This window comes from Miniopterus schreibersii (assembly GCF_964146895.1).
Source record: "Miniopterus schreibersii genome assembly, chromosome: Y".
Taxonomy (NCBI): domain Eukaryota; kingdom Metazoa; phylum Chordata; class Mammalia; order Chiroptera; family Miniopteridae; genus Miniopterus; species Miniopterus schreibersii.
This window is the reverse complement of record NC_138120.1, coordinates 1,141,484-1,212,822: the sequence shown is the minus strand read 5'-3', so window position 1 is coordinate 1,212,822 and position 71,339 is coordinate 1,141,484. Positions and strand designations below refer to the sequence as shown.

Here is a 71,339-nt window from a genome sequence, read left to right as displayed (position 1 = left end):
TCTCCTTGGAGTATAGAGGGCCGCCTCCACCCTGTGGCCATACGTGGTCATCCCCATGGCATCAGGGCCCACCCTAGTGACCTCATTTTCCCTAAATCACCTCTTCAAAGACCCACCTCCAAATACAGCCCCACGCTGAGGCCCGGCTGGTTACGACCCCCACATACCTGTCCACGTCGTGTGCACACCTGAGCCCGAGGGCGCCCCCCTCCTCCGACCTTTCCAACGATGACAAGAACCGTGGGCGGCTTCCATCCAAGTGTTTGGTTCGTGTTTGTTTTCCCCCCACTTTCGGCTTCGATTGGCTCGTCGCGTAGTCGAGCCAAAGTTGATTTCGACACAACAGTGGCCTGTAGGGTTTTGAAGGCTTAGCACAGACACGTCAGGGCAAATACCTCCGACTTTTAGGGATTTATATAATTTATTCACCTCTCTCCCCGTTAGCCATAAAGACGGCCATGCGTCGGTTATTTCTAAGAAGTATTGATCAAGCCCGGCCGGGCGTGGCTCAGCGGTTGAGCGTCGACCTAGGATCCAGGCGATCGGGGTTCGATTCCCCGTCAGGGCACATGCCCAGGTTGCGGGTTCGATCAATGACTCTCTCATCATTGATGTCTCTCTCTCTCTCTCTCCCTCTCCTTTCCTCTCTCTGAAATCAATAAGGATATATTTAAAAAAAAAAAAAAAGAAGAAGTATTGATCCAACCAACTAGAGAAACAGCCGCAGATGTCCAGCTACCGAAGGGGTTCAAGAGTAAGTCATGACGGTTGAACAGGACGGATGGCGTCTTGCATGAAGGTTGTAGGGACTCTTAAGTGTTGACTCCTTTGGGGACACAAGAAAAGCAGAACATGGAAAGGGGGTACTTTTGGAGCATCCCAATAAAGTGCATTGAGTCCGTCAAGTCCTGCCTATGGTTACATTTAAAAAATAATGAAAATAAAAAATAAAAATACGCCCCTAGTCCAATTTATGGGGGAGTTTCTTAACCCAAGAACAGCAAAGCTACCCAATACGGCAACACACGCGGAGACAAGGCTTGAGGAGCCGGGTCACCTTGGGTTGTATATGAAATATCACCGCAATGGAATCATGGTTTGGGCCTCAAAGAAAGCCCTTCGAAGATAGTTTTACCGGAGGCGAGATACGGCGGGCGTCATCGGGCGCCTTACGTTGGTAGCTGGCGTCGCTACAGAGAATCCACTCTTGGGTCTAATCAGCAAATTATCTCCCTGTCTAGACGGTGAATTAGGCCTGGCAAGAGGTCAGCTCCGCGCTTGCAGATACCGGGGGGCTGGCGTAATCTCCCCGGATTCTTTGACAAGTCTGCTGTTATTGTACCCCGTGAGTTGCCCTTTTTTTAAAAAAAAAAATAAAATATGTGTTTTTTTAAAATATATTTTTTAAAAAAAATATGTTTTTTTTAAAAAAATATATATATATATTTTTATTGATTTCAGAGAGAGGAAGGGACATGGAGAGAGAGAGATGGAAACATCAGTGATGAGAGTCATGGATCGGCTGCCTCCTGCACGCCCCCAACTGGGGATCGAGCCCCCAACCCGGGCCTGTGCCCTGCCCTGGAATCGAACCCGTGACCTCCTGGTTCATAGGTCATTGCTCAACCGCTGATCCCCGCCGGCCGGGCATGAGCGGCCTCTTCGAATTCCCAAGGATACGTGGGATATATTCGCCGGAGAACCTCCCACTCAGCATTTACCTAAGACACCGGTTGCTGAGATCACTTCTTGGCGAGAGCAATGAATTATCATTAATCAGTGTTTCCTGGTCTTCGTATGGCTGGTAATTATTGTTTTCCCTTCCATTCCCCAAGGGATTTTTCTTTTTTCTTTTTTTTTTTTTTTTGCATGCTAATGGCCTTACTCCCTTCTGCACACGAATTATCTCAGGGCTGTGACATCTTCTCCGGGTCTACAACTGGAAAAGGCGAAGAAAACGCAGCCGGGCAGGGGGCTCGATGCCCAGCAGGGGGCGTGCGGGAGGCGGCCGGTCGACCATTCTCATCATCGACGTTTCTCTCTCCCTCTCGCCCTCTCCCTCCGAAAAGCAATGGGAAAAAATACCCTCGGGGGGAGATTTAAAAATAATAAAATAAAACCGTCTTGATGATGCGAATCAACGGCTTCCCGCACCCTCGGCATCTTCTTGCTGAGGCCCCTGGGTCAGGACTCTTGTGGGAGCTGGACTGTGGACTTGGGGTTGGGCCCCCACCCTTGACCCCTGAACCGCCCACCGGTATATTCCCCAGCATTTTGGGGCCCCACACTGTCCTTAAACCTGTTTTTTTTTTCCTTCCTAAGTTCACGTCCGGACCTTGGGGTTCTTTCAGAATGTGAATAAATGGGGGCATTTTTTGGGGGGTGGAACAGAAACTTTTCTCTCCCGTTCTTTGTTTCTTTTTCTAGCGAATCTCCCTTTAAACAGAAGAACAGAACTGGGGGAAATAAAAAAATTAAAAAAAAAAAAGGCCACCCCAGGGAAGAAGGGCCCAGGACCCTCGTGACTTGGTTTCGACACGGATCAGGGTGGCAGCCCTTCGAGGGACCCGCTCGGAGCCCCCCGCTTGGTCCCGGATCCTCGGCGTCTCTCTGCCTGGGTGCTGTGGGGAGAATTTCAGTCGGCGTCCTTTCCAATGTCTCTTCAGGAATTTCCTTGGAAAAAAAACACACACACAAAAAACGCACGCACACAAACAGCCCGGCCATGTGGCTCAGTGGTGGAGCATCGACCTATGAACCGGGAGGTCACGGGTTCGAATCCTGGTCAGGGCCCACGCTCGGGCTGCCCAGTAGGGGGCGTGCAGGAGGCGGCCGATCCCTGACTCTCTCAACATCTATGTTTCTCTCTCCCTCTCCCTTCCTCTCTCTGAAATCAATGATAAAAATATATATATATTTAAAAAACCCCAGACATATTTTAATTAATTTGAGATGCACACAGCGATAGAAGAGGCCGTGTGTGCTCCCCGAGGACGACACGGCTTTGCGAGTGTGTCTTCTGCGCAGGCTGGAGCCCGGTGTGTGTCCGCCCCAAAGTCTGCATTGCTGCCATCTGTCCGTCTGTCTGCTCTCCCCGCCCAAGCCCCCCATGGCCCCCGACTTTCACCCGGGATGAAAAGTGGGCCCTTCTTGGTTGCGGAGCTACCTCGGCACCCGGGGAAGGGCGGACAGATGGACGCTTTGCGGCTGAGTTTCCTCCGCTGTTTCCCTGGCACCTTCGGTCATTAGCACCTTGTGTTCTTGTTGTTAATCGTCACCAGAGGATATGTTTCCCCTTCATTGTTAGAGAGAGTGGAGGGAACAGGGAGACAGAGAAACATGGATGTGAGAGAGACACAGGGATGGGTGCCTCCCACCTGCACCCAGACCTGGGCCGGGATTCGAACCTGCAACCCAGGTACATGCCCTTGACCAGGAATCGAACCCGAGACCCTCAGGTGCACAAGACGATGCGGTTGCCACTGAGCCACGCCGGCCCTCACAGCCTCTAGTTGTGTTTTTTTTTTTTTTAATCAATCAAAGCTCATCGGACCCGGGGTGCCAGGCTGGTAGAAACTCAGATGCCCAAACCTGGGCATCGGGAAGGCAGGTGGCGGTTTCCACGATTCCACTTTGCAGCAACGCGGGCAGAAGGCCTTGTGTCCCGAGACCACTCGGCGCACGTCTCCTCTTTGGGAAAACCCAGGCCTCTGTGAAAATCCGGGATTTTCCATCCTGACGGCATATTCGCGTTGCCCAGAGAGCTTAAGGACTAATCCAGGGCCAGGTCGAGAGACACCTGAGTTTGTTTTCGGACCCTCCATCCGGGAGAGATGCTGAGCCCGACCCGCCTGGTAACAAGGTCCCCGGGTGATTCATACGCACATGAAGCCTTAGACGTTCTAGGAGGATTTCTCGGATCCTTATATTATGTTTTTTTTCTTATTGCAAAGCATGGTACGCATTCCCATATATCCCTATTTTATTCTAATTTTATTCCCTAAAATTAGAAAGTACTAATTTTATATTAAGAAGCTCTTACCAGGCAGCCCAGCCGTGAAATGCATTTTCCCCCCCGAACCCCGTCCACTTGCCTATAGAGCCCATCTCCACGGTTCATGTTCATTTTTTTCAGATTCGTTTAATAGATACTTGCTCTCGCAACCCTTTAATTTCACGCAGGAGTCACCAGGGGCTGGAAAGGGACCTGAAATCGCTTTCAAACGAAACAGTATTGAGAAAGATGCCTTTGATGGGTCATCATTTTTTATTTTTTATTTTTTTCGTCCTAAACCAAAGCGAAACCTCAAAAGAGAGTCTATGCCAACGGCCGGGAAACTCAGAAACAAATTATATGTTAACAATTTGCAACCACAAACTCCCCGATGATCCGCCTCTGGCAGAGCGGGTACAGCTTGCAACGAGTAAAGAAATCAAAGGAGACACGTTTTTCTGGCTAACGCTTTATTTTTTTTTAATTTAGAAATTGGCTTTTTTTTTTTTTTTTGGCTTTTGGCTTTTGGGTTCCAAGAGGTGGAACAACTTCATCAATGGCCACCTGCCATCGGCCTCGCTCCATTTAAAATACCTGGGTGTTGACCATAGAAATGTGTCTTTGCTCTAAATGGCTGCCATTTTCACAGATTTTTGCCAAAATGATATAAATAGAGTTGCTTTTTTTAAAAAAATTCTCACACAAGGAGTGAGGATATTTTTTCCATTGATTTTTATATAAGAATTGAAAGGAGGGGGGAAAGAGAGAGAGACATCGATGGGTTGCCTCCTGCACGCGTCCCGATCAGGGCCTGGGGTCGAACCTGCAGCCCAGGTACATGCCCTTGACCGGGAATCAAACTCAAGACCCTGCGGTGTGCAGGCCAACGCTCTAACCACTGAACCACACCAGCCAGGGCCAGTTGCTTCTACTTTATTAAGTTTTAAAATAATTTTTTATTAGATCACAATTTACTGTGTGTGTGTTTTGTTTTGTTTTTTTCTCTCCAAAATCTGTCTTTGGCTTGCCATCAATATCCATCGCGAGTATTATTTTGTGGAGATGTGTTTTGCTTTGCATGGATCGTATACTTTATTATAGTAAAACCATTGCAGATTTTTCTCCCCCCTGTGCTGTGGTCTCTGTAAGAACAGTTAAAATAAAAATGTCTAAAAAATGCCCCTTTCCTCCCCTTTTTGGATGTAGTTGGATTAAAGTTCCAAAGGGTTTCTACATCATCAAAAATGACTTCTGACTCCAGTGCCAAGACGAGGAAGTACGAGTCTTTTGAACTGATGTCACTTCTATTTTCCGAATGCTAGTCATATAATCGTTTGCAAATGCCAAGAACATATTTTGAAAACACCCGGAAGGCACGAGGCTGAAAGTGATCAAAGAAAGACAGGATGGATATTTCAGCATTGCATATGGAGATGGATTTTAAAAATACATTTGGTCCGCATTTTTACTTTCAAAGAACAGCCTCTGCTTCCTGTGGGTTCAATGGTTCATCTTTGCCCATCAGCATCCTGACCTGGAGAAAGGAGACAGAAGTGCTGATGAACAGGCCACAGCAGCCAGGCTTGACCTTGGATGGGTGTAGGAGGCAAACAGGGATATTCTCCTGTGAAAAGAAACCATCATCATCACCATCACCATCACCACCATCACATCACCATCACATCACCATTATCACCATCATCAGCATCACTATCATCACAGTCACTGTCATCATCTCCAACATCACCATCATCCCCATCATCACCATCATCACCACCATCATCATCACCATCATCCCCATCATCATCACCATCACCATCATCATCACCATCATCACCATCAGCATCACCATCATCACCATCATCATCACCATCATCACCATCATCATCATCACCATCATCACCATCACCATCACCATCATCACCATCATCATCACCATCATCACCATCATCATCATCACCATCATCACCATCATCACCACCATCGCCATCACCATCACCATCATCACCACCATCATCATCACCATCATCCCCATCATCATCATCATCACCATCATCATCACCATCATCACCATCAGCATCACCATCATCACCATCATCACCATCATCACCATCACCATCATCACCATCACCATCATCATCACTATCACCATCACCATCACCATCATCACCATCATCATCACCATCATCACCATCAGCATCACCATCATCATCATCATCACCATCACCATCACCATCACCATCACCATCATCACCATCACCATCACCATCACCACCATCATCATCACCATCATCACCATCACCACCATCATCGCCACCATCGCCATCATCATCACCATCATCACCACCATCACCATCATCACCATCATCACCATCATCACCATCACCATCATCACCATCATCACCATCATCACCTGCCTCCCTTTTACAAGGATGCCCACCATGACATCAAGCCCACCTGGATAAGTCTTGACTCCGTCCACACCACTCTGTACCTGCTGGGCGGAGATCACTGAGTGGCTCGCAAACCTTTCACAAATATCTCTGACAGACTCAGGTTGCGAGAAATACCTGCCCAGATCAAACAATGCGCCTTACATTGAGCTCTGTCCGCTGAGGGATAAACACAACCCTCTCTCCTGCCGGACTCACCTGGATACCCACAAGCACAGCGGGCTCTGTTGAGAAAGAATATAGAAAAGCAAAATCTGTTGACCATGACAGGCACGGGCATGTATTCATCTTAAAGAAAAGAAATTTAACATCTGAAGGGCTGCCGTGTATATAAAGTAACAAAGATATTCCACAAGGCCGCTCAGGATGTACCTGTGATCTGCTAAAGTCACAAAGAAGTGGATTTCGGGGTAACAGGGGTGGCTAAATGTGGAGCACACCTGTCTCTATAAGAATCAGGCTTCCAACACAGGAGGCTGTAAACTAATTTAGTCTCTCCAGGCACTTGGAAAGGATGGTATGTAATTAATTTAGCCATTGATGGGTGATAATTTTGTTGCTATTAACCCTCAGCTGAGAATATTTTTTCCATTTTTTTTTTTTTTAAGAGAGAGTGGAAAGGAAGGAGGGAGGGAGACAGATGGAGAGAGAGAGAGAAATATCGACATGAGAGTCACATTGATTGCTTGCCTCCTGCACGTGTCAGGGATTGAACCTGTCATCCAGGTACGTGCTCTTTACCAGGAATTGAACCCTGGGCCCTTCGGTGTTCGGGCCAACACTCTAACCACTGAGCAACACCGGTCAAGGCTGGGGTGATAAAATATGATGGGGAATACGTAACCAATTAGGGAAATGTCTCCCGTTGAATTGATTTCCCTTTAAAGCACAGCTGTATCTCTTACATCAGTTGTCGCTTCAGTGGGACTCCTGTTTTAAGCACATCCGCATTATTTCCCGCTTTTTCCACTGCTCCTTGTGTTCAAAGGCAGACCATTAGGAGTCATCCGACTCGCTTTCCTTGTATCAGGATTACCCCCGTCATTGCAACAGTATCCACTTTTTTCCACTGCTCCCTGTGTTCAACGGCAGACAATTAGGAGTCATCCGACTCGCTTTCCTTGTATCAAGATTACCCTCATCATTGCAACAGTATCTTTATGTGCAATTAATGTAGCCACTTAGATTATAGACACAGACCCTTGTTTCCATACGAGGAATGCACGTAACTTGTAACTGTGTTCCTTCAAAAGAAAAAAGAGGATACAATTATCCAGGTGTTGAATAGGTGTTGGGGCCCCCGGGGTTCAAGTTGATGTACGAACATGTTCCTCAGTTTAACTTACTTCACGGCCCTGAAATGTTTAATCTCTCTTGGAAACTGTTACCTAACAGAGCCCCGGGCTGTGTCACTCGAGGATACAGAATACGTGGCTAATAAACAAAGCCAGCCCCTCTTAGATACCGACACAGGGCACGTGGGGAGAATGTGGGTGGTTCATTTAGGTGAGTCTCATACTTTACGATTCTGATTCAAGTGCACTTAGTTCATTTTTTTTTTTTTTTCCTCCTGGGACCTGCAGAAGCATGGGCTCCAATTATGTTGTCAAATTTTTTTTTAATTTTATTTTTTTAGTCCGTTTGCGCAATCTAATTTGCAGTCAGTGCCTCAATAAGCTTTTTTTTTTTTAAAGGAAGTTTGAGTATAAAGTCCCTAACTGGAGACTATGAGAATTAGATTTACCTTGTCCTACGGACAGATTAGAAGAGGGACACAGACAAAATCGCCAGCATTGAGAATCCGGGGCGATAGAAATTAGATGGAGAGAAGACACGGGGGGCAAATAATTCCAAGAATGCCGATGGGATGGCAGAACTCCAGATGCCATGTGGGGGTGGGACCATGGAAAGGCAAAGTGGAAGTGGGATGAGGAGCTTATTGCTAGAGTCTCAGAGAAGAGTAAGAGAGCCTGGGACCAGGGTGGGTGTAGTGCAGGTTGGGAGAAATACCTGAATCAAAAGAACTTAATAAACTGATGAACGGGATAGATTCAATGACATGGAAGCACAGATGAAGCCGTCACCTATTTCAAAGGGGGAGCTGGCAGGACTTAGCGTCAGGTTTGGTACAGAGAATGCAGACGTCTCTGTGCGAACAGTGGGATGAAGGATGGTGCTATTTACTGAGGTGGAGAAAGAGCTCATTTGGGAGGAAATGGGGCATTCTGATTGGACGCGTCGTGGGCGAGACGCCTGTTAGATGTTCAAGCGATGGCTGTAGATAGGAGGCTGAGAGTCGAAGAGGGTGAGATGGGAGAAATAGCAAAAGCTATTTTGCTATGACATCCAAGACCCATTAGCCATAGTAAATTGGCATTATTTTAAAAAATGGCATTATTTTAATGTTACAAAGTATCAATGAAGCTTTTTTTTTTTTTTTAAAGAACCGTGGTGGCCTGGTGGTCCTCAGATATCCTGTAGGGCGCAGTCACCTGCCGCCATATCTTGGCACGCGGAGCCCACGGCTGCTTCTGTAGGTTGAAAACAGAGCCTGAGATCTTTGTCTCTTTCCTAAAAATCATGACACGTTGGAGGGATGCGTCTGTCGGTGCCCACGGCTGGCATGCACGATATAGAGGGAGGTGGCTTCATTCTGCCTTTGGTTTTTTTTCCCGGGTTGGGGAGCACATTTCCTTGTAATAGAAACTCCTGGCTCAGATAAAGTCAGCGGTGAATAAATCGCTTCTATTATACCCAGAAATCCCTTCCAGCGAGTCCCCCGCGGTGGGTCAGACCAAGTTCACGCCTTACCCGCCACCCTTTTTCTGCACGTTTCTGCCCTTTCAGGCTGAGCATCATTTTCCCCCGGAAAATAATTCAACCGTGCTTGGCAGACGCGGACCCTTTCTCCGACTTGTCCCTCTTATTGTCTTTTTTTTTTTTTTTTTTTTTACATCGTTCCATTTTAAAATACGCCGATGAGAAAATCTGGAAGCATTTTAGGACAGGCAAGGGAGCCGGAGACGTCCGCCGGCGATGGTATGCACCAACAAACCAAACCAGAAATACCCTCTCATTTTCAGAGCCGGTAGCCTGTGTTACCATTCGGTGTTTATCCTAGACAGGCTGGGGGGCAAGTTTCACATGGCACATTCCTAAAAGTCTGTTTCTCCTCAACTACAGATACATCCCCGCTAGCAAGCACTCCTCCCCTGGGATTTTCCGGCTACGAAAGTAGACATTTCCTGTGCTGACTTCTGTCTCTCTCTCTCTCTCTCTCTCTCTCCAGTTATTCTGGAATATTTAGGGGCAGCCGTCCCCCCGATCATGTGGGCTGGGCGACAGTGGGGAGCGCAGCCACCCGACTCACAAGTAACATGCACAATCCCCATCAAGCAAAGAGCCACGTGATTCCCTGGTACTCCACGGACGCCCTGGGAATACTCAGCTCTCTCACTGAAGGGTCTGAAAGCCTAAGAACAGCAGCTGCCAGAAGAAACAGGCCCTGTATCCCCAGAGATCCTGCCTCAGGGCAAATTTGCGTAATAGACTGAAAGCCGCAAGTATGCAGTAGAAAATCATAGACTGTTGGTTCTCCAGGTCCTACGTATTAACTACAGATAGGATGCGGGGACTGTGTTCAGGGCCTGTATCTGCACCCTGATGTCACAACAGCTGTGAGAGGTGGGCGTTGTTTTACATTTGATTTTAAAAAAATAAATTAAAAAAAACACCTGTGGTACATCTATACCAGTGGAATACTATGCAGCTGTGAAAAAGGTGGATCTCTCACCCTTTGGGACAGCAGGGAGGGACCTGGAGAGTATTATGCTGAGTGAAATAAGCCAGGAGAGAAAGATAAGCATCCTCAAGATCTCACTCGTATGTGGAATCTAATGAACAAAATAAACAAACAAACAAAATAATCCAGAGACGTGGAAGCATGGAGCAGCCGGAGGGATCTCAGAGGGAAGGGGGCAGGAGGGACTGCATGAAAGAAAGTGAATAAATTAGCTAAAAGAACCTATTATATACACAATTCATGGACACAGACCACTGTGTGGTGATGGCCAGGGAAGGTGGGGGCAGAGACTGGGTGGAGATGGGTAAAAGGGGGGGTGAGCTTTCATTGTCCCCATGTCCCTCAGGGGAAGTATGGTCAAGGGCAGGATTTGGAAGCTGGGAACTGATCTGGCAAACCTTGTTAAGATTTCCTTCTGGCCCGGCCCGGTGTGGCTCAGAGGCTGGGCATCGACCTAGGATCCAGGAGATCGCGGTTCGATTCCCAAGTCAGGGCCCAGGCCCAGGTTGCGGGCTCCATCCCCAGTCGGGGGCGTGCAGGGGGCAGCCGATCCGTGACTCTCTCTCATCATTGATATTCCTCTCTCTCTCCCTCTCCTTTCCTCTCTCTGACATCAATAAAGACATATTAAAAATAAATAAATAAAAATATTTCCTTCCGGATGCCCAAGTTGAGAGAGTTGAAGATCAGGACCAGACACATCTTGCCCTGGCTGCTTTGGCTCAGTGGTTAGAGCGTTGACCCAGTGACCGAAGGGCCACAGGTTTCATTCTGGTCAAGGGCACGTACCTGGGTTGCAGGTTCGATCCCCGGCTCCTGTTGGGGTGCACGCTGGAGGCAACCAATCCATGTGTCTCTCCCACGTCGATGTTTTTTTTTCTCTCTCTCTCCCCCATTCCTTCCTCCCTCCCACTCTCTCCAAAACTCAAGGGTGAAAAAAAAATTAAATTAAATTAATCAATGGGTTTGGGTCGTTCCAAGCGGCCACCTAAAACCACTTACTGGAAACACATCAGCGCAGGGTGTGGGGAAATAATCCCGTAGAAGAAGTGCACTGGCTCGTTTGTGAACCCACTGAACAAACCGATCAGGGAGCCGGCGGAGCCGCAGCGAGGGATTCCTGGACGCCTGGTGCGAAAAAGGAAAGCAGCCCACGCTTTGTGCATCGGAAAGGACGCATCCACGGCTCATTCTAGGCCATCTCTTTTTTTTTTTTTTTTGTGGTTGTTAACCTTCCCCCTAGGATATATTTTCCCATTGATTTTTAGAGACAGTGGAAGAGAGACAGAGAGAGAGACAGAGAGAAACATCGATGTGGGAGAGACCCATCCATTGCTTGCCTCCTCCCCTTGCTCAGATGGGCCAGAATTGCCCCCAGATGGGCCAGAATTGAATCTCCAACCGAGGCATGTGCCCTTGACCGGGAATCGAACCTGCGACCCTTGGGTGAGCAGGATGACGGCCTAACCCCTGAGCCTCACTGGGCAGGACCTGGCGGCCCCTGGTGGGATCCCAGGCATGCAGCTGACTGCACCTGGAGCCCCCTGGACTGTTCCTTTGCGCACCCCCCAGCTCTTCCTCCACACGGTGCCTTCCTCCTGGAGTCCCACGTGGGCCCCTCTTGATAACCATCTCCACCTGACCCCTCCCCACAGTCCCTCTGGAAGCTAAGTGATCTCCAAGTCTCTCCCCTTGTGGGTCAGCTGCGCGCCCTGCTCTCACCCCCTCTCCAGGTCCTTGCGCGCAAAGCTCCCCAAGGCTCCCCAAGGCTCCCCAAGGCTCCCGGTGCTGGCCCGGCCCCCGCGGGCTCTCCAAGCGCAGGAGACCAGTCCCACCTTCCTGCCAGGAGGACGCTGGCAGCCGGAGGGGAGCGCGCAGCCAGGAGCAGAAGCAGAGGCGGGAGGGCGTGGCCGTGGGGCTCACATTGCAGCCGGGCCTGCAGCTCCGGGGACGCTGGCTGGCGGGGCGCAGCCGGCTCCCGCCTGCACCAGGGTTGCAAGGCGCTGCCAGAGGCCACTGCGCGCCCCCCCTGCCCACCTCGAGGCGTCCCAACCCTGCTGTGTTTCCCCCCACAAAGCAAGAAACCGTCTCCACCGCTGCTGGAACGGGCGCCGGGGTGCAGACTCTGCGGGCGCAGCTCCCTGCTTTTTCCCTCCCCTGCTCCGCCCGGGTCCCGGGACTTGCTCTGGGAGCAGCAATAACCCTCCCCAAAGCCGTGCGCCGCGTCCAGCCCGAGGGGCACAGGCGCGCCCACCCTGCGCCCGGCGCGATGAAGACGCGAGAAGAGGGCTGAGCGCAGAGCCGCGCGGCCAGGGTCCCTTGGCTCCGGCCCGCGCCCCGTCTCCCCGGGGTGGGGCAGGGTGGGGGTGGGCCGAGGCGTGGACTCCAGAAGCCTCTCGGCGCCTGTAATAAAAGGGCTCCGGCTCGCCTGGCCGCGCTGGGAAGCTGTGTCACCTCGCCCCCGGCCCCGGGAAGGACATGCCTCCTGCGGACCCCCAGGGGTGACTCGCGCCCCGACCCCGTGGATGCTCAGAGCGCGCTGCTCGCCTGGGTCTCTGCCTCCGAGGGACAGGTGAGGTCCCAGAGCCACCTGGGTTCCCGGGTGGGGGTGGGAAAGGGGGCGCAGCCGGGGATGGCGGGGCACGGTCTCTTTCGGCAAGGGGTGCAGGGGTTTGGGGGAACAGCCAAGAAAAAACAACAACAACGAGGGGGCATCAAGGCAAAGGGGCGTATTCAGCTGTTGCTGGTACTATAGGGGCTGAGGGGCCACTTGCCATCCAGGAGAGGCGCTGATGGAATCTGGCGGGAAGATGCCTGGAGTCGGTCTGACTTTGAAATCCGACCTCTGTCCCTTCCCCCCTTCCCTCCGTGCCCCCTAGGGACCCCTCACCCACCCACCCTCGGTTTCCAAGAAGCCGCCAACGGGACCCCCTAGGGAAAGCCCCTGCGCCCCTGCGTTCCTGGGGGGAGCTCCGCGGCGGGGCCTCCTCCCCAAGCGCTCTGGCTCCCGGCGCGAAACGTCCCCTCCTCCCGCGACTGTTTCCCTGGAAAGGGGGAGACCTAAGGCGCGCCGTGGGCTGAGCCACGGGGAAGCTGGAGAAGTCATTATCTGGGAGAGGCGGCTTTCGGTGTCCGGCTCCCAGGGGACCCGCGGGGCAACCGGAGCCTCGTTCCCGGAAAGCTCGGGTTCCCCCCCCCCCCGCGCCCTTGGCGGCGGGGGCGCGGCAGACCCCGCGCTGGAAGCTGGCCAGGGTCTCCGGGGCCGCGCGCCTGGCTGCTCCAGGTTTTGCGCGCACAGCTTTCCAAGGTTTGCTAGGGCGCATCCGGTGGCTTTTTGCAGGCTCCGGGGCGGTTTCCCCTTCGAGGTTCTTTGGGGTGCTCCGGGGCGCGAGATTTGGGTCCCCCCTGGGAAAACCAGGGAGGAAGGCAGGGGGACGCGGAGGCCACGTCCGCCGGTGGACACTGGGCGCGAGCTGGGATGCCCTGGGCGCAAGTCCAGAGCCCAAGTGGAGCGCTCAGGCGGGGGCGGGGAGGCCTGGGCGGGGGCCAGTCAGGAAACTCCCCTCTCCGCGCAGAGCCCTGAGCGCACGGTTCCAGGGCGCAGAGGCGGAGCCTGGACTGACTTTCACCAAAGCTGCTGCACAGTCAGCTCTTTCGGAGCAGCTGGAAGGCGGGACGGGCAGGGGCTTAGGAGACTCTGAAATCCTGCCAAAGAGGCCAAAGCTACGGATTTTTTTTTTTTTGGTGCCTGTATCCTGCAGGAGCGGGCGTGGAGTTAGTAATCAGCGGTGAGCGCTTGCCCGGAGCAGGGGCGCATGCACGGGCGCGTTTCTCTAGGGTGCCTTTTAGTTTCTGTGCGAATTACTGTTTTTATATAAACTTCAGAGGAGAGATGGCAAGAAAAAAAAAAAAATTTAAAAAAATGAGATGCTGAAGGCGTGGCCCAGGGGTGGAAATGCATCGCTGACATTCCAAAGAACGGAGCCTAATACAGTTGAACAGCTTCCCTCCCTCCCTCCTTCCTTCCTTCCTATTTCTTTCCACCTCTCTCATTTTTTTTTTTATCTTGTAATTTTTGTTGGCCTGACTATATTTCATCGGGCAATTCTTTCCCGCTTTATCTAATGGTGGAGGTTGCAGAGGTTTCCCCAAAGTTCCTTCCGCCTCCCGGGGTGGGGCAGGATGCTATACCTTTGGGTCTTCCCATGAAATAAAAATGAAAGACAATTAACAAACCCACAAATGACAGAGTGAATCTCGCTCTAGTGAATGCCTCTTTGAGCACGTTAAGGAAAGATAATTAAAGCGTGAAGGAATGTCACTGAAAGAAGGGCATACTCCTGATAATAATGACCTCCTTGGGGGTGTTTTTTATCCAAGTACGTACAACATATCATGGCTCAGACAACCCCCCCCACACACTCGCTCACAACCTACTGAGATTCCCAAATCGCAGACTCAAAGTCAGGAATTGAGCTACTGTTCTATAGCAAAGATTAACGTTAACCCCGAAACGTTACAAAATTACATTTCGGACTTTTTGACTCACATATTTTAAGCGTCGCGGAAATCGGTCATCGTCAAGTCTCGGGAACCTTCAAACCATTACCCACAACTCCAGCAACATTTGCTGAACCCAAGGAAGGGCTACCCCGGCGATACGTACATCTGTCTGTTTTTCTAGCTTCATTTTTTAATTACAGTTGACATTCGATGTTACTTTGTATCAGTTCCAGGAGTACAGCCTACTGGTTACAAAGTATCCCCCCTCGGTATTTCCAGTAGGCACCTGGCACCATAGAGGCGGAATCTAATGACCAAAATAAACTGACAAAGCGCATCTGTTTTTTTTGTTTGTTTGTTTTTTTGGTTCCACCCCTGCAGGTTGCCAGGGCCCACGCACCACCCCCGGGACAAGATGCCACCGTGGGCGCCCTGGAGAGCCCTCTCCGTGGTGCTGATCCTGGTCTGGGCGCATCTTCCCGCCGCGCGCACCTGCCCTCAGTCCTGCGCCTGCTACATCCCCACCGAGGTCCACTGCACCTTCCGCTCCCTGGCTTCTGTGCCCGCCGGGATCTCCAAACATGTGGAAAGAATCAATCTGGGGTTTGTACCACGTTTCCCATCCCCCGGGGGGAGCGCATTTGCCTCTTTGCCTGCGCGTTTTATTTGGTTTTGCGCGTCCGTGTGCGGGTAACTGTTCCCGTCCGTGCTTTCACGCGTCGCTCTTTCTAGAATGATGGGCTTCTTTATGGGTTTTAGCTCTACCAGAGGGAGCGCCTTCGGGCGGTTACCTGGATGTATCCATGAGCTCTCAGCGCCATCGTGAAGTCTGATGACAAAGCATCGTGACCGAGTTCAACTGTAGAGACGTTTCCCTTGGCTATTCTTTAATATGTCAATAGAAACGCGCACGACACATGGATACATATAAGAATATATATATACATATTGTTAATACTCACCCGAACGTATTTTTTTCCATGGATTTTTAAAAATTTTTTAGAGACGGGGAAAGGGAGGGAGAGAGAGAGAGAGGGAGAAACATCAATGTGAGAGAGACACATGGATGGGTTGCCTCCTGCATGAGCCCCAATCTCTCAGCCAAGGATCCAACCTGCAACCAGGTCCATGCCTTTGACCGGGGAATCGAACCCAAGACCCTTCATTTTAAGGGTCCATGCGCTACCCACTGAGCCACTAAGGCCACTGGCTGGTGTGGCTCAGTGACTGACCATCAACCTATGAACCAGGAGATCGCCGTTCGATTCCCAGCCAGGGGGCGTGCAGAAGGCAGCCGATCAATGACTCTCTCTCTCTCTCCCTTCCTCTGTCTGAAATCAGTAAAAACATATTTTTAAAAAGACAGTAAGACAGAAACACCCGTAATCCACAACAACAGACCACTAAATCGTTTACGCAATAAAATCTTGGGTAGTGCGGTGAGCTGACTGCCTGAAAACCCAGCCAGAAGGACGGTTTGGGGGAAACATCTCGAGTTTGCCAGAGGAGGTGATATTCATAACTAACCCAGTTTCGTTTTTTACAGTCTTACCATTTATTAAGACCCTTTTTTCGCATATTATCGCCTGAGATACTTTTGCATAATATTAAACAAAAGTTAACTAAGGAGTAGCTTTCACGGCATGTAGAAGGAATACATTATTTCCATCCCTATTAATTTGCAACATGACCTGCCACATTTCTAAGTTACATTTATATTCTCACAACACTGTTTTTTGTCAGGTTTGTTTGTTACTTTTTGGTTAATTTCTTCCCTAGGAAAATGTTTCCATTGATCTTTAGAGAGAGTGGAAGGGAGGGAGAGAGAGAGAGAAACATCGATGGGAGAGACACACATCAATGGGTTGCCTCTCGTATGCTCCCCGACCAGGGCTGGGGATACAACCTGCAACCCAGGTACATGCCCCTGACCGGGAATCGAACCCGAGACCCTTCCTTTTGAGGGCCGACACTCTAACCACTAAGGTGAGGGCTCACCGGGCACTGTTTTTGAAAACCAATCTCAAAGCAGATAACAAGGTTGGTATTGTGTATTTTCTTGGGGGTGGGGGGGTGTAAAAAAAATAAGAATGGTGTCCAATAGACATACAGCTCGGAGGTTGCTCATTTGAGTTTTAGCAATCTGGAAAGAATTCAAACCTCTCCGGGAATGAGGGATTCTAGGCAGAGCACTAATGAGAAGTTTTAACCCCACACAGATGTTTTTAGGGTTCCCAGCCAGCGCTGAAGGAGAGGTCTGCTGTTTCCTGTTTGGACGGCCCCAAAGCTTTTACCAAAAAAAAATTTTTTTTTTAATTACTTTCCAGATATTTTTGAGCAAACAAAAGAAAACCATCCACTCGGTGTCAGATTTATAGACCTGTGAATATTTGCCCCTTGTTGGAAACACTGATTTTGATAACATTTTTCCTATATCCGTGCAGCAGTTTTGCATATATTTCTGATGCAAAAGGAAGCATGTCACTCAGTTGGTTATGTAGCCAGGAACTGGCCATCAATAGGTGAGAAAGACACTCCCTACATCTCTGCTGGGTTTTGTGTTTTATTTTTTTTAAAAATTGATTTATTTGAGAGAGACAAAGAGAGAGAGAGATGCAGTCACTGGCTGATCCTTATATGCACCCTGACCAAAAATCGAACCCGCAACCTTGGCATATCGAGACGATGCTCTAACCAACGGAGCTACCCAGCCAGGGCTCTTCCAATGCCACTTCCTCACCTGATACCCTGATGTTCTTTACTGTTTCCAGACAAATCTCAGGTTCCAAAAATGGAAAAAAAGTGTAGATGTTGCTATGCATTCACTTTTTAAATATATATATGTGTGTTTTTATTGATTTCAGAGAGAGAGAGAAACATCAATGATGAGAGTCATGGATCGGCTGCCTCCTGCACGCCCCCTACTGGGGATCCAGCCCACAACCCAGGGCATGTGCCCTGACCGGGAATCGAACCCGTGACCACCTGACGCTCAACCGCTGAGCCACACCGGCCGGGCTAAACATTTCCTTTTTGTGTTCACCGCCCTGGACAAATTTCATTGCAGGGTCCTCATGAATGATAAACAGATGAGGTGGTGCCTCAGCCCAAAGACTATCTCGTATCCCATCTCAGCTCTAATTGGAATATAAATTTCAGAAATAATCTAAAACAGGTTTTTTGGGGGTTTTTTTCTTAAAAAAAGTTTATCGCTGAAAAGTGCTTCGGAAGGCTTTCGGGGGAAGTCATGACCCAGCTATTGACTTCAAAATCGGGGTTTCTGGGTTTAGGCGCACGTGTGTTCCGGAGAAAACTGGAACTCGTTTGCATTTCCTGCGTTTAGCGATGAGCCCTTCCTCGTAATTCTCTGCACATCTCTTTCCTGTTATTGAGGTGATAGGAGAAGTCATAAAGTCAGGCTAGATATGAATATATATATATATATATTTTTTAAAAAAGATGTTTTTATTGATTTTAGAGAGAAAAAGAGGAAGGGAGAGGGAGAGAGAGAGTCATTGACCGGCTGCCTCCCGCACGCCCCCTACTGGGGATCGAACCCCCAATCCGGGCAGGTGCCCCAACCGGGATTCGAACCCCCGACCTCCTGGTGCCTGGGGTGATGCTGAGCCAACTGAGCCATTGCAATGTAACAACGGGGCCCTGGCTGGCGTCCCTCCGTGGTCAGAGCATCGGCCTGCACACCGAAGCGTCGCACGTTCAATTCCCGGTCAAGGGCACGTGCCCGGGTTGCAGGCCCACCCCCAGCCCTGGTCCAGGCGCCTGTGGGAGGCCACCCACCGATGTGCCTGTCTTTTTATACTCGGAGCTACTCCCGATGCCGGCTTTTTCCTTCCGCTCCTGGGGGCCGCGTGTCCCGCATTACCGCCACTCTTGTACGGCGCAATTTCCTACAATTGGCCATTTCAACTGGCTCGTTTCAAAAGTGAAAAAATCCTCTATATCTCTGCAAGTATCCGCTGACCGCATCCACATATGCCAAGTCACAACCCCCAGCAGCTATGCCCGAAATGAACAGAAGCTAATAAGAAGGTGCCACGGTCCTTGGGGCCCCAGAAAGAGACGTGTGCATTTTTTTTTTTTTTTTTGGAACGGCATCAATAAAAGCTCAGAATCAGCCCGGCCGGTGTGGCTCAGCGGTTGAGCACTGTCTTGTGCGCCGAGAGGTCGCCGGTTCGATTTCCGGTCAGGGCGCCTGCCCTCGATCCCCAATAGGGGGCGAGCAGGAGGCGGCCGATCCCTGACTCTCTCTCCTCATTAATGTTTCTCTGTCTCTCCCTCCGCCTTCCTCCATCTATAAAAATCAACTTATAGATTTAAAATCAATTTATCAATTTGTAGATTAACAGCCAGAAGCACAAAAAGCTCAGAATCCGCGTCGTTGCTCCGTTGTTTCTCTGTAGGGTCGGCTGGGGAATCTTTCCCGCATGGGGTCACCCGGGTGCATGTTTTTTTTTCTTTTTAGGTTTAACAGCATCCAGGCCGTATCCGAAACCTCGTTTGCGGGGCTGACCAAGCTGGAGCTGCTCATGGTTCACGGCAACAACATCCCAAGCATCCCCGACGGGGCCCTGAGGGACCTCAGCTCTCTCCAGGTAACGCCGGGCGTGGAGAACCAGTCGTCTCCGTGTAGCTGCTGTTAATGCTCTGTCAGGGGTATTTTCTCCTATCGATTCTTAGAGAGACTGGAAGTGTGTGGGTGGGAGAGAGAGAGAGAAAAACATCGACGCCAGAGACAGACACGTCAATCGGTGGCCTCGAGACAGGGCCCGGGGATCGAACCTGCAACCCAAGCATGTGTCCTTGACCGGGAATCGCGCCCGAGACCCTTTGGCGCGCTGGCTGGCGCTCTAACCGCGGAGCCGAAGCGGCCAGGGCTAGAGCCCTTCTTAGCTGTAGCCTCCAGGACCGCCCATGACTATATATAAAACACTAGAATGCTCTCTGGACATGTATAAAATAGACTTTTTTATTTATTTTTTTATTTTATTTTATTTTAATATTTATTTATTTATTTATTTTTAAACATATCTTTATTGATTTCAGAGAGAGGAAAGGAGAGGGAGAGAGAGAAACATCAATGATGAGAGAGTCATTGATCGAACCCGCAACCCGGGCATGTGCCCTGCCCAGGAATCGAACCCCGATCGTCTGGATCCTAGGTCCGACGCTCGACCGCTGAGCCACTCCCAGCCGGGCTAGACTTTTTTCTTTAAACATGAGAAACGAGCTCACGGATTCGGTTTCTTTCGCGGTTATTTGTTCAGCTCGAAACGTGTCCGTCTCCTCTCTGGCGTGGGTTTGGAAGGTCGCACGTTCGTCGCCGCGTTACTTGCGATAGTCAAGACACGGTGGCAACCTCGGGGTCCGTGGATGGACGAGTGCTCCCTACGCTCGGTGGAATACTACTCGGCCCTGAAAAAGAACGGGACCCGACCATTAGCCACAACCCGGATGGGCCTAGAGGGTGTCCTAAGCCCCGTCCGAGAAAGACAGGCGCCCCATGAGCTCACTTACGTGTGGCATCTAGGAAGCAAAGTAAACCGATAAAACAGAAATAGAGTCATAGATGCAGAGAACAGAGGGGCAGAGTCGGGGGGCTGGGGCGAAAAGGGGGGACGGGATTGAGACGAATAAAGGGGCAGTTACAGGATAGACCTGCTGCGAAGCTCAGCACCGGGGGATACAGCCAATAATATTGTGATCACGACGCGTGGTGCCCGGTGGGCACTAGATTTATGGGGGGGCATCGCTTTGTAAGTTATACAGATGTCTAAGCACCATGCTGTGCACCTGAAACTCATATAAAAAAATATTCTAATCGACAATAAATTTAAAAAAAGCAAAAAAAACAAGCTTCATTGCTCCCCTACGCTTTGCATCCTTTCTGTTCCCGTTTGAAAGTTATAACCCGGATTTTTTCTGCCCTTTGCCCCCCGCTTTCCAGGTTTTCAAGTTATAACGACACGTGGTGCCCGGTGGGCTCTAGATTTATGGGGGGGCATCGCTTTGTAAGTTATACAGATGTCTAAGCACCGTGCCGTGCACCTGAAACGCATATAAAATAATATTCTAATTGACAATAAATTAAAAACAAAATACAAAAACAAGCTTCATTGCTCCCCTATGTGTCCCACTGTTTTCTGTTCCCGTTTGAAAATTATAACCCGGATTTTTTCTGCGCTTCGCCCCCCGCTTTCCAGGTGTTCAAGTTCAGCTACAACAAGCTGAGAGTGATCACGGCGCAGACGCTGCAGGGCCTCCGGAGCCTGGTGAGGCTGCACGTGGACCACAACCAGCTCGAGTTCATCCACCCGCAGGCCTTCCGGGGCCTCACGGCCCTGCGCCTGCTGCACCTGGAGGGCAACCAGCTGCGGCACCTGCACCCGGGCACCTTCTCCACCTTCGCCTTCCTGGATTATTTCCGTCTCTCCAGCGTCCGGCACCTCTACCTGGCGGAGAACCGGCTGCGGGGCCTGCCCGAGGGGCTGCTGCAGAACATGCCGCTGCTGGAGAACCTCTACCTGCAGGGCAACCCCTGGGCCTGCGACTGCGAGATGACCTGGTTTCTGCGCTGGGAGGCCAAGTCCGCAGGTAACCGCGCCGGGGGTGGGCCCGTGGCTCCTCGCCTCCCTGGGGAAGCCGCCCCCTCCAGCCGTTGGGTGTGGCTTCATCTTTCTAATTTTTTATATATTTTATATATTTTTTTTTATTGATTTCAGAGAGAGAGAGACTTATCAATAGCTTGCCACCTGCATGTGCCTGGACCTGGCCCGGGCATCAAATGCATTGCCCGGGAATCCGATCCGAGACCCGCGGGTGCGCAGGCCGAGGGTCTAACCACCGGGCCGCGCCGGCCAGGGCGGGATGAACAGCAACAACGAAAAACGTGTTCCTAGTCCCCGAGTTTCTCCATCGGGAGAGACGACAGCATCCGTCGATGGTATTTTAAAAAAATAAAAATAAAATAGTAATAATAATTTTTTAAAAGGGCCCCGAGAAGCCTGGTTTCTGCGCTGGGAGGCCAAGTCCGCAGGTAACCGCGCCGGGCGGGCCCGTGGCTCCTCGCCTCCCTGGGGAAGCCGCCCTCTCCAGCCGTTGGGTGTGGCTTCATCTTTCTAATTTTTTATATATTTTTTATAGTTTTTTATTGATTTCAGAGAGAGAGAGAGAGAGACTCATCGATAGCTTGCCTCCCGCATGTGCCCGGACCTGGCCCGGGCATCAAATGCATTGCCCGGGAATCCGATCCGAGACCCGCGGGTGCGCAGGCCGAGGGTCTAACCACCGGGCCGCGCCGGCCAGGGCGGGATGAACAGCAACAACGAAAAACGTGTTCCTAGTCCCCGAGTTTCTCCATCGGGAGAGACGACAGCATCCGTCGATGGTATTTTAAAAAAATAAAAATAAAATAGTAATGATAATTTTTAAAAAGGGCCCCGAGAAGCCTGGTTTCTGCGCTGGGAGGCCAAGTCCGCAGGTAACCGCGCCGGGCGGGCCCGTGGCTCCTCGCCTCCGCGGGAAGCCGCCCTCTCCAGCCGTTGGGTGTGGCTTCATCTTTCTAATTTTTTATATATTTTATATATTTTTTTTTATTGATTTCAGAGAGAGAGAGACTTATCAATAGCTTGCCACCTGCATGTGCCTGGACCTGGCCCGGGCATCAAATGCATTGCCCGGGAATCCAATCCGAGACCCGCGGGTGCGCAGGCCGAGGGTCTAACCACCAGACCGCGCCGGCCAGGGAGGGATTAACAGCAACAACAAAAAACGTGTTCCTAGTCCCCAAGTTTCTCCATCGGGAGAGACGACAGCATCCGTCGATGGTATTTTAAAAAAATAAAAATAAAATAGTAATAATAATTTTTTAAAAGGGCCCCGAGAAGCCTGGTTTCTGCGCTGGGAGGCCGAGTCCGCAGGTAACCGCGCCGGGCGGGCCCGTGGCTCCTCGCCTCCCTGGGGAAGCCGCCCTCTCCAGCCGTTGGGTGTGGCTTCATCTTTCTAATTTTTCATATATTTTATATATTTTTTTTATTGATTTCAGAGAGAGAGACTTATCAATAGCTTGCCACCTGCATGTGCCCGGACCTGGCCCAGGCATCAAATCCATTGCCCGGGAATCCCATCCGAGACCCGCAGGTGCGCAGGCCGAGGCTCTGGCCAGGGCGGGATGAACAGCAACGACGAGAAATGCGTTCCCAGTTCCCGAGTTTCCCCGTCGGGAGAGACGGCATCATGCCTCGATAGTATTGAAAAAAAATAAAAATAAAATAGTAATAATAATTTTTAAAAAGGGCCCCGAGAAGCCTGGGTTCGGCGCAGGGAGGAAACCATTTGGTTATGTAGACGACCGTGTGAGGGGTCGAAATAGACGCCGACGAAATAGACGCGCCAAGGAAGGGCTACGGCAGAAGCAGGTTAGCGGGGTTATTGGCGGGAAAAACGAGGGGACGTCTGTGATACTTTCAACAATAATTTATTTTCTTTTATTTTTTTGTTAATAACGATATTTTTTTGCATTGATTTTTTTTAATGACAGCGGCCGGGCGGAAGGAACGGGAGAGAGACGGAGACGGGACAGAGGCACCTCGACGGGTTCCCTCCCGCACAAGCCCCCACCGGGGATCAAACGCTCAACCCGGGCGCCTGCCCCTCGGCGGGGATCGAACCCGCGACCCGTCTTTTCAAAAACGGGAATAAAAAATAAAAAAGGAATCCTTTATAAGCTTTAAAGCGCTTCTGCTGATTCTAGAAAGACAGTTACTGAGCGGCGTGTTAATATTATGAAACCGCGTTAAAAAAAAAAAACGCAAAAAAACTGGGTCGTGACCACGCACTTGCCTTAAATTGATTTCTAAGACCAGAAATGCAGCCACAGAGGCGACGGGAGGGAGACGCCCGGGCCTGGGGAGCGTCCGGCCTGCGCGGGCCACGGTCCCGACGCATCGTCAGGTCTCGGCGACCGCAGGCCGGACTCGAAATCCAACAAATCCAGGCGCTTTTCTCATAGCTCACTTTTTAAAATTTTAAGCGGATCCCTGCGTGCGGCCCGCAAACGACGCTCCTGAACATCCGAAGGGCCCTCGGCCGAAAGCAAAGCCCCCCCGGGCCCGGGCCCCCCGACGTCGGTTCACCGCGTCTCTCTGTTCTCTGTTCCAGGCGTCCTGAAGTGTAAGAAAGACAAGGCCTACGAGGGCGGCCAGTCCTGCGCGGCCTGCGCCAGTCCCCGGACGCTGCGGGGACAGGAGATCCACAGGCTGGCGGACGTCCCCTGTCGGAAGCCGGCCATCGAGTCGCCCCTGAGGCTCAACGACAGCCGCAGCGACGCCGAGGAGGCCGAAGACGAGGACCCGGACGGCGTCGGCGACGGCGACGACGGCTGGGTCCCCCCCGACGGCTTCCCGGCCCCGCCGTGGCACGTGGCCTTGAACATGACCGACGAGCACGGGAACACGGTGAGCCTGGCCTGCGGCATCCGCAAGCCCCGCGGCGTCTACAGGGTCCGCGTGAACCAGACGGAGTCCCAGGAGCTCGACGTCAACGCCACGGTGGCCTTGACCTTCGCGTGCCCCATGACGCGGGACAACTACGAAAAGCTGTGGAAGCTCATCGCCTACTACAGCGAGGTCCCCGTGAGGCTGCGCCGGGACGGCCCGCCCGCCCAGGAGCCCGGGGACGCCGCCCGCTACCGGCAGGACGCCGAGGACCAGGACGCCCTCTACTACACGGGCGTCCGGGCCCACGTCCGCGCCGAGCCCGCGTGGGTCCTGCAGCCGTCCATGGAGCTGCAGCTCAACCGGCGCCAGAGCAGCGCCAAGCAGGTGCTCCTGTCCTACTCCTCCCGCGTCGCCCTGACGGCCCCGGGCGGCGACGCGGGGCAGGCTCGCGGGCGCAGCTGGGTGATGATCGAGCCGGGCCCCGCCGGGCGCAGAGCCCAGACGGTCCTGGAGGGGGCGACGTGCCAGCTCAGCTGCAACGTGAAGGCCTCCGAGAGCCCGTCCATCTTCTGGGTGCTGCCCGACGGCGCCGTCCTAAAAGCGCCCGTGACGGACGCGGACGGCAGGTTCTCCATCCTCACCAGCGGGTGGCTGAAGATAAAGGCGGCCGAGCCGTCGGACTCGGGCGTGTACCAGTGCGTGGCGCGGGTGAGGGACGAGACGGACCGCGTGGCCTACAGGGTCCTCGTCCAGCCTGCCGACGCCCCGCCGTCGGGCGGGCGCCCCGTGACGGTTCGGAAGAACCCCGGGGACGCGGTGGCGTTACCCTGCCGCGCCACGGGCGTCCCCGAGGCCCAGCTCAGCTGGATTCTCCCCAGCAGGAGGATCGTGAGCGACTTCGCCAACGCGTCCCAGGCCCACATGCTGCCCGACGGGACCCTGTCCATCCCCAACGTCCAGCCCAGCGACAGCGGCTACTACACGTGCGTGGCCGTCAACCGGCGAGGGGCCGACCGCTTCACCGTGGCGGTCGCCGTGAATCATAAAGGGCCCGGGAGGTCGTCGAAAAGAGGCCGACGCCCGGGCTCAGGCGGCACCGGCGGCGACGGGAAGGCCCTTTCGAGGCTCCAAGGCGACGTCGTGGACGAGGGCGGCTCCGGCCTCGACGGGGACGATTTCGCTGCGAGGAAAGTCCCGCACCCAAAGGACCCCAAGGCGCCCGTCCAAGGCGCCGAAACCAGGAAAGGGCGCAGGAAGCTGAAGCCCTGGAAGAGTTCGGAGAAGGAGCCGCCGGAGACCAACGTGGCCGAGGGCCGCCGCGCCTTCGAGTCCCGGCGCAGGGTCAGCATGGCCAACAAGCAGATCACGCCCGAGCACTGGGCAGATATTCTAGCCCGCGTCCGCGGGAAGAACCTCGCCAAGGGGACAGAAGCGCCCGAGGCCGCGACGACCGCCGCTCCTCCGTCCGACGGCCTGCATGTCACGGCCGTTTCCCCCGTCGCCTCGCCCCCCGAGGTGTCCCCGGCGCGGACTGCGGGCGGCGCTGACGAATCCTCAGCTGATGCCCTTTTCTTTGGGTACGAGGAGCCCCTTTCTAGTTTGGCGCCCTCGCCCAGTGTGCAACGCGGACACGGCCAGGGTGGCAGCCTCGGGGCTGAAGCCAAAGCGACCAGCAGCACGGACCTGGGAGGATTCACCGGCCACGGCCACGACCACGAGCACGACCACGACCACGACCATGACCACGGCCACGAGCACGACCACGGCCACGAGCACGACCACGACCACGATGACAGCGACACGTCTCCCGAGGAGACCGACGAACGTCCGCTTGTCCCCGACGTTCACGCCACGGGGACCGTGGCCCCCACGTGGACACCCACCGAGGTGCCTCACGCTCCTTCCAAGCCGCCCATCCTGGACGCTGTCGACGAAGAGCCCGTCGGTGAGCCCGTCGCCACGGAGGCCCCGTCCCCGGTGGGCGCTGGACCCACGCCAGAGCCTCCCTCGGGCGCCGTCTCGTCGGGGGAGCCGGACGCCGAGCGATCCGTCGAGCGAGAGCCGGGGATGAACTCGCAACCGGATGGCGAATCGATGAAAGCGGCGGCCTCCGGGCGCCTCGCTGGAACCCCCGCCTCGTCCGCGGTGGACGCCCGGACACCCGAGCCGTTGGCAGACGTCACGTTAGGGGCACCGGACGTCCCAGGACAGGGACAGACGGACGAGCAAGCGGGTGGCCTCCAGCTTCTGCAAAACACCTTGAGCACCGGAAGCAACCCTGTGACAAAAGCGGGCGCAGAGGGAAGACCCCCAAAGCTCCCGGGGGGAGATCGGCCCCAGACAGGGCCCCCCGACCCCGGGAGGCCCGAGAGTGACCGTCGGGGCGTTGAGTCTAACACTCTGCCCGGCCCGGGCCTGGGAATGGACGGCAGGGTCACCCCGTTTCCGAGCCCCGGGGGAACCGCGCGAGGTCGTCTCCTGGACCAGGACGGCGCCACGGCAGGTGCCACCACGCCCGCCCTGAAGGCCTCTTCGCCGTCGTCGGCGCCCGCCCTTCACCCTTCCCGAAAAAGACCCAGCGGGAGGCGGCGACCACGACCCCACAAACCCCGACAGCGACACAGACAGACCCCGCCCACGGCGCCCGCCCCGGCGGACACCCCGTCGACCCGGCCCCATCGGCCGCCTGAAGACAAGACCCGCGAAGCGCCGGGTGGCCTGCTGGTTCCTACGGTCACGGTCCCCGGATACATGGCGACAGGGAAGCACGCCGAGCCCGTCACCGGGGGGTCCCCGCGGAGGAAACACGGGAAGAGGCCGGGCAGACACCGGTACGGCACGTCCACCGCGTCCGTGTCCAGGCCCCGCCGTCCAGGAGACGAGCGTGAAGATCTCACCACCTCCAGCCCGGAAGCTGTCCTCGTCTCTACGGCCGCGTCTCCCCGCACCGGGGACCCCCGTGAGCGCACCGGAGGGGCAGAGCGCGGGACGGCCACCCCAAAAACGCATCTATCCCGTCACGCGTCCCAAGAGATGACGCCCGCCGCATACACGCCCGCATCAGGCACTTATACTGTGGCCGATACAAGTGACCGTCAAACTGACCGTTTCGTCCCCGGGGAGTCGCTCACCGACGTCCCGTCGCCGTCTGGCTCCGAGGGGTCCACTGGCGGAGAACTTAAGAAACAGCCCCCTTCTCCCCACTTTCCAGGAACAGGCGGCCCGGATCCCCCGCCGGCGAGGCCGCAGACAGACGCGCCTGTGACCGGCCCGTCGGAAACCCTCCCAGACCCATCAGCCCTTTGGAAAGAGCCGGGGGACCCGGGGGTTCCCTCGGAGGCGTCCCCTTTGGCAGCGGCGGTCCCCACACGCTTCCCACGGGAAGAAGTTGTCGCTTCGACGGCTCCACCTGGCGCAAACGGAGAGTCAGCATCCACCGTGACGGCCCGGGGTGATCCTGGAACCGCCCCAGCAACCGTTCTTTCCGAAATGAGACCCCACGGCCCGCCTCCCGCGCCCGCGCCCACAGAGGAGCCGGTGTCCCAGTCCCCGTCCACAGCTCCCGTGTCTCTGGTCACGGCCGAGGCGAGGCCCACGCATCGCCCTCCGGGAGCGTCTCCGGTGCCAACGGCTCCCGACGAGAACGCGTTCCTCAATCACGTGGGGATCCCAGACGCCCCGACCCTTCCCGCGAGCAACGAGGGGACGCCGCTGGTGTGGAGCGGCAACGAATTATCCACCTCGTCTCCCAAAGGCGACGGATTTCACGTCACCCCAAGGCAGGAATTGGGGAAGGAAGCTTTCGACGATGGGACGCAAAACAGCCTCCTGCGCGGCCCGGGGGGGCCCCCCCAGGATGGGAGAGTCCACGTCTCCCACCCGCCGGCCAGAGTCCCCTGGCAACCGAGAGGGACAGCGAGACCCCTCCAAAGGACCACACAAAGCCCCTTGGGGTACCCAGTGACCCTCCAGCCCGCCCGTCACCTGACCAACAAGCCGGGGATAACCGCGTACCCCTCGAGGGTCTTGCCAGACAAAAAGCACCTGGCGACCCCAACACTGTCCAGCCCGACGACTCCCGTTGGCCCGTGGCGTCCCTCCAGGCCGGGTAAGGTCACGAACCGCGGCACGGGCTGGTTCCACGCCGAGTCCAAGGCGTTCGGAAATAACGACATCCCGGACCTGCGAGACGTGGCTGGCTGGCTTCCCGGCTCCCGAGTTGCTCGCCCTTCCGACGGGAGACTCCCTTTCGTGTCCAACGGGACCGTCTCCTTCGCACGGTTCAGGGTGACGCCAAAGCCCCAGGCACCCACCTCTCCGGCGCCAGGGGTGAGAGACAGAATCGTCAACCCGGGCGCCTACAATAGGATATATTCTCAGGGCATCACCCACGTGGACTTCGGTCCCCCAGCTCCCCCGTCGTCGCACCGCCCGAGGACCACGTCGCCGCCCTCACCCGACACCCAGCACGTCCCCACCCGGGGCGCCATCCCTTTCGTGACGTCCGCGGGCCCTCCATCCAGGAGCCACCACCCCAGCAGCGCAAAGCTTTTCTCGGCGGCGGGGGGACCGCCCGCGTCCAAGTTCTGGACCCTCGGCGAAAGGCCCCAGATTATCACGAAATCCCCTCAGACCGTGACCGTCGCCGCGGACACGGACGCCATCCTCCCGTGCGAGGCCACGGGGAAACCCACACCTTTCGTGACGTGGACCAAGGTTTCTACAGGTAGGGCGCTGAAGCGTCGGCATTTCCACCGGGGCTTGGTGTCGGGGGTTGAACCCGCAATCCCGGGTACGCGGGATTTGAACCAGGGACCCTTCGGTCCACAGGCTGATGCCCGAACGGCACCCGCTGGGGCTTTGATTTCAATCTAGAGATGGGGTTGTTTCCGTTGCCTATGGATGGGGCACCGGACCCCAATAGAAATGTATATGTCTCCCCGTCTTGGACGCGGGAAGCCTGAGATCCAGACGTGGGTAGGGCTGGTTACCCCGGAGGCCCGTCTCCTTGGCGTGTAGACGGCCGTCCCGTCCCGTGTCCCCGCAAGGTTGACCTTCTGTACGTGCGTCTGAGTCCTCGTGTCCTTTGCTCCTAAGGACCCCGGTCCCATGGGATCAGGACCCACCGTAAAGACTCAATTTTACCTTAGTTACCTCTTTAAAGACCCGTCACCGAAGACGGCCCCACCCTCGGGCCTTGGAAGCGAGACATCAACCTATGATTTTATTTATTTACTTATTTAATTTATTTTTAAATATATCTTTATTGATTTCAGAGAGGAAAGGAGAGGGAGAGAGAGAGAGAGAAACATCAATGATGAGAGAGTCATTGATCGAGCCTGCAACCCGGGCATGTGCCCTGACCAGGAATCGAACCCCGATATCCTGGATCCTAGGTCGATGCTCAACCGCTGAGCCACGCCCGGCCGGGCAAAAATCCTTTTATTTTAAAATCCTTACCCGACGTTGTGTTTTTCATTGATTCTAGAGAGAGAGGAAGGGAGTGAGAGAGAAACAGATCGATGGCCTTCCATCGAGCCCAAGACCCCTCAGTGCTCCTGATGTTGCTCCAACCCACTGAGCCACACCGGCCCGGCTGTCGTTATTATTATTTTTGATGCATTGATTTTAGAGAGAAAGGCACAGAGAGAGAGAGAGGAAGAGAGAAACATTGATTTCCACTTATTTCCACTTATTGATGCATCATTGGTTGATTTTTCTATGTGCCCCGATTGGAGATCGAACCGGCAACCTCGCTGGATCAGGACGACACCCTAATCCATGGAGCTATCCGGCCCGGGGTTACAGAAAATTATTTAAAAAAAAAAAAAAAACGCAGAGAAAAATTTCAACATTAAAAGAATAGGCCATAGTGCTATCGACCCAAACACCTCGCAAAGGATGTCTTAAAAAAAAATAATTTAAAAAAAAATCAGGCTTTTCTAGTTTTTAAATACGGGATTTATTAGTCTTCAGGCCCGGGGAGGCCAACCGGTCAGGGATGAGTGACATAGAAAAGGTTGTTGGTTCCTCACTGTTCCTGGAGCAAGGGACACACCAGGACGTGCAGGGCCACACGGGGAAGCACCAGGGACGGTCAGATGCCACCTGGAGTTTCCACCCAATGCTCAGCTCCAGCAGATGGAGCAGAGGATGGTCGGCCTCGTTGGCTCCCCCGTCAGCCTCAGGAGCCGGGCCAGGCAGAGGCGGATGGTGGCTGCAGGCCTGGGGCGTCCCTGCGGCCAGCCCGGGGAGCTCAGCGGGGACAGGAGCCATGCAAACGAGGCAGAGGCCGGGCAAGCAGGGATGTACCTGCAGTGACGGAAATGAATGGAGGGGCAGCCTTGGGAGCACCTGGGGTCAGGAAGGCTTCTAGAATCTTCTATGAAATCTACACGGGCTGCCCGGGTTCTGGGATTCAGTGTCAGGGTCAAGTACAGGGAAAGAAAATATTTTCTCTGCCCCGCGCCGGAGGTGGGGCCGGCCCTTGCTTTTGTGGTTTCGGACGTGAAGAGAATGATTATTTTTTTTTTATTGAGAGCATTACGTGGCCCTTTACTCCCCACTGACCTCTCCACGTCCACTCCCACCCCTCCCTTGGCCTCCCCTATACTATTGTGTATTTCTGTGGGTTTTGCATATTTGCATATAAGTTCTTTGGTTCATCTCTTCCAGTCCCCTCTGCCCTCTGAGACCCCTCCGTCTGCTCCATGCTTCCATGTCTCTGGTCCGATTTTGTTCAGTTTATTTTGTTCATTAGATTCCACATATGACTGAGACCATGGGGCACTTGTCTTTCTCTGCCTGGTTATTTCACTCAGCATAATCCTCTCCAGGTCCCTCCCTGCTGCCCCTAAGGGTACGAGATCCACCTTTTTCTCAGCTGCATAGTATTCCACGGCATAGATGTACCACAGCTTTTTTTATCCGCTCGTCTACAGATGGGCACTTGGGCTGTTTCCTGATCTTGGCTACTGCAAATTGCGCTTCTATGAACATCGGGGTGCCTAAGTTCTTTCTGATGGGTGTTTCGGGGTTTCTTAGGATATATTCCCAGAAGTGGGATCCCGTGAACAGAACTGTGGACAAGCCATCGTTGTTTGGTCTTTACCGAAAAGCCGTGTGTCTCAGGAACCTCACTGTCCCTGTGTTTGGCTTCCAGGAGCCCTCATGACCCCCAACACCCGAGTCCAGCGTTTCGAAGTCCTTAAGAACGGCACCTTCGTCATCCGGAAGGTGCAGGTGCAGGACCGGGGCCAGTACATGTGCACAGCCAAGAACCTGCACGGCGTGGACCGCATGATGGTCCTGCTGTCCGTCTCGGTTCAGCAGCCCCAGATCGTGGCCTCCCACTACCAGGACGTCACCGTCTACCTGGGGGACACGATTGCCATGGAGTGTCTGGCCAAGGGGACCCCGGCTCCCCAGATCTCCTGGATCTTCCCGGACAGGAGGGTGTGGCAGACCGTGTCTCCGGTGGAAGGCAGGGTCACCCTGCACGAGAACCGCACCCTGTCCATCAAAGAGGCGTCCTTCGCCGACCGGGGCGTGTACAAGTGCGTGGCCAGCAACGCGGCCGGAGCCGACAGCCTGGCCATCCGCCTGCACGTGGCGGCCCTGCCGCCCGTCATCCATCAGGAGAAACTGGAGAACATCTCCCTGCCCCCGGGGCTCAGCATCCACATTCACTGCACCGCCAAGGCCGCGCCCCTGCCCAGCGTGCGCTGGGTGCTTTGGGACGGCACCCAGATCCGCCCTTCCCAGTTCATCAACGGGAACCTGTTCGTCTTCCCCAACGGGACCCTCTACATCCGCAACCTGGCGCCCAAGGACAGCGGGCGCTACGAGTGTGTGGCCGCCAACCTGGTGGGCACCGCACGCCGGACGGTGCAGCTGAACGTGCGGCGGGCCGCGGCCAACGCCCGCATCACGGGCACCTCCCCACAGAGGACCAACGTCCGCTACGGCGGGACCCTCCGGCTGGACTGCAGCGCCTCCGGGGACCCCTGGCCGCGCATCCTCTGGAGGCTGCCCTCCAAGCAGATGATCGACACCCTCTTCAGGTACGTGCGTCCGGCCCTTTGCGTCCTGGGCACAGGCCCGGGTCACCTCTTCGTGGAGCGAGGGACCTCGGCCAGGACGGACGCGCCCAAACCAACCTTTATCACCTACGCTCCCCGCTTTCCCACCCAGCACCCCGAACAAAACAAACACGTGTGTGTGTATTAACCCGCACCCGCGGGTATTTTTTTCCGGTGATTTTTTTTTTGTTTTAAGACAGTGAAAGGGACAGAGAGAGACAGAGAGAGACACATGGATCGGTGGCCCCCCCGAAACCTGCCCGACCAGGGCCCGGGGATGGCACCTGCCACCCAGGTACATGCCCTTGACCAGGAATCGAACCCGAGACCCCTCGGCGGGCAGACCAACGCTCTTAACCACCGAGCAGCACCCGCCGGGGCAAATAGCTCCTGTTTTAATCATAATTTTCAACTGTCCTTTTAACGACAATATCGGCTGAAGCGATCGACGTTCGTAGGTAATTTCTACAGAGCACACGGGAGCCTCGGGTGTTTAAATGGCAGCGATGAAGGGGCGTCGAGCGAAGTGTTGAAGGCGGGACATTTCTGTCGCCTCGGCTGCTTTATTTTTATTTATTTATTTTTTAATATGTTTTTATTGATTTTTATTTTATTATTTTATTTTTTTTAAATATATCTTTATTGATTTCAGAGAGAGGAAGAGAGAGAAAGAGAGACATTGATGATGAGAGTCATTGATCGGCCGCCTCCCGCATGCCCCCGATTGGGGATCGATCCCGCAACCCGGGCCTGGGCCCTGACTCGGACTCGAACCCTGATCGCCTGGATCCTAGGTCGACACTCAACCGCTGAGCCACGCCCAGCCTGGCTTAATTTTTAAATTTTTAAATTAGAGCTGATGCACAGTGTTAGGTTCGTTTTGGGTGCACAGCCTCGGGATTAGACATTCATGCAACTTACACAGGGATCCCCCCGATTATTTCCTTCCACTCTCTCTGCAAAGCAATGGAAAAAATATATATATATCCTCAGGTGAGGCTTTAAAAATGAACAGAAAATAAAAGAGCCCGGCTGGGCGTGGCTCAGCGGTTGAGCTTCGACCTAGGATCTAGGCAATCAGGTTCGATTCCTGGTCAGGGCACAGGCCAAGGTCGTGGGCTTGATCAATGAGTCTCTCATCATCGATGTTTCTATCTCTCTCTCTCCCTCTCCTGTCCTCTCTCTGAAATCAATAAAAATATATTTTAAACAAATATAAAATAAAATAAAATAAAATAAAATAAGATAAAATAAAATAAAATAGGTGCTAATTGGCAAAACAGAATGAAAGAAACACCCTGGGTGCCACGGGGGAGACGCCCCAGGTTTACGGAGCATCATCAGCATCCACGGACCCCCCAGCTCAGGCCGGAGGGGACCTGTTTCCCATTGCCTTTGGCGCGGCCGGGGTTGAGTTCGCCGTGATCAGATGACAACCGTGTCCCGTTATCGACTGGTATCTCCCGGTGAATCAGAAATCATCTCAGCAGGTCCGTTATTTCCATTTCATCTCCCGCGTGAAGGCCATGAAACAAGCCACGTGGGTTCCACAAAAGGGCGGCCTCCCGGCCCTGCCGACGCAGGGGAAGCCGTTTAAAATTCACGTGTCACAGCGCCCGGGGGACGCGCAGGCTTGCGTGCGGCCCCGAGCTCCTCGGTTCATCCTGATTACAATCGGAACACGTTGGTTCACGTTTCAAAGTGTTGACAGAAACAGGAGCCTCTGTCCAATTTTTTTTTTAATTTTTTTTTATTAATTAATCCGAAGAGCGAGGGTGTTTTTTCCGTTGATTTTTATAGAGAGTCTAAGGGAGGGGTCAGCAGGGGAGAGAGAGATGCTGACGGGACAGACGCACATCGACGGACGGCCGCCCGCCAGACCCTGCAGCCGAGACTCACGCCCTGGGCCAGAATCGAACCCGAGACCCCTCAGTCGGGGGGCCGACGCCGTAACCACGGAGCCACCCCGGCCAGGGCTGGGCAGATCTTTGGCTTCCGACCCCGAGACGTATTCAAAACGATCTTTCTCGGCTTCACCGCCACCCGACTGCACACTGCAGACGGGCTCCGCGCGCAGCCCAACGGTTTATTTCATCGCCGTTAGTAGTTGCTTTTTTATTAACGATGAACCTCCGATGACCACGTGGAATTCAATCCTGGGCAGGGGACGTGCTGGGTTTTTTGGTTTTTTTTAAAAAAATAAATAAATCCAGCACAGTTCCAGACGTAGAATCACATGGTGTTGAGAAAGGAGTTCAGAGATCACGCCCTGGCCGGCGGGCTCCATGGTCGGCCTCGCGCATGGGGAGGTCCTGGGTTCGAATTCCCGGTCAAGCGCAAGTACCTGGGTTGCAGGTTGGATCTCCGGGCTCGGTTTGGGGGGGGGGCGCGCGTGCAGGAGGCAACCAACGGCCGTGTCTCTCGCACGTCCATGTTTCTCGCTCTCCCCCCCTTCGCCCTAATAGAGCTGAAGACCTTCACTGCATTTCACGTTTTTTGGGTTTTATTTTTCTCTCAAGATTTTTTATTGATTTTTAGGATCAGAGGAAGGGAGAGAGAGAGAAACATCGGGGATGAGACGGACTCACGGATCGGCTGCCTCCTGCACGGCCCTTTCCTGGGGTTTGAGCCCGTAACCCGGGCACGTGCCACCACCGGGAATCGAACCCCAACCTCCCGGTTCCTAGGTCGGTGCTCAGTCCATAGCCCGGCCACCCAAAGGTGACTCGGCCAGGGAGCTCCTATTTGCAGTAAACGCGTAATTTCCATATTGGGATGAGGCCCCTCTACCCCGTCCAGGCCGCAGAAACCACCGGGCACGTGGCAGGAGCAGGTGCGCGCGGTTACCGTTCTGGGACCCGCGCGGTCTGCGTCCCAGACACGGCCACGGGGGGACTGACGCCTCGTTTCTTTTCTCTGTGCCCATCAGCTTCGACGCCAGAGTGAAGGTGTTTGCCAACGGGACGCTGGTGGTGAGATCGGTCACCGAGAAGGACTCCGGGGATTACCTGTGCGTCGCCCGAAATAAGGTCGGGGACGACTTTGTGGTCCTCAAGGTGAACGTGGTCATGCAGCCGGCCAAGATCGAGCACAAAGAAGGCAACGACCACAGGGTCTTCTACGGCGGCGACCTCAAGGTCGACTGCGTGGCCTCGGGGCTGCCCAACCCCGAGATCTCCTGGAGCCTCCCGGACGGCAGCCTGGTCAACTCCTTCATGCAGTCGGACGACAGCGGCGGGCGCGCCAAGCGGTACGTGGTCTTCAACAACGGCACCCTCTACTTCAACGAGGTGGGGCTGCGGGAGGAAGGCGACTACACCTGCTTTGCCGAAAACCAAGTCGGGAAGGACGAGATGACCGTGCGCGTCAAGGTGGTGGCCGAGCCCGCCGCCATCCGCAACAAGACCTACGCCGTGGTCCGCGTCCCCTACGGGGACGTGGTCACCGTGGCCTGCGAGGCGAAAGGCGAGCCCACGCCCAGGGTCACCTGGCTCTCTCCGGCCAACAGGCCGATCCCCGCGTCCTCGGAGAAATACCAGATCTACCAGGACGGCACGCTCCTCATTCAGAAGGCCCAGCGCTCGGACAGCGGCAACTACACCTGCGTGGTCAGGAACAGTGCCGGGGAGGACCGGAAGGTGGTGTGGATCCAGGTGGACGTCCAGGCGCCCAGGATCAACGGGAACCCCGATGCCATCACCACCGTGCGCGAGATCGCGGCCGGGGGGAGCCGGAAACTCATCGACTGCCGGGCCGAGGGCGTCCCGACCCCCAAAGTCTTGTGGGCGTTCCCCGAGGGCGTGGTGCTCCCGGCCCCGTACTTTGGGAACCGGGTGACCATCCATCGCAACGGCACCCTGGACATCAAGAGCCTGCGGAAGACCGATTCCGTGCAGCTGACCTGCATCGGGCGCAACGAAGGAGGCGAAGCCAAGCTCGTGGTCCAGCTGACCGTCCTGGAGGCCGCCGAGAAGCCCGTCTTCCACGACCCGGTCAGCGAGAAGATCACCGCCATGGCCGGCCACACCATCAGCCTCAACTGCTCGGCCGCGGGCACCCCGACCCCCACGCTCGTGTGGGTGCTGCCCAACGGGACGGAGCTCCCGAGCGGCCAGCGCCTCCAGAGGTTTTACCACAAGGGCGACGGGAAACTGCACGTCAGCGGCCTCTCCTCCGTGGACGCCGGGGCCTACCGCTGCGTCGCCCGCAATTCCGCCGGCCACACGGAGAGGCTGGTGTCCCTGAAGGTGGGGTTGAAGCCGGAGACCAGCCCGCAGTACCGCAACCTGGTCAGCATCGTCAACGGGGAGACGCTGCACCTGCACTGCCTCCCGCCATCGGGGGGCCGCCCGGGGCGCCCCTCTTGGACGCTCCCCAACGGGATGTCCCTGCAGGGTCCCCAGACACGGGGACGCTTTTCCCTCTGGGACAACGGCACCCTCACCGTGCGCGGGGCCTCCGTGTTCGACAGGGGGACCTACGTGTGCAGGACGGACACCGAGCACGGCCCGTCGGCGGTCAGCTTCCCCGTGATCGTCATAGCGTACCCCCCGCGGATCACCAGCGAGCCCACGCCGGTCATCTACACCCGGCCCGGGAACACCGTCAAGCTCAACTGCATGGCCATGGGCATCCCCAAGGCCGAGATCACCTGGGAGCTGCCGGACAGGTCGCAGCTGACGGCCGGAGCCCAGGCCCGTCTCTACGGACACAGGTTCGTCCATCCGCAGGGGTCGCTCACCATCCAGCAGACAACGCAGAGGGACTCGGGCTTTTACAAGTGCACGGCCAAAAACATCCTGGGCAGCGACTCGAAGACGACCTACATCCACGTGTACTGAGTCGGCGGCGGAGATGGGGGGCCGGGGGACCCACAGGCGTGGCCTGGGAAGCCGGTCGGGACAAAGCCTCACGTGTCGGGAGCCCTCGGGTGCAGAGTCTGATTCTAAATGCCTTGGTCACGGGGCCCAGGGGCCCCCAGGTTGAGCTGCATTTTCTGGTGGATTCTGACCTTGACCTTGACCTCGACTGGTAGGTGTTGGCTGAAGGAAGCAACGCGTAGACCGGGAAGGCGGACTCGGCCTCTCATGTTTACAGGACACCGCGTGCAAATTGGAGATTTTCCGTGGGACTGACGTCGGGGCCCCTCGGATGCCCGAAGCGGTGTCTGGAGGGCCCACGAGGACCGTTTGCCGAAGAGGAACCACCGGAGGGATGAACGGCGCCTGATGGTCTCGCCTCGTTAACCCGCTGCAGTTGGACGCGTCGACCTTTCGAGAACCAGTGCCCACCTTCCTGTTACGGCACCCGCCGCTTCCAAACTCCAGTCGGCCCCAGAAGAGCTTAGAAAAGAAAAATTTTTTGTTTTAAACGTACAAGTTTCCTACAATCCAGCTACCGTTTTATATGAACAACTCTTTTCTACGCCCCCTCCTGGAACTCTCTTTTTATATAAATATATATATATTTTTTCGGTTTCTAATTAGACCATGAGCCTAGAGAGAGAGAAACGCTCTACGTCTCATGAAAAATAATAAATTATTGGTCTTTACAAGACTTGAATACGCTTAGAGCAGCCCTGGAAATGCAAGTAGGAAATTCTTGCCCGAGTTCCTTCTGATTCCGACGCACCTTGGTTCTGTTACCTTTTCCAGGAACGTGGGGGGGATATTGCGTTTCCCGATTTATGAAGTTGAAGACCTCTCGTGGGGGTGCAGGGCTGAGGGGCAGGCGAGAGCTGAGACGGGACCCCAAAGAACCAACCCCGAGACGTCACCCCGCAGAGCAAACCCCGAGACGCCCGAACGAGCTCCCCAAAGTCTCTCCCCCTCGACCGTGTGTCCGCAGCAGAGGGTAGCAGGCCCCGTATTTCCGCGGCTGCTTGACTGTATTTTTTAAGGCCCACACCATGTACATTTGGATAATAAAATGACATTTTCCAAATTACCAGGCAGTGTTGATATGGGTGATTTTTCAAGTACAAAAAAAAATGGGAATTTGGGCTTGAATCAGAGGGGCTGGGCCCACCTGGCGCGGCTCCGCGGCTGAGCATTGTGCCATGAACTGGGAGGTTGGGGTTCGATTCCCGGCTGGGGTTGTGGGGTGAGGGGATGGATCCCCAATAGGGGGCGTGAAGGAGGCAGCCAATCAATGCCTTTCTCTCTCATCAATGTTTCTCTCGCCCTCTCTCTCCCTTCCTCTCTCGCTCTAAAAAAAATTTTAAAAATCAATTAAAACGTATGTTTTTAAAAATAATACGCTAACTACCTGCTTTGTGATCGCAAACGCAGCCCTTCTGGATGAAGCTACCAGACGGGAAGCGATGGCTCCAACCTGGAACTGGACGGAAAATGCAAGATGCGGGGGGCCCTGAGGGAGCTTTTTCTGAGCTTTTTTTTAAATCATGAAAATCCCAAGTGCATGTAAGCAGTTTGGTGAGTGGGTGGCTGCCAGCAGGACCGGAGGTTTCTCGGGGTGCGAGCCAAAAAGAGGGGAGAGCTCAGGGTCCCTGTCACAGGGCAGACAAGGTTTTGAATGCATGTGACATGGGCCTGCCCCTTAAGGCTGGTGGGTGCCCACAAGGAGCTGCCTTTTATGTGGGCGTCAGATCACAAGGGCACCACCCGCTTGATAGGATTATCGAGAAGACCACTGAGATGACCTCTGGATGGTGGTAAAACAAAGGCCAGAAATCCTATTTAAAAATTTTTTTAAAATCCTGCAATTGTGCCCAAGACCTAGTGACGTAACACAAGTCGTCTGGGAGAAAAATATACATTTGTGGGTGATATTTTTTTGTAAATCCTAAACTTAGGATATTTTTTTTCCATTCTTTTTCCAAAAGAGAGTGGAAGGGAGGGAAGGGGGAGAGAGAGAGAGATGGGTTGCCCCCTGCGGGCACCCCAACGGGGGGGCGGAGAGCGAACCTGAAACCCAGGGCCATGGCCTTGACCAGGAATCGAACCCACGACCCTTTGCTGCGCTGGGCTGATGGTCTAAGCACCTACCCATGCTGGCTGGGGGCTGCACAGTTTTATTTTGTTTTGTTTTGTTTTTAAATATATCTATTGATTTCAGAGAGAGGAAAGGAGAGGGAGAGAGAGAGAAACATCAATGATGAGAGTCATGGATCGGCTGCCTCCTGCACGCCCCCGACTGGGGATCGAGCCCCCAACCCAGGCCTGTGCCCTGACCAGGATTCGAACCCCAATCATTTGGATCGGAAGTCAATATTCAACCGCTGAGCCCCTCCCGGCCGGGCCACAATTTTGTTTTTGAAAACCCTCTACGAGGCAACTTCGTTACGTCAAAGGAGAGCCCGTCCCCGGCCGGCCTGTGGGAAAGATGTCAGGCGGGGAGCGTGCAGACAGGAAAACAGAGCCCAGGGGTGTTAGCAGAAGGTCCCGATGGCAGCGCGTCTTGTGCTGACGGAGATACGGAGCCGAGAAGCTCCCCGGGGCAGGCGGCACCCGAGACAGGGGTCCCCCAGGGTTAAGCCGACGCGGGGAGGCCGGTGGCCACGGCTGAGAATGAATATCTTCTCTTCTGCCCGCCTCGCTTCCACGCTCTTGTTCATCCATTTCATTGTGCACCCCAGCCAGGATCTACCCGATTCGGGGACCCTCCTGGGGACCCTTCTGACATGCAGAAGGTGAGACTCAAATGCCCGGGAGGGGACCCAGCTCCCGGAGGTTGCCCTGGAAGACGAAATGGCCCCGAACGCACAGGCAGGGACGTTGGTCTCCTTTCTTTCCGGCTGCGTCCACCGAAGGCCAGGGCCGGACACACTGGAGGCGCTCGAGCAGTGAGTCCAGCGGCCGTCATGAAGGGGCTTGAGGTTCCCCTCGGGCTGAAGGTCACCCTGAGGTTGGCCTCACTCTGCCTTCCCGCCCGGGAGGCGCGTGGATGCTGACTTTTCCCGGCGCGGGAAACAACGGGTGCGCCTGTCCTGCGGTCCCTCCTGAGTTTGCCCCGTCGGACGGGCCACGTTCACGCTCAGTGACCCTCAAAAAAAACCCGGGACACAGAGCCGACGGGGGGTAGGTGGCGCGTTGGGCAGGAAGGAGAGAGAACTTTGTCAGGGAGCTGAGACGAGCGTCGCAGGGCCGCGCTCCGACGTGGGATCCAGCGAACGCAATAAACCGAGGCGCAAAATAGAAACCGAGAGTCAGAGGCGGGGGACAGACGGATGGAGGTCAGAGGATGGGGGAGACGGGCGAGCAGATGGAAGCAAGTGGGAGGATTAGCTGAAGGACATGCAGAAATAAATAAAATAAAAAATAAATCATTATAGGAATATATATGTGTATCTATATATCTATATCTATATCTATATCTATATCTATATCTATATCTATATATCTATATATCTATCTATATATATATATATATATATATATATATATATATATGTGCTATGCATATAAAATAAAGGAACAAAATATATGATGTTTCCAGATTCTTAGGATATATTCCTAGAAGTGGGGTCCCTGGGTCAAAAGACAGCTCTATTTTTAATTTTTGGGGGGGCCCTGCACACTGTTTTCCATAGTGGCTGCACCCAGTGTTCCCAGCAGCAATGCACCAGGGCTCCCCTTTCCCCTCACGCTCGCCAGCACGTTTACTCCGGAAAGTATTGCTTATTACTTAATAATGCTCATTTTGCGAGTCTGAGGGTTTTTTTGTGCCTATCGCATAGCCCCACGTAAGACAGGAGGCCATAAAAAATGTCGTGACGTTTAAATGAGATGATACTTGTAAAAGGCTCCCCGTGGAAATGCAAAAAAGCAGTTGTTATTATAATTATTATTTTATTATCATTATCACTGCTTTAAAAAATATATGTTTTTATTGATTTTTTTTTTTTTAAGACAGAGAGGGAGAAACGCCTATCAGCTGCCTCCTGCATGCCCCCGACTGGGGATCGAACCCAGAACCGGGGCACGTGTGCCCTGAGCGGGAATCGAACCCGTGACCTTTTGGTGCACGGGATTACGCCCCAACCATCTGGATGGAATGATCGTGTGATTCAAATGAGCACATGAGCTATAATTTTCAGCTGCGATGTAAAATATACAAGACTTTAAGCAAAGTATGACTCCTGGATGGTGGAGCTCATGGGGTTTCACGACCACCCCCAGCTCCCTGGCCCGCGAGCGGCGGAGAAAAACTGCCTGCAGTCGGGCCAATATTTTCATTGGAGTCTTAAACACGGCAAATATTAAATTTTTTTAAATTTTTTTTTACCATGTTCCAGTGAAGACATCCAGGCTCCAAAGCCTCCTTTGTCATTGAGGAGACAGAAAGCACAGGGCCTATTTCCCTTTTGTAGAAAGTCACCGGGAGGCTTGAGAGCAGTGATGTGTCCTGAGGGGAAACATTCAAATTTCTCTTAACATCTCTATGGACACAGAATCAATAAGAATCAATATAAATTTATTTTTATAGAACAAAATGTGGATGTACTGATTTTGGAAATAAAAAAGCAAAGCTAGTTTTGTGTTTTGTTTTGTTTTTAAATTCATGTCCATTGCCCGGCCGGATGTGGCTCAGCGGTTGAGTGTCGACCTGGGATCCAGGCGATCCGGGTTCGATTCCCGGTCAGGGCACATGCCCGGGTTGTGGGCTCGATCAATGACTCTCTCATCATTGATGTTTCTATCTCTCTCTCTCCCTCTCCTTTCCTCTCTCTGAAATCAATAAAGATATATTTTTAAAATAATAAATAAATAAAAATTAAAAAATTAAAAATTATAATAATAAAAATAAAAAATAAATAAATGCATGTCCAGCAACACAAATTTATATATTTACAATAACCAAGATATGGAAGCAACCCAAGTGCCCATCAGTCGGCGAGCAGACAAAGAAAACGTGATACCTTTCTTTACACGATGGAATATTACTCGGCCATGAAAAAGAATGAGCTCTTACCATTAGCAACCACCTGGATGGACCTAGGGGCTATTATGCTCAGTGAAATACGTCGGACAGAGAACAACAAACGCCACATGAGCTCACTTATATGTGGAATCTAAACAACAAAATAAACTAACACACAAAACAGAAATAGATTCATAGACACAAAGGACAGACGGATGGTATCGGGGTGGCTGGGTGAAAAAGGGGAACGGTATTAAGAAGTAAAAATTGGTCATTATGGAATTATCCCAGGGCTATAAATTACAGCGTAGGAAATATAGTCAATAATGTCGTAATAACTACGTATGGTGCCGGGCGGGTACTGGAAATATCGGGGGGGGATCACTTTGTAAAATATATGACCGTCTACTTTATAGACAAACCAACCGAATGTCATTGAAAAATATTTAACACATTTAAAAATATTGAACAAAAAATAAAAATAAAATTATAAGATAAACAGAAAACCTTAGAGATTCCACGCATGACCCGAAGGCTGGTGCAGCCCTGTGGATTATTTTATAATTTATATTGTAAATTGGATTATTTTATAATTTTATATTGTATGAGCTTCGGTGAAATGTGTCGGAATAATTCCGCGATTCATTTTTTGGGTCCGGACGGGGCGTTGGGGTTTGGAGCCGTCCTCGGGACTTGGCTCCGGGTGACTGTGAAAATAATGATGTGAGAAAACGCTCTTTTCTGTTTTTCTTTCTGGCTGATGGTCGGAGGTTGAGCTCTTTTAAATAAACGGTTAAAGGAAGATATTCAGAAACACACTTTTGCGGGATCCAGGATTCATTGCTGATTCTGCAAAATGAGATTTTTTTTTTTGGTCAAGCCAGGGCTTAAACTAATTTTAAAAAAAATAATAACCACTGAGATTTTTTTTTTTAAATACAGAAAATACTGCATTTTGGACGTTTGGAGAAGCACGGAAAGAATCTTTCCTAATAGTCTTTCAGCAAGAAGCGGAAAAAGTGCAGAAAAGACCACCCACCCAGAGGCTCAGAAAGAATTGGTCCGAATAAAAATGCATCGGGGGCCGTTTGGGAGAAAAACGCCAACTTTCTAATGTTTTCACCTGTTACGTTTTTTATAACAGCCTTTGTTTCTTTTATTTATTTTCATTTTTTTCTTAATCTTTGCTGGAGGATATTTTTTCCATTTATTTTTAGAAAGAATGGGAGAGAGAGACAAAGAGACATCGATTGGTTGCCTCCTGCCCCGAGACCGGGGCCCGGGATCGAACCTGCAATCCAGGTATGTGCCCTCGACTGGGAATCGAACCCGTGACCCTTCCGTGCGCCGGCGGACGCTCTAACCCCAGAGCCCCGGCCAGTGGGGCTCCTTTTTTTCTTAGTTATAAAGAACCACCTTCATTTCTTACTTATAAAGAACAAACTACGGAAACATTCAAAACCACGCGAAACCATGAAAACGCTCCTCGGACCCATCGCTCCAAGACAAATGCTCTCCAAACGGCTCGCGTTGGAGGCCCGTCTGAAACCGACCCAGTTTATCCTCTCGGTTCTGTTCATAACCCAAACCCCGCGGATCCCGCCCCGTTTATTCTCCCCGCGGCAGCCCGCGGGGGGCACGGGCCCGCTGTCCGATTGGCATCGGGTCACGTAACCGGGCATGATTCGCATCTTGCCCTTTAGTGCGACGGTCATCGGGCAAACGGATGGGTGGCATCTCCCCGTTGCTAGCGGGAGCGGGGGCCCTTGGGATACCTCTGGAATAAGCGTTTCGGGGAGACCCCCCGCGGGACGGTGAGATGTGGTAGAGAGGCTTCATTTGGGGGGAATGTCATCCCTTGGTTTGCAAAGCGCCCCATGTCCCTCGGTCCCGTCCTGGGCGAGGTGCAGCCGGGGGTTCAGCAGAGCCGGAAGCAAAGCCAGTGTCCAGTGTCCGTCCAGCATCAGGCTCCTTGCAGCCCCTTCGTCCAACGTGTGTGGGGTCTGCAGGGCCGAGGGGTCATGTGGGCAAATGCAGGGGACCCCTGCAAGATGAGCCCCAGGATATGTGGCCGATGACCTGTTTCCAGGGGTGACTAAGAGGCAGGTACCTTCCCTGGGTCACCCAGGCTTCACCGGGCCGGCCTATGATATGTTCCTTCCCCGTTAATTAACGACCAGGTTTAATTACGACGGAATCAGAGCTGTTATCCGACGACACCGACGTGCAATGAAAGGTGGGACCCCAGCCCGGCCGGCGTGGCTCAGCGGTCGAGCGTCGACCCACGAACCAGGAGGCCACAGGGTTCGATTCCCGGTCAGGGCACAGGCCCAGGTTTCGGGTCCGATCCCCAATACGGGGCAAGCAGGAGGCAGCCGATGGATCAATGTCTCTCTCTCTCTCTCTTTAAAAATCAATTTTTTAAAAAAAGAATATGATCCGATCTGGGCGCGCATCATGGTTGGGTTTTTTTTGTTTTTTTCCCGCCGCACTTTTGGGTTGTCTCTGCGTAAATTTATAACATCCTCAGACGCTCAAATGGGCCCAGCGAAGGGTGTGCCAAATATTTGGAAAGCGTCGTCCGAAAAGGGATTTCCAACGGCCCCCACGGCCGCGGCCGGGCCCACGGCGGGCCTTCCGGAGGAGCCCAAGGGTGGTCGCTCGACTTTCCCTCTGCCTTTTGGGTTGCGGAGTTAATCCCCCAACCGCCGACCTTTGGCCGTGTCCCGGGGGAATTTCATTTATGAGCTTGTTCCCACATTTCCGTGTTGCTGTTTAGAGTTTGCTGCTTGAGGAGCAGGAATCATTAACATAATGAGGCATTAGCAGGTCGTAAATATACCAGACGCATGACAAGGCGTTAATACTTGTCCCAAATCCAACAAATACTTTCTTTTTTTACAGTCGGATTTGTTTATTTAACTGTGTTTTGGTGGTTTTTGTGTTTTTTTTTTTGAAATACAGACTTTTTTAAATTGATGGTAGCTGTCTCTCTCTCATTTTCTTAAAAAAAATATGTTTTTATTGATTTTTGGAGAGAGAGAAACGTCAATGGTGAAAGAGTCATGGATCGACGGCCTCCTGCACGCCCCCCGACTGGGGCTCGAACCCGCAACCCGGGCCTGTGCCCTGAAAGGGAATCGAACCCTGGTTCATACGTCCATGCTCAACTGCTGAGCCACACCGGCCAGAGCTGGAATATTTTTTATTTTTAAATATTACAACTTACAACATTAGAGCTTGACCGCACGGCATGAGGCGAAGGCCGACCTTTCTTAGACCCGAACGTGAAACCGATTCCTCTAATTCCGCGTCTGAGGATATTCCCCACATTCGTCACAAAAGCGCCCCTTGCGTTAAGAGCCTGTGCAGGTGTCTGCGCTGGCTGGACGTAGGGGTTTTTATAACATATTTGAATATGATCCTATGTGTGTGTGTCTGTTTTTAACATTTTCCATATTTTCATAGGTATCCTGTCCTATTTTGCCTTTAGATAAATTTCATTTGCTGATGATTTCATCAGAAAAGGTCCCTGAGATTTCAACGTGGGTTTTTAAAAATGTGCAAATTGGTTTTGCAGAGTGATGTTCCCATAGCAGTGTCTGTCTTCCCAAAGGTGTGCGTCGTGTCCGGCCCATGCTCCGGGCTCGAGCGTCGACCTAGGATCCAGGAGGTCACGGGTTCGATTCCCAGTCAGGACACAGGCCCGGGTTGCGGGTTCGATCCCCAGTCGGGGGCGTGCAGGAGGCAGCCGACCCATGACTCTCATTATGAATGTTTCTCTCTCTGTCTCCGTGTCCCTGCCTCTCTCTGAAATCAATAAAAACGTATTTTAAAAGAAAGAAAGCAGCCGCTGAGTGCTCTCCAACGTCGCAGGGTAAATAGAGCAGGTCCAGGCTTGGCCAGCGGCTCGGGGTGAAGCCCATAACAGGGGCGACTCCGTCAAAAGCTCTTTGCAAAGGCCTGCGGGCGTGAGTCACCTTAGAGCTCCAAGCGCCATAAGAGCGCCCGGCAAGGGAACGAATTATGCCCGAAGGCTGGGGCGTGTCTGTCGGGCTCTCATTTTATTTTTTTTTCCCCCCCGGGTGACCGTGGCCATGGCAGCATTTGGAAAACATTCCCTTACGATCCTCTCGGTTTACGGCGAGGCTCGAATCCTGTGTCATAAAAAAATGCCAACAGGCGGGGAAAGGCTGAGCCGGGATAAAGGAGGTGTTCAGAGAGACAGAGGGGAACCACGGAGACAAAAAATAACAATAAAAATTAAAAATAACACATAGAGCCCTGGCCGGTGGGGCTCAATGCTTAGAGCATCGGCCTGCTCACACCCGAGAGTCCTGGGTTCGATTCCCGGTCAAGGGCGTGCACCTGGGTTGCAGGCCCGATCCCCAGCCCTGGTCGGGCCGTGTGCGGGAGGCAACCCATCGATGCGTTTCAGTCACATCCACGTTTCTCTCTCTCTCTCCCTCCCTCCTTTGCACCCTCTCTAAAAATCAATGCAAAAAATAAATAAATAAATAACAACCCTGGGCTACAATTAACACAAAAATAAATTTAAATAAATTTAAAAATAAATGAATCCCTTCTCCTGTCCCCGCTCATTTTATTTTTTAGGTGTCGGTTGACCCATCCGCCTGAGGTCTGACTTCTCAGAAGCCGACCCGGACAGAAAGGGCGTCCGACAAACTTGTTTTGAGAGCAACATAGAAGGAAAAAAAAATAAACCAGGAAAGGCCAGACCTCAGGCCCATTCTGCAGAGAGATTCCGCTTGGATGTCCCGAGGGTACGTTGGATCCTGAAGCTTATTTCTATTTTTTTTTAATATATTTTTATCGATTTCAGAGAGAGGGAGAGAGAGATAAACATCAATGATGAGACTTATTGATCAGCTGCCTCCTGCATGCCCCCGACCGGGGATCGAGCCTGCAACCTGGGCATGTGCCCTGAGCAGGAATCGAACCCTGACCTCCTGGATCCTAGGTTGACTCTCAACCGCTGAAGCCACGCCGGCTGGGCCTGACCCGTGGATTTCACGTGCGAACCCAAATTGGCTCCAGAACTGCCGCGATGGAAACGCGAAGACAGCTCGAGAGCACTTTGCGGACCTGGCTTTTACCCGCACAGCAGGCTCGCCGGGCCCCCAACGGCAGCCGGGGAGACGCGCAGGAGATGACAGCCGACTTCCTCCCTCCATCGCTCGTTTGGATGAAACAATTGAAGCATCCCAAGCCCCGAATGACCCAGGGGCCTGCAGACGCCCGGTCGGCCTGAATTCCGCCGTCTGTCTCCTCTCGGGCGGGTTCCAGGTGCCGCCGGGCCGCGGGATCCGAAAACGCTTGTCAAGACGGCTCGGCAGCAGCTCCTCTGACCTGCGTGTTTGACACTCGGCGTCTCCGGGGAGCCAGCATCTTACCCATTTTTTTTAAACGTGTGTAGCCCGGTTGGGGTGGCTCAGCCCTTGAGCATCGGCCTAGGATCCAGGAGGTCCGGGTTCGATTCCCCGGCAGGGATATGCCCAGGTTGCAGCCTCGATCTCCAGTCGGGGGCGTGCAGGAGACAGCCGATCAATGACTCTCTCATTATGGATGTTTCTATCTCTCTCTCTCTGAAATCGATAAATATATATATATATTTTTAAAAAAACAAACAAACAACAAACATGCGCAAAACGGCGTCTTCCGAGGGCAAGATTCTGGCCCAAGTGCCCATCTGTAGACAAGTGGATAGAAAAGCTGTGGTACATCTACACCATGGAATACTACGCAGCTGTGAAAAAGGTGGATCTCACACCCTTTGGGACAGCATGGAGGGACCTGGAGGGTATTATGCTGAGTGAAATAAGCCAGTCAGAGAAAGACAAGTGTCCCATGGTGTCACTTGTAAGTAGAATCTTATATACAAAATAAACTGATGGACGAAATCTCTCCGGGGACATGGAAGCATGGAACAGACGGACGGATCTCAGAGGAAAGGTGAAATTAACCAAAGAACTTAAATGCCTCAATGCATGACCCATGGACACACACAACAGCATCGGGAAAGGCCTGGGGGTGGAGGGGTCAATGTGGAAAAAAACAGGACGTCTGTGATACTTTCAACCATAAAGCTATATATTTTTAAAAAAAAAAGAAAATACTTTTCGATCATAAATGCAAGTTTAGGCAAAGAAATGGAATTTCAGGTACGACTTTTAACAAAGAGAAGTTCCTAGCAGGAGGTTTCATCTGCGTGTGGAGGGTGAATGTCAGAGCCCAAGGGTGTCCCTGGGGTCTAAGACCCATCTAGCTCCCCAACTTCCAGGTAAGGTGGGGGGCGGGGGGGGCGTCAGGCCAACATTTTTGGACAAGGGCAAGATCCAGGAGGACTGATGACAAAGGCCGTCCCGAGTGACTTCGGATTTAGACAGTCGGCGTGGCCACCTGCTCGGAGCCAGGTGTGGGCCACCTGGAGTTTTCACACCTGGACACCGGGTCCTAATGGTTGATAGAAAAAAAAAAAAAAAAAATCCGGCTTAAGGGACCGATGGGGATGTCGAGATTGAGGATTTCGGAAACAGCAAAAAATACCAGGCAAGGGTTCTGATTTTAGGGAGACGCAGCGGGCCTGCCGCGCTGTGTACGTTTAAGGCGTAAAATGTGATTAACTTGACTTAATACGTCGTGAACAATAGTTTGATGAGCTCATGATAAACGTCATAAAAACGTACATCACGGGCGCACATGGGATTTTAAGAGGCGGCGAGGGAAGTGGTTCCTTGCAAAGGCCTTCTCTGTGCTTGGCGACAATGAAATTTTGGACTATGTTCCGTTCGCTCGGAAGAGCTAGACCTGATTTTTCCCACTGGCCGGTTCATCCGGTTTTCCAAGAAAAACAAAAAGAAATAATTTTACTTAATCCAGGGCAGTGTTTTCCTAAAATAAAAAGTCACGGGGCTGTGGGTGGGACCTTCGTCTGTTATTGGAAACCCCTCCGTCGTGCTTTTAGTTAAGGTGTCTCCTAACACGGCTTATGGGGTCGCAGAAAAAATCATTGAAATGGTGAATATTAGCAGGAATATTTTAAAAATATTCCAGTTAATGAAACACGAAGAAAGGCCGGCTGCAAATGTGGAACGTAGCCTCCGCGTTCTAGCTTTCAACCTTTTTAACACTAGTTGACAAGGTTTTCCATTTCGAAGAGTACTGGATTGACTTGTCTAATTGCTTTACTTTTTAAAAAATAAATTTATTTTTTAAATTTGTCTTTATTGTTGAAAGTATTGTCTAATTTATTTTCTTTTTTGGATTAATTAATTTTTAAATCTATCTTTGTTGTTGAAAGTATTGTTTAATTTATTTTCTTTTTTTCATTAATTTTCAAATTTATCTTTATTGTTGAAAGTATTGTCTAATTATTTTATTTTTTAATTAAGTGGCTTATTTTTAAATCTGTCTTTATTGTTGAAAGTAGTGTTTCATTATTTTATTTTTTAATTAATTGGCTTATTTTTAAACCTATATTGTCTAATTTATTTCTTTTTAACTTTTTTTAATTTATTTTCTTTTTAAAATTAATTTATTTTTTAAAAATCTATCTTTGTTGTTGAAAGTATTGTCTAATTTATTTTCTTTTTAAAATTAATTTATTTTTAAAAATGTATCTTTATTGTTGAAAGTATTGTCAATTATTTTATTTTTTAATTAATTGGCTTATGTTTAAATCTATATTGTTGAAAGTATTGTCTGATTTATTTTCTTTTTAAAATTAATTTATTTTTTAAAATCTATCTTTGTTGTTGAAAGTATTGTCTTATTTATTTTCTTTTTTAAATTAATTGATTTATTTTTAAATCTATTTTTATTGTTGAAAGTATTGTCCAATTATTTTATTTTTTAATTCTTGGATTTACTTTTAACTCTGTCTTTACTGTTGAAAGTATTGTCTAATTTATTTTCTTTTTTTAATTAATGGATTTATTTCTAAATCTATCTTCATTGTTGAGAGTATTCCGAGGTCCCCTTTCCCCCCATTGCCCCCTCCGCCCCCCAGGCCCCCCCAGGCCTCCCGCACACTATTGTCTGCCTCCCAGGGTTACGCACAGATGGGTGCAGATTCTTTGCTTAATCTCTCCCGTCCGCCCTCCCCGCCCCCACCTCCCCTCTGAGGCCCCTCAGCCTGACCCCTGCTTCTAGGAGCAGAAAATAAACACACGGGGCTGCAGCAAACTAAAAGGCTTCTGCGCCGCAAAGGAAAACAGCATCGACAGGCACAGGGGGGGCCCACGGCCTGGGGGATCCTCTTCGCCAAGGATGCATCGGGTTAATTTCCAAAATCCATGAGGAACTCGCACAGCTTCCCAGAAGGAAGACAAACAATGCAATTAAAAAACGGGCAAAGGACCTCAACGGACGCTTTTGCAAAGAAAAGCGCACAGATGGCCGAGAGACAGACACAGAAACACGCTCAACGCCGCTAATCATCCGAGGGATTCAGATGAAAAACCACAGTAAGATACCACCTGACACCTGTCAGAGGGGTTACCGCCCGCAAATCCGCAAACGACAGGCGCCGGAGGGAACAGAACCCTGGGAGACGCGTCTAATTTCTTTCCCTCCGTCTCTCGAAATGCTGAGCTCATCCCGTCCTTACAATTCTTCCACTCGGGTTCGCTCCCTGCCACCGACCCGACCGTTCACCCCAAACGACTCCAGGAAACTCACCATGTCCGCGTTGCCCAGAAAACAGTCAACACAGACGCGTCCAGCGACGCTTCCACACTCTCAATTTTTTAAAAAATTTAAAAAAATGGTTTTAGGCCAAAAAAAAAATCTATGTGCTCATCAAAAAAAAAAAAAAAAAAAAACGGAATGGAAAAAACAGACACGAGAACCCCGGATGGTGGACGCGTTTCGCCATAAGAATGTCTTTGCTTTGGAATGTTAAGTGTTGGCAGAAGCCCCAACTGCCATTCTTTCAAGTTTTTTTTTGTTTTTTTTAAATGCTTTGAAGGGCTCATGTTTGCAGAGTCGGAGGGAAGGAGGCTGCCAGAGAACAAAGATAAGGAACCTCCCCTCCCTGCATCTACTGGGGGAAAATAGGGCTCCCCTAAAATTCCCCTGCTTCAGTGGGAAACACACAGCCCTTCCGACCCCACGATGCAGGATTTTTTTTGCTCGTATTTATTTTTCAATTACAGTTCACATTCCGTATTGTCCTGCATTAGCTCCAGGCGTAGTGATTAGACGTCTGTATAATTTATGGAACGACTCCCCCACCTCCCGTAAGTCAAATACCCGCCCGGCACCGTCCGTAGTTATTATAATATTAACCGACTACCTTCCCTGAGCTGTACTTTTGACTTTGGGGGGGGCACTATCCTGTAACCCCCCCGACGTGAGCTTGAAGCTACTTTTTTTTTAGAGACTGAAGTCATAGTGATAACCATCAGAGGATGGCAGAGAAAATAAACCTCTCGACTTGAAAGGGCCCGGCCTAGGCTGGGACCAGAGCAGATGTTTATTTGCTCGGAGCTTGCGGTTTGCTAAACCCCTTAAGGATCTGGGGTGCCGTTGAGGAGGGCAGATCTCTGGGTTGCTATGCATTCGGTCCCCGACCACCACGTGTTCGGAGCCGGGCTGGTGCCTACCTCTCAGCTGCTATGTTGAACTTTGCTAAAGAAAATACTTGGGGGAAGACCAAAAAAAAAACACAATAAAAAAATGGTCTTAAAATATGGTGCAGATTTTTTGTCTGTTTGTTTTTTTAATCCTCACGTGGGGTATTTTTTTCCCATTGATTTTTAGAGAGAGAGAGAAACATCAATGACGAGGGAGAGTCATGGATGGGCTGCCTCCTGCACGTCCCTGACGGGGCATAGAGCCTGCAACCCGGGCACGTGCCCTGAGCAGGAATCGAACCCTGACCTCCAGGTTTATAGGTCGACACTCAACCGATTGAGCCACACGGGTCGAGCTCAAAAAAACGCACGTTGAGCCATCTCAGTATAAAGAGCGTGGGAGGGCCCTGGCTGGTGTGGCTCAGTGGTTCATGCGTCGAGGGTTCGATTCCCAGTCAAGGGCATGTACCTGGGCTGCAGGGTCCATCCCGGGTCGGGCACATGGGGGAGGCAAGCAATCAATGTGTCTCTCTCTCCCTCTCACATCAATGTTTCTCTCTCTCCCCCTCTCCCTCTGTTCCACTCTGTCTAAAAATCAATGGGAAAAAGATATCCAGGTTGAAAAAAAAAAAAAAGAGCTTGGGAGAGATTTTTTTTGACACGTGTCTTCAGTCATCGAGTCGGGCCCGGCCATTCGGGAGATTATCATCTCGCCCGTTCTTGCCACTGTTCAGAAAGAAAGTCCGAGGGATTCAGCTCCTTAAACTCAATGCCACAGTCGAAGGCTCACACTGGTTTACGGCGGTCACTGCAAAAAAAAAAAAAAAAAAAAAAACCACAAAAAAAACGCCTACTTCATGAAAATTCATGCCGTCCAGCGATCCTGCTGCTGCATTGCCGAGTGAATTCCTTGGTCCCTTGCACGTCGCCTCCAAAGAAGGGACTTTGTTTACTCGGTGACATCTTTGGAAGCCAAGAGCCAAGGGATTCAGAGCCGGTTTCTTACAAGGGCTGCTAAGAAGCGCCCGACACCAGGCCATTTTCCCCCTTAGTCATCTGCTGCCAAACTCTTGACAGCGGGCGTCTCAAGTGCATCCATCTTATTTTTATCCGCCCTGGGTGACAGCTCTGGCTGGACGCCGGGCGTCTGAGCCTCCCAGGCAAGAAATAAGGCCGGGTTTTTCTCCTCGGCGTTGCTTTGAAGGCGCTGGAGTGACCCCGGTGTATTGTTCTTGATTTCGGACACGTCACGATCAACAGCTGTGGTCCATCGCGTGTTGTGCTGGAGGCAGACACAGTTGTCTTTGGAGGGCCAGTCGGACCCGTGGTTCTATACGCGGAACACGCCACAGTGGGAAGACAATAGTGCAGGACTTGCCCGGCCGGTGTGGCTCAGTGGTTGAACGTCAACCGGTGAACCAGGAGGTCAGGGTTCGATGCCTTAGCAGGGCACATGCCCCGGTTGCGGGCTCGATCCCCACGAGGACATCTCGGAATCATTTTCTTAATTAATTAATTTATTTCTTTAAGTATGTTTTTATTGATTTCAGAGAGAGGAAGCGGGAGAAAGAGAGAGATGTGACCTCCAGGTTCACAGGTTGACGCTCAACCACCGGGCCGCACGGGCCGGGCTCCGTTTCTTCACTTATTCACCATGTCTGTGGTTCAGCGCCGCTTAGCGAATTCTACTTATCTTTACGCTCACTGAGCAAGTGAATTTGAAAGACAAAGGTCCAGAAAACCTGCCCTGCGCACGTAATGATACAAACGCCGTGACGTCTTCTGCATGTCGGGACGGAGTTTGCCCCTGTACAAGGGCACCCGCTCATTCCCGGGCCCCACGCTTTAATTCTAGAGGCCCGAGGACACCTTCCACAACGGGCAATAAAATCCTCGCTGACCCGATTTTCCTGGAAAATGGGCTTTTATTTTCCCCAAGCTCGATTCACGGGAGACTTCCGATGACCCAGCTTGCTCTCGACTGTGATAAAAGCCGACTTTCCACAACTGCTCCTTGTAACATCCACTCTGGGGCTACGTTTCCTGTGTTATTTTTTTTGTTTGTTTTATTTTATTTTATTTTTTTAATCTTCACACGATAATATTTTTTCCATTGATTTTAGAGAGAGTTGAAGGGACAGATGGGGAGAGAGAGAGAAACATCGATGGGTTGCCTCCTGCAGGCGATTGAATCTGCAACCCAGGCACATGCCCTTGACCAGGAATCGAACCCGAGACCCTACCGTGCATGGGTTGACGCTCTAACCACTTATCCACACCAGCCAAGGCTACGTTTCCTGTTTTAAATTAAGCACCAGCTTTCCTCGATTTTTTTTTTTTTAATTTATATAAGCCAGTAGCCCGTGGCTGAACCAGGGATCCCAGTGACAACTCCCTTGTGTTTCAAGGGGAATTTCCATGAGCCGCTTTCTTTGCCAGGAGAAGCTTTTATAACTCATGTTCCCCAAGGAACATTTCCACAGACGCGGCCCAAACTCCCTGGATCGGGATATAAATTTCGCTTTCAGAGCGTCCTGTACCGTCGGGCTTTCGGGAAGTATCCATAGCCCTGGGCCCCGCGGTTGCGGGATTGAATCATAATCTTCAGCCACGGACGCTACAAATGGACGGCCAGTCCACACCTAAATAAACAACACTGCCCGGCCGGCGTGGCTCAGCGGCTGAGCGCCAACCTAGGAACCAAGAGATCAGGGTTCGAGTCCCAGTCAGGGCACATGCCCGGGTTGGGGGCTCGATCCCCAGTCGGGGGCCTGCAGGAGGCAGCCGATCCGTGACTCTCTCTCATCATGGACGTTTCTCTCTCTCTCTGTCTCCCTTCCTCAATAAAATAAAATAAAATAAAATAAAACTCATAATAATAAAATAAAAAATAAAATAAGTTTTAATGACGTCCTACGGGTGAAGCTCTAATCTGATAGGACTGGTGTCCTTAGAAGAGAAAAATCTGCGCCCAGGCTCCTTCCATCGCTCTCTCTCTCCATATACACAGAGGTTGGATCATGCAAAGAGAAACTGAGAAGGTTCCGTCTACAAACCCAGACAGGAGCCCTCCCCAGAAACCAACCCTGCCAACACCTTGATCCTGGACTTCCAGCCTCCAGGACCGTGAGACGATAAATGTCTGTTGTTCCATCCGCTCAGTCCGTGGTGTTCTGTAGGGCAGCCTGGGCCCCTCAGTACCATAGCCTGTCCTCCTCTGAAACCCTTTTCTCTCCATCACCACCGGCATCTACACCTTCGTCGGCTCCGGCGCAGCTAGTCAACCGTCAGCAATCTTCCCTGTTTCCTGTGCGGCGGCTGCCAAGAGGACTTGACTGACCCGCTGAGAATTTCCTTTTTTAATTTGCAATTTTATGGCCCGTTTCTCTGGACTCCGCTCAGTTGCTCAGAAGCGGAGTCAAGGCGACTCTTTTAATCAGTTTTATTTCCTCCCAACATTGGTTGTTGTTTCTGTGGATTTTTTCTTCTTTTTTCCCCCTCTTTGGATATATTTTACAAGCCTTTTGCCAACAGTCATCATCTTGGTGTTTTTTTGTGGGTTTTTTTTTTCCTGGAACCTCCCCAACGTGTCCAGCTCTCAGATCCCTCTGGCCTGCCTCTCAGCTGGGAGTCTGCAAGCTGACCCTTCTCGGGATTGAGATCTGAGGACACGGGAGGTGTTTAGGAGTCCACGAGAGCACTAAAAATGGGACTTGGGTACGCATGTGGCTGGGCGTGTTATACTTCTACTCCAAAAACAGCAGCCTGCCGCTGATATGAGACGGTTAAAGCTCGACAGGCTCATTCAATTTGTATCTGGAGCCCCGGGATAGCTAAATACTTAGGAACTGAGTTTAGGCCACGTGTTCTACGCATTGAGGTCAACCCAATGGACTCCAGTGTCAGGTTTCTACAAATCTATGCTGTTAAGGCTGGCGTTTTGTCTCAGATGCCTTTTATTTTTTAAATTTTATAAAAATGTATTGTTGAAAGTATTACAGATGTCCCTTTTTCTCCCCATTGCCCCCCTCCCCAGGCCTTCCCCATGCCGTTGATTGTGTCCATGGGTTACGCATAGATGCATATAACTTCTTAGGTTCATCTCTTCCCACCCCTTTCCCTCTGAGATCCCTCCATCTGTTCCATGCTTCTATGTCTCTGGATCTATTTTGTTCATCAGTTTATTTAGGTCATTGGATTCCACATAGGACTGAGATCATGGGATATTTGTTTATATACTTTTGATGCATTGAGTTTTATCTTCGTAAATATATATAGAGAGAGAGGTCCGAAGCCCTTCTTATCTGTGAATGTGACCTAATTCATAAATAGAGTCTTTGTAGATATAAATAAACCAAGATTTGGCGATTACAGTGGGCCCTAATCCAATAGGGCTGGTGTCCTTCAATGTAGAGTAAAATATCATGAGAGGACCCAAGCACATGGGGACAAACGCAGAGACTGGGTGATGTGTTGACAAGTCAAGGGACACCAAGGATAGCTGGCCACTACCAGAAGCTGGAAGGTTCGAGGAAGGACTGTCCCCAACAGGCTTCAGAGGGACTCTGGCCCCGCTGACACTTTGATTTTGGACTTTCAGCCACCAGGTGATCCATTTCTGTAATGTGAAGCCATTCAGCCTGTGTTATTTTGTTATAGCAGCCCTAGGACACTCCTACAATATTTCACTATTACTAGGTTCAACTCAGTTTCATTCAGTCCCATCAAAGCATTTACTAAAAGTATCTTACACCCCCCACAAATTGTCTAACTATCATTGGTGAATATCAAATATCAATTCTTCCTTGGACTCTGGTGGCGTGAGATTAATATTTCATTCATCGTAGGCAAAATAGGAATATTACATATCTACCCAACTAGTTACCTATGCGTTCACCTACCCTCTCTTCTAAGGGTAATGTAGCCCGTTGATCTTTGGCGAAAGACTGTTATTTCGTTTGGAGAGATATGTTTCCCCTCCTTTTGAGTATTAGGTTGGTCTTATATAGCACGTGCTATCACATACAACAGAGGAGAGATTAATGATCAGTCAGTAAATGACAATACATAGACCCCAGCCCGTGTGGCTCAGTGGTTGAGCATCGACCCATTAACCTGAGATCACCTTCAGGGTTTTTTGGGCTCGATCCCCAGTAGGGGGCATGCCGGAGGCAGCTGATCAATGACTCTCTCTCATCATTGATGTTTCTCTCTCTCTCCCTCTCCCTTCCTCTCTCTCTAAAATCAATCAAATAAATACATTTAATAAAGAATATACGGATGATTGGCTCTCCATATGGAAAAAAATGAAAACCATATGAACACACACCCACACATGCACATACATTCCAGATAGATTCAAGCTAAACTTTTAGAAGAAAATGTAGAAAAAAAAAATTTTTTTATCTCCTTAGGACCCAGAGGGATTCTTATAAGAAGACGCGAAAATGTTGACCATGGAAGAAAATGCCATGGGAACTATCACAAAAATGAAGACCTTCTGTAAATCAAAAAAACCCTTCATAAATGCAATGAAAAGGGAACACTAGCAATGGAGAAATAATTTGAACAAACTCTTTTAAAACAAAACAAAAAAAATTATGTGTTTATTGATTTCAACCCTGACCAGGAATCCGACCTTGACCTCCTGCTTCACAGGTTGACACTCAACTGCTGAGCCACGCCTGCCGGGCTGAACAAACTGTCTTGATGAAGGATTTAAATCATGCGTAGCCAGCACATACAGAGAACTTCAAATTTATATGAAAGATACAACTCATTAGAAAACTTGGTGAAACCAATGAGGAGGCATTTCACTCAAAAGGTATAGACAGATGGCCCCAAAACAGTGGAAATTATGATCAACTCCATTTGTTCAAGGAAACAGAACTCAAGGCTGCAATGTGATAAATATTAGGCTTATATCATCAGTTGCATTTAAATAGTATGGAAAAGTCAAGCATTGGAGAAAACGTGGATGTACAGAGAACACGTGTACAATGATCTTGGAATTATAAATAAATATCACATCTTTGGAAAACCATTTTACATAATCTATCAATTTTTTTTATTGATTTCAGAGAGAGGAAAAGAGAGGAGAGAGATAGAAACACCAATAATGAGAGAGTCATTGATCAGCTGCCTCCTGCACACCCCTGACTGGGGATCAAGCCCGCAACCTGGGCATGTGCCCTGACCTGGAATCGAATTGTGGCCTCCCGGTTCATAGCTTGACACTCAACCGATTTTAATCACATAGCCGTGAGTCAAGAATTCTTTTCTGGGGTGAATATTCTAGGAAAGCCACTCTAGCACGTCCCAAGTCCATATACCTGACTGTTCATACCATTTCTCTTGGTCAATAAAAACATATTTAAAAATAAAATTTTAAAAATCTGCCCACATTAGACAGCATCCTGAAAATTCTTCTTCCGTTATTATTCTCAGGGCAAACGTTAATTAAATATCCCCTTAAGAACAGGCGTTTTTATTAACGAGACTTTGCTTAAGATTTTTTGGGCAGACACGTGTTCAAATCAAAGCTCCTTGAAGATTCTCGCTCCACCTTGACCACGTTCCGCCAAGAAAATGATGAGCTCCGTATGTTACACGTCTCTACTCATTAGGAAAACGTTGGGCAGACTTTTCAGATGTCAAGAGGGGCCTCGCCTCCAAATCCTCTTTAGAAATTCCTGCCAAGAAAAACCTCAATCTGTTCTGATTACACATCCCCAGGAAGTTTCCACATGTCCGTGGAGTGGAGTCTGACATTTACCACGATGCTACCAGCGGCCCACATGCATTTTTCAAAAAGGCCGGAAAGGGAATCCGGAGAAGCCTTCAGGGTAACTGCCGAAGTTCTATTTCTTGGGTTTGCTTTCTTTTAAAATATTTTTCTTCTTATTATTATTGATTTCAGAGAGAGAGGAAGGGAGAGGGAGAGAGAGAGAGAAACATCAATGATGAGAGAGTCGTTGATCAGCTGCCTCTTGCCCGCCCCTTACTGGGAATCGAGCCCGCAACCCAGGCATGCTCCCTGCCCTGGAATCGAACCCTGACCTCGAGGTTCATGGGTCAACACTCAACAACTGAGCCACGCCGGCAGGGCCATAGGGTTTTCCTTCTAATTATTCATGAAGACATTTGTATTGTGCATTTCCTGCGTTTGTGTTTTATTTTAAAATAAGGTTTTGCCCGGCCGGGCGTGGCTCAGCGGTTGAGCGTCGACCTAGGATCCAGGCGATCGGGGTTCGATTCCCGGTCAGGGCACATGCCCGGGTTGCGGGCTTGATCAATGACTCTCTCACCATTGATGTTTCTATCTCTCTCTCTCCCTCTCCTTTCCTCTCTCTGAAATCAATAAAAAAGATATATTAAAAAAATAAAGTAAGGTTTGATTTTTATTTGATTCACCAATAAAAATCATTAAAATAAATCACAATTTAATATTTAAACATTCATCCAACGGGGATGGGATCGTGGACAAGATGCACAAAGACCCCCTGCTGTATGCCCTTAAGAGCAGACTCCTTTGGGAATGAGTCCGTCCAAAAAATATAGGGTGTTCCCGGGGTCAGCTGCAATCCTCATACAACCTTCTTTCAGGCAGAATCATTACCGATGCTTTTGCCTTCTTACCTCCCGATCTCCCAGCTCAGAATCCTTACCTAGGGGCTCGCTCTAAAGAGGTGGGGTCCCTGGATCACGCAAGCCGATGAGAAGGCACCGCTGACACTGATGAAGTCGGATCTCATGAGAAGGTCCAAGTCCGGCTTCACCCGTGTGGACAAAGAAGACAGTGGCCCCCTCCCAGGGTTCATCGCCATCGCCAGGCCTACTCTAGGAGGCTGCGAGGAAGCCGGCAGACATTTAGGGAGGGTTCCCAGAATTAGGGGGAGATGGTATGACGGATCCTTGCCCAAGAGTTGCTGTGGACCCTGTTCAGTGCTCCTATGAACTTGGATCGTGTAGAGACAAGGGTTGGCGATAACTTGGGCATAGTATTCCACGGTGTAAATATCTACCTGTAGCACAGGGATGACCTCTCCCTGGAGAAGGGCGGGGTCCCCATTACGCTCAGTGTTTTGGCCCTGGGAAGGAGCCTGGGTGTTCCCCTTGTGACGAAGCCCTATTAAAAGTGTTTTGAACGTGCACAAATGTAAGCAACTGCCCTGGCTTGGCAGCGTCCACCTTCCGTTACCTTCTGTTTGATAAATCATTTGCCCGTCGGCACAGCTAAGAACACTCAGCCGGAGCAAGCGAGTCTGCAGGTGTTTGGCCTAATGACTCCTTTCCTTTAACCTGGATTTCCAGGCGCACCTGCAAATCAGGAGAGCGCGCAGATGACCTCATTTGCATACCCAAAAGGTGAGTCCCCTGGGTGAGCTCCTTCCAGCCCAGCCCTCAGTGTGGACCAGCCTTCCCGTGGGTCAGTCGTTGACGGATGAATTCCACGCTCCCAGGTGGCTTCCAGGAGAGTCAAACATCGCCAAGGGCGGCCTTTGCATTTTGTCCTGGAATCCCGTAGACAACGCCACGGACGGGTGAGTCAGGGAAGGCATTTTGGTGCCGGGCTCAGCTTATCCATACTCAATCTTGTGTTAGGATCGGCTCTCATCCTTCTCACTGAGATGGCAAGATGCCCTCGGCGATAAAACACGAGGAAATTATGACAGATGAGTGTTAATTATTTACCGGGCCTGGAAGCGAACACAGTGCACCTGAGAGGACATAGCGATCTGACCAGAGAGAGACAGAGAGAGAGAGATGGGCACGGGGCTGGGGTTCGGCCTTTCCTAGGGTCTCCCCACCCTGTATTGGTGAATTTAAAATATGAGAACAGGAATTTAAAGGGTGGTAAAATGAAAATCAATTAGCAACAATGATCCTTCAAGGGAGCCAGCCAAGGTCTCCAGGGTGTGGCCGGCAATGTGTGAATTCCAGGTCACAGCGGCCACGGGGAAGCAAAGCCGAGCCCACCGCCAGGGCTCACACGTGGAAGTCGTAGGAGCAGGGACCTTCTGGGTCCTCTCCTGTTTTTTCTCTCTGGTGTAACAGGCAGAGTTCATGGGCTCCACAGGCTGAAAGGGTCCAGCTTGACTGTCAGTTTCCCGGGACTCAGTGAATCAGCCCTGACACCGAGCCGTTGATTCCAAGCCAATTTTCCTGTTAGTGACCCCACTCTCCACCCCCCTCCTCCCTCCCTCCTTGCCCCCATCCCTTCATTCCCACTTCTGCACCAACAAGCCCGTTTTCTGTGTGCGGGTCTGTGCTTTTTTCATTTTGAGCAGGATGGATATTTCCTTTATTGTTGACACTATTACAGATGTTCCCCATTTCCACCCCCTGTGCCCCCCTCAGCCCAACCCCCACCCCTCCCCAGGCCTTCACCCCACTACTGTCTGTGTCCAGGGCCTATGCGAAGATGCACATAAGTTCTTTGGTTAATCTCTTCTCCACCCCCTTCCCTCTGAGACCCCTCAGTCTGCTCCATGTTCAGTGTCTCTGCATCTATTTTGTTGGTCAGTTTATTTTGATGATTAGATTCCACATATGAGTGAGATCCTGGGGTACTTGTCTTTCTGATTGGCTTATTTCACTCAGCATAATCCTCTCCAGGTCCCTCCTGAAGGGTAAGGTCCTGTCCCAAAGGGTACGAGATCCACCTTTTTCACAGCTGCATAGTATTCCACGGCATAGATGTACCACCGCTTTTTTATCCGCTCGTCTATGGATGGGCACTTGGGCTGTTTCCAAATCTTAGCTATTGCCAGTTGCGCTGCTGTGAACACAGGGGTGTGTGTCTTCTTCATAGTTGGTGTTTTGGGTTCTTAGGGTGGACTTTTGAAGGAGGAGCTTAGTGTTCTCTATCTAGTCTTACTTTAAGGTTCAAGCGTGGATAATAAATTTCAGGGGGAAGGTGAGTGTTTGTTTCTATCTTCCTTTGCAATGAGTTTTGCTGTCATGTCCCTTGGTTATCACAGAGCATCCCCCAAACGTACACAACGATTACTCTCCCTAAAATCACCAGAAAGGGGCCTGCCTTTGGACTCATGGACAATCAAAGAAGGAGATTAAGCCTTTGTCTCTCTTTAGGGGACCGAAGTTCCTTCCACGGAGACTCGGTGAGATTAAAGCCTTAGGCTCCGCTCCTTCCTGAGACTATATCCTCATGAGCATGTTTGACGGGAAGTTTAGGGCCTGAGCCGATTATCTCACAGCCAAAAAAAAGAGCCAGGCGGCTCTGGGACTTGGCCCAGCTCACGCTCTTCATTTATGGGCCAAGAGCTAAAAACGACCGAGAGCCCAGGGTTTACACCATTAGAGAGTCAGAAAACCTGTTTTTAGTGGACGGAAGCAGAGGAAAGTTTTCCAAACAAAATGGGAGCTGATTTCATCGACCCAAAGATAACACACTTTTCTCTTCAGGAGCTTATCTCTTTGCCCAAGGAAAAGAGGAGGACACTCAGGTCTCCAAGATGACGCTCAGGTAAGGAGGCAACTAGGCCCCAAGCAGACACGTGGAGGCTGGTGGACAGTTTTGTGGGGTCTGGGAACTCAGCTGGACAGCCAGAGCCCTCCGATCTCACGCTTCCCTTACGTGCTTGGCCGCCCAAGTGTAAACTGATATTCTGGGTTCAGCAAGTCTATACTAATAATAGTAAAGTAGAAGAGATTTAGACCATTGATACAAATTTTATTTTTATTGATTGATTTTAGAGGGACAGGAAGGGGGAGAGAGAGAGAGAGAAACATTGATTTGTGGATCCAACTAGCCAGGCGTTCATTGCCTGAGTCTAGTATGTGCTTTGATGGGGAATCGAACCCACAACCTTGAGGTATCAGAACGGTGCTCAGACCAGCTCAGCTACCCCTGGACCTCCTGTATTATTTTAAAACGTTGTAAAAGCACGAATTGACAAAGGCAACTCATTCAGTTTGGGAGACACGGAAAGCGTTTCTGTAATGTTATGATTTGTCCATAGAAAGAGTCCTGGATGTAGAGTTGTTGTCTCCAAGGAGTTAACAGTTTTTTGGGGGGAAAGTTTGGGGAACGCAGGGTGTCAATCTCGGGTCGGTAGTTGTATCAGAATATTTTTAACGGGTCTGGGGCCAATGGTTCAACTATCCAACATCCATTACCTGATACCTGGGTGGGGACCCAGTGGGAAGATATGTATTTTTTTTGAGAAAACGGGACTTGAGCAAAATTAAGACTCAGTGAAGGACCAGATTCCAGACGGCATCCTTCCCAGAATCCAGTTCTGTCCCAAGCCCCGCTTTTCGTTTATTCCGTGGTGACTTTGTCTTTGTTTGGGTTTTTCTCAGCCAAGCTGGGACACCACACACAATGACATTGTCACGGGAAGGCCATCGGCCGCACAACCCCCCCGTAGCCTCCTAAGTCTTAGCAGCAGAACCACAGGTCAGCAGGGGAACCGGGGACATGGCTTCATAGGTCTTGGCCCGGTCGCCATAACCATGGGTCAGAAACCACAACCCTAAGTCAACAGCAACATCACCACCCACACAACCTCCCAAGTCTTAGGGCCTCTCACCCAGGGAGAAAGGCTTGGGTCTCTGGGTGAATTCCTGTTTTTTGGGACTTCACCCCCTAGAATAGCAATGGGTTTGGGTGCATTGAGGAGCCAGGATAGCCGGACGTTGGGCACCATGGGTGCCATTCAACAGCGATGGCCAACGTTGACTTGGAAAGAGAAATCCGTAGGCCTGTCTGTTTTTTTGGGGAGATGTGCTTGGTGTCCCACAAACCCTGGTGCCCTCAGAGGAGATGACGGGGGTGTGGGATGTGGCCCCTGAAACCATCCAGAAGAGGGTGTTTCCAGCTAAGTCTGAGCTTGTTCCTCAGGAGGCGCTGGGTGGCCCTGTATTGGGTGTGGTTGCTCTTCCACGTGGGCTGGGCCCAAATGGCGGCTGATGACAAGCCGAATATTGTCCTGATAATGGCAGACGATCTTGGGATCGGAGACCTGGGCTGCTATGGCAACGACACTTTAAGGTATGTGGTCCTTCAGCCGGGACGGTGGATGCACCTGCTGACCGCTGCTTCACCCAAAACCCAATTTATTCTTTCTGAGAAAGAGGGAATATTAAACTCAGGGTTACATGCATTTGGATCCGGATTCTGCGCTCACGGCTGCGACCCCTCGGGCAACTTGCCTCACCTCCTGCACCTTGATTTTCTGGGCTGTTGAGCGAATAGCACATGCCTGTGAGTCCCCCGGGCAAAGTGCTCAGTCGTCACCCATCACGAGGGAGCCTTCTGAGACGGAGTGTTGATTTTTATATGTATTTTTAACGTTTTTATTGCCTTATCGAGGTGACACTGGTTAATAAAATTATGCAGGTTTCGGGGTACAATTCGTCAATCCATCATCTGTACATTGTGTTGGGTCTTTACCATCACAAGTCTCCTTCCATCACCACGAGCCCCCCTTTCCTCTCTTAGGTCCCCACCGCCCACCCTCTGGTGATAACCACGCCGTGGTCTGCGCCTATGAGCTGCTGTTTTCTCTGCTGAACCCCTTCTCACTGCTCACCCAGCCCCCCAACGCCCCTGCCCTCGGACAGCCGCCCGTCTCTTCTCTGTGCCTCTGAGTCTGTTTCCGTTGAGTCTGTTTCTTAATTTCCTTCATGAGGCTCCCGCCGTCCGTGAAGTCGCTTCACCCTTGTCTTTACGGCCGGGCTGACCTCACTTGGTGGACGTCTCCTGGGCTGAGTCGATCGGGCCGCGCTTCCCAATTTGGGGAGCAGAGGCCTTGTTAGGGGATGGGTGTCAACAGTGGGCTTTCGGAGACAAGAAAATCGAACATCAGAGCCTCCTGCTGGGTCATAAGATCCGTCTGCCTGGGCCGGGCCTCCCAAAGCTGACAGCACCTCCAAATAAGACGTGCGGTTTGGACATGGCTGGTCCCGCACGATCCCTGCTGGTTTTATAGCCAATCCCAAGGCAGGTGTGTGACCTGAGTGCAGAGAAGGGACATTTATCCACCAAACGCTCATCCTCAGGTCTCTAAGTGGCTGGGCAGAGCCATGGTTTCTACGCCAAAGACACTTAAGCACAGATTGTTACCTTCAGATCTATGTGTGTGTCTGCCTGTCTCCCTCTGTCTCTCTGTCTCTGTGTCTCTGTCTGTCTCTCTCAATCTCTCCCCCTCCCTCCTTCCCTTTCCTCTTTATGTCTCTGTGTGTGTCTGTCGCTCTTGGCCTCTGTCTCTCTCTGTCTCCATGTCTCCATCTCTCATTCCATCCCCTCCCTCTCTCTGTCTCTCTCTCTCTGTCTCTCTGTCTCTGTCTCTCTGTCTCTCTCTCTGTCTCCATGTCTCTGTCTCTCATTCCCTCCCCTCCCTCTCTCTGTCTCTGTGTCTCTGTCTCTCTGTCTCTGTCTCTCTGTCTCTGTCTCTGTCTCTCTGTCTCTGTCTCTCTCTGTCTCTGTCTCTCTCTCTGTCTCTCTGTCTTTGTCTCTCTCTCTGTCTCTGTCTCTGTCTCTCTCTCTGTCTCTCTCTCTCTGTCTCTCTGTCTCTGTCTCTCTGTCTCTCTCTCTGTCTCCATGTCTCCGTCTCTCATTCCCTCCCCTCCCTCTCTCTGTCTCTCTGTCTCTGTCTCTCTCTGTCTCTGTCTCTCTCTCTGTCTCTCTGTCTTTGTCTCTCTCTCTGTCTCTGTCTCTGTCTCTCTCTCTGTCTCTCTCTCTCTGTCTCTCTGTCTCTGTCTCTCTGTCTCTCTCTCTGTCTCCATGTCTCCGTCTCTCATTCCCTCCCCTCCCTCTCTCTGTCTCTCTGTCTCTGTCTCTCTCTGTCTCTCTCTCTCTGTCTCTCTATCTCTATCTCTGTCTCTGTCTCTGTCTCTCTCTCTCTCTCTGTCTCTGTCCATCTCTGTTTCTTTCCTCCCATCCCCCTTTCTCCAGTTTTCCCTCCGTCTCTCCTTCCAGGACCCCCAACATCGACAGCTTGGCTAGAGACGGCGTTCAGCTGACCCAGCACATCTCCGCAGCCTCCATGTGCACCCCCAGCCGATCCGCGTTCCTCACGGGAAGGTACCCCATCCGGTCAGGTCTGTGAACTGGGACCCTGGGCCCCCCTCTGCTGCCTCATTAAGGTGGGAGCCACGGGCCCTCCTGTGACGCCCAGAGGTGCCCACACACCCCTGTTCTTGAGTGGACAGCTACTGATGCCGACGTCCAAATCCCTGTGCCCCTGAGTGACCCCGATCGCCTCAGGCGGCTGAGGGACGCCTTCACCTGGGCTCGGGGACAGTTTTTTGAGGATGCCCCGAGGCCCGGCATAGCCTTGACTCTCTGCCCCAGGACACAAATGAGACGTTGCCTTGCAAGGGGGTAACTTACAAAACCCGACGACCTTGAGGAGGTTCCATGAGAACGTCCCAGACCATCCACGCTGAGCCGACAGATAGGACGCAGGAGCTCGTCTGCTCCGTGAAGACCAACCACTGGGGTCGTTTCTCCCTTTCAACTGCTATGAGGACTTAGCTCTGCTTTGAATGCGTCTGTACAAGTTTTTGTTTCAACACCTTTTTTGTTGCTGCTGATTTTCACCCAAGGGTATAGTTTCCATTGATTTTTTTGTGTTTTTTTTTTTAGAGACAGAGTGGGAGGGAGAGACACAGAGAGAGAGAGAGAAACATCGATATGAAAGAGACACGTTGATTGGTTTCCTCCTCCCCTCGCCAGGATGGGGGTCCAAGGATCAACCTGCATCCCAGGTCCATGCCCTTGACCGGGAACCGAACCCGGGACTTTTCAGTTTCCAGGCAGACGCGGTACCAACTGAGCCAAATTGACTAGGGCTGAACAGACCTTTTAAATTATTTTTGGACACGTACCTAAGAGCGGAATTGCTGAGCCATAGTTATGATTTTAGCGGTGAGCTCTTCAGGGGGTCCCTTAATCTTTACTACGCCCTGAGGTTTACGACATCGACCTTTAGCTGGTGATCAGGTTAATCAGGTCCAGTGAACAGCAATTTTTTTTTTCCCCTTGGAGTAAATCTGCATGTGTTCAATTTTTTTTTCTTTTCCCCTTTGCTGCTCACTTTATGTTAAATGAGTATTTTAGGAAGAAATATGTTTTGTGTACAGTGCCCGGTCTTAAAAATCTAATTTCAAAGAGCTTTCTCTTGTGTCCCATTTGAAGTTCCTGGTGTAATTTGCTCTCCTGATTGTATCGGAGCAGCTGGCTCGCTGACAGTTCCTGCCCGAGTTTGCTCTCCTGATTTTATCTGGATGTTGTTGTTTTTCTTTTTTAACCTGCTTTGTCTTGTCATATTCAATTTTGTTCCCACTCCCTGAGACTGCTTCAGGTTAGGCCCTATTTTAGAAGGAAGGCAGAATGGATCCATTTCGAGAGTTCACCAGGGCTGGATTGCTCAAAAATGTTCAATATACCCAGGATCTTGGCATCACTCCCAATGGGACGGAGCCAAGTCCCCCCAGTTTCAGCTACTCACCAGGGACACCTGTTGGGTATCTCGGGGTGTTCATCTCTCCCTCGGTCCTTCAAACACTCGTTTGCTTTTTTCTATTCCTTTCCCATAATTACATGTCTTTGGAATCAGAATCACTGGTCCCCCACCTACTTGACATCAACTTTAGTCATAAGAGTTTCAAAACAGATATATCTACTCTGCCCAGATGCCCCGACTTCAGGTTCTGGGCAAGGATTGAGCACACACACGTGTCCTACAAACAGAACTACATTCTATTGTCAGAAAAAAATCAAGTTTAGTAGGAACAGAAGAGTTTGAAGTTCTCATAAGATTTCATGTTTCGACTTCTTTTCTGAGGCATAGATTTCCCCAGTTGGGGGCAGGAACCTGTTAGATGTTCAATCAGCAATTGCCTACTGAAGTTGGGCGGTGGGTTTGAGGACACCTGATAGTGTCATGTGTGGGTGCACACAAGGGTTTAAAGGGGTTTTGCATTATGGACCAGTGTGAGTTTTGTCTTTGGAGGACATAATTTCCTCCCCCACACGATGGCATCTCCTCCTGGTTCATCCTCTCTCCACCTCCCAAGCTCTGAACTCTCCAGGTCTCTCTCCCTCTTCACCTGATGAGCACCGACCCACTCACCATGTGTACCAGGGTTGTGTTTCCACTTTACATTTAGGGATGGTTTCGGCTGAAAATGACCGTGTCATCTACTCCCTCGGGGCCCGTTCTGGACTCCCTCTTAATGAAACGACATTTGCAGCCTTAGCCAAGAAGCAAGGATATAGCACGGCGATTATCGGTAAGAAGCCATTGTTCTCTGTGTCCTCCAGGACTCTCTGTCATTACTGTGCTTTGCTCACATGGGACCTGCTATTACCAAGCACCCTTCACACACACACACACACACACACACGTACATGCACACGCTCCATCCTAAATGACACCTATCCACCCTTTGCAGACAAAACTTGGTCATGACGAAGACCCCTTCCCACCTAATCCCCAGGTCTTTCCAGATGTCCATCCCACATGTTTCCATATCACCCTGCGCTGTTCACCTTGGCACAGGTGCTCTGTGCAAAGACGCTCTATGATAAAGATTTACAACGGCGCTCTCTTTCCGCATTATCCCGTGAGAGCTCTGAAATCCTGCATCTCACCCACCAGGCATAATTCTGGACATGTAATGTGTCCTCCCAAGAGCTCACAACTTAAGTCAGTGTCATGAGTTTTTTATGGAGGGTCAAGTTTTGATTGTGTAAAAATGTCTGCACCCCATAGCAGTCGTCCAAAATAAGATAAGGACTGTGTGCATTGCTGAGAAATTTCCATGTGGCCCTGCCCAGTCCACCACTGTGTTGTTTTAGAACAGAGAAAGCCTACTCCTGGAGCATTACCTGTCACCTCCCTACCCTCTCAGGCACTCAGCGATGTCAGCTCATGCATTCTAGATGTGGTCCTAATGGCACACAGGTAACTACTAAGGTATTATGGATTCACATCATTATAGTCGTAGTCCAAATGCCTGTAGGGCTCACCTGGATCATTGGGTTACCATTCAAGGGGTGGCAACTTTTGCCAAATCAACCTCTTACTTCATTGAAGTCTAGTGGGAGACTCTTGAATTTCCATCCATCCATTCATTCATTCATCTCTGTTCCTCCATGCTCAATACAGCCTCTGTCATTTATGTATGTCTATTATCTATGTATCTGTCATCTATCATCTATCTAATCTATCATCTACCTATCCACCATCCATCCATCCATTGATCCATCCATCCATCCATCTATCATCCATCCTTCCATTCATCCTTCCATTCATCCATCACCCATCCATCATCCATCCATCCATCCATCATCCATCCATCCATCCATCCATCCATCATCCATCCATCCATCATCCATCCATCTATCCATCCATCATCCATCCATCCATCATCCATTCATCCATCCATCCATCCATCCATCATCTATCCATCCATCCATCATTCACTCAACATCCACCCAACATCCATCCATCCATCCATCATTCATCCATCCATTTATCCTCTACATATCTATCAATCCTCCTTCATCTTCTCTCTATCATTTATCTACCTTTGTGACTATAACTTACATCTAGCTAGCTAGCTCTCCATCCATTCACCTAGTCATCCATCCACTACTGGATGGCTGTCTATCTATCTATCTATCTATCTATCTATCTATCTATCTATCTATCTATCTATCATCTATCTATCTATCATCTATCTATCTATCTATCTATCTATCTATCTATCTATCATCTATCTATCTATCATCTATCTATCTATCTATCTATCATCTATCTATCTATCATCTATCTATCTATATCTATCTATCTATCATCATCTATCATCTATGTATATCTATCTATCATCTATCTATTCATCTATCTGTATCTATCATTTATCATCTATGTATCCATCTACCCTCTATATATCTATCCATCATGTATCATCTATCTTCTCTCTATCATTTATCTATCTTTCTGCCTATAACTTACATCTATCTATGTATCTAGCTCTCCATCCACTCACTTAGTCATCCATCCACCACTGTTTTTCTTTCTCTCTCTCTCTCTCTAACAGCCCACCTACCCACACAATTCACGTATCCATTCATTTATCCACCATTTATCTCTACCTATCATCTATCATCTATCATCTATCTATCTATCTATCTATCTATCTATCTATCTATCTATCTATCATCTATCTATCATCTATCTATCTATCTATCTATCTATCATCATCTATCTATCATCTTTCTATCTATCATCTATCTATCTATCATCTCTCTATATCTATCATCTATCTATATCTATCTATCATCTATCATCTATCATCTATCTATCATCTATCTATCATCTGTCATCAATCATCTATCCATTCACTCAACATCTCTATTACTATTCATTGTGTGTCATCCATGTTCTCTCTCTTATTTATCTATCTTTGTGGCTATAATTAACATCCATCTATTTATCTACCTACCTATTTGTTTATCTCCATGCCTATCTACTTACCCATCCCTCTGCCCATCCACCCACAAATTCATCCACCCATCCCTCCACCACTCATCTATGTATTATTTTTTGTATCTATTTATCTATCCATCTATCATCTATCACCATCTCTCTAACTGTCTATATATCCATTCATTCTTCCACCCACTCATCCATCTATCTTCTATCATATCTCTGTCAGTATCTAAGATCTATCTAACTACTTACCTGCCAACCAACCTACGTATCCGTCATCTATACTCTGCCTTGGCTCTATCATACACCTATATTTGAGTTTATGACTTGTCCTGCTAGAAACACACAATTGTCTTTTCCTCCCATTATTTTTTTATCCCACTTGTTCACACACAACCAGATCTTAGGACAGAGAGCTGCCAGCTAAAGAAGAGCAAAAACTGAGTCTATGCCAAGCCTCAATTTTTAAAGAAATGAAATGTATTTGCTACTCCATTTTTGTGCATTAACTTATTGTTTCAAGTGAAAAATCACCACATGGTCTTTGTGATATGTGAGCTTATTATGTGTGATCTGTGTGTGTTTAATTTCAGGGAAATGGCATCAGGGCTTAAACTGCCGCTTCCGAAGTGACCACTGCCACCATCCGTATAAGTATGGTTTTGATTACTTCTATGGCATGCCACATAGTCTGTTTGACACCTGCTGGCCAGATCCTTCTCGTGACACAGAATTAGCCATCGGGAGGAGAGTCTGGATCTGTGTACAGCTGCTCGCCTTGGCTGTGCTCACGCTCACTCTAGGGAAACTGACTCACCTGACCTGCATGCCCTGGTCCGTCATCTTCTTCATGATTCTTTTTCTGCTCCTCCTGAGCTACTTTTGGTTATCCAGTTATTCGTCTTCACTGTACTGGGATTGCCTCCTCATGCGTAAGGAAGAAATTACTGAGCAGCCCATGAAAGCAGAAAGAGCAGGGTCCATCATGGTGAAGGAGGCCATTTCGTTTTTAGAAAGGTAAAGTGATTTTTTTTTAAATATATATTTTTATTGATTTCAGAGAGAGGAAGGTAGAGGGAGAGAGAGAGAGAAACATCAATGAT

The 71,339-nt window shown here is 51.1% G+C and overlaps 2 protein-coding genes across 2 annotated transcripts in view; both read left to right on the top strand.

The window, feature by feature from the left end:
* The first annotated feature begins 12,633 nt into the window (after window positions 1-12,633).
* Window positions 12,634-37,212, top strand: LOC308551949 (matrix-remodeling-associated protein 5-like). Its single transcript, XM_081126861.1, has 7 exons — window positions 12,634-12,821; window positions 15,134-15,355; window positions 19,236-19,365; window positions 20,974-21,364; window positions 23,930-28,933; window positions 31,370-32,270; window positions 35,218-37,212. The coding sequence occupies exons 1-7, from the start codon at window positions 12,775-12,777 to the stop codon at window positions 37,127-37,129; spliced, it is 8,607 nt and encodes a 2,868-aa protein (XP_080982987.1). The 5' UTR covers window positions 12,634-12,774; the 3' UTR covers window positions 37,130-37,212.
* A 25,032-nt stretch (window positions 37,213-62,244) lies between these two features.
* The window catches only part of LOC308551986 (arylsulfatase F-like), a gene marked incomplete at both ends in the record, with an annotated part of 17,182 nt that continues 8,087 nt past the window's right edge, over window positions 62,245-71,339 (top strand). The window contains 5 exons of the mRNA XM_081126927.1: window positions 62,245-62,255; window positions 63,636-63,785; window positions 65,715-65,836; window positions 67,910-68,032; window positions 70,830-71,253. Of these exons, the coding sequence (XP_080983053.1) occupies window positions 62,245-62,255; window positions 63,636-63,785; window positions 65,715-65,836; window positions 67,910-68,032; window positions 70,830-71,253 (830 nt within the window). The remainder of the gene's footprint in view (window positions 62,256-63,635; window positions 63,786-65,714; window positions 65,837-67,909; window positions 68,033-70,829; window positions 71,254-71,339) is intronic.

Bases quoted from the DNA above. Each gene is read 5' to 3' on its own strand.
- LOC308551949 (XM_081126861.1), top strand. From the start codon at position 12,775: ATGCTCAGAGCGCGCTGCTCGCCTGGGTCTCTGCCTCCGAGGGACAG. The intron at 15,356-19,235 runs GTTTGTACCACG...TTTTCTTTTTAG, and splicing joins GTGGAAAGAATCAATCTGGG to GTTTAACAGCATCCAGGCCG. The intron at 21,365-23,929 runs GTAACCGCGCCG...TCTCTGTTCCAG, and splicing joins CTGGGAGGCCAAGTCCGCAG to GCGTCCTGAAGTGTAAGAAA.